The sequence below is a fragment of the Brienomyrus brachyistius genome, chromosome 19, assembly GCF_023856365.1.
Source record: "Brienomyrus brachyistius isolate T26 chromosome 19, BBRACH_0.4, whole genome shotgun sequence".
NCBI lineage: Eukaryota > Metazoa > Chordata > Actinopteri > Osteoglossiformes > Mormyridae > Brienomyrus > Brienomyrus brachyistius.
The window spans coordinates 20,941,385-21,013,473 of NC_064551.1; the positions used below are offsets into that span (position 1 = coordinate 20,941,385).

General features: G+C 45.0%; 1 protein-coding gene across 2 annotated transcripts; it reads right to left on the bottom strand.

The window, feature by feature from the left end:
* Nucleotides 1–43,157: 43,157 nt before the first annotated feature.
* Nucleotides 43,158–51,966, bottom strand: tbx18 (T-box transcription factor 18). Of its 2 annotated transcripts, none has more exons than XM_048985897.1 (8): nucleotides 51,520–51,966; nucleotides 50,538–50,715; nucleotides 49,857–49,958; nucleotides 49,349–49,520; nucleotides 48,524–48,691; nucleotides 47,664–47,728; nucleotides 45,484–45,578; nucleotides 43,158–45,079 (listed from the first exon to the last, which is right to left on the bottom strand). In XM_048985897.1, the coding sequence occupies exons 1-8, from the start codon at nucleotides 51,743–51,745 to the stop codon at nucleotides 44,379–44,381; spliced, it is 1,707 nt and encodes a 568-aa protein (XP_048841854.1). In that variant the 5' UTR covers nucleotides 51,746–51,966; the 3' UTR covers nucleotides 43,158–44,378. The 2 variants fall into 2 exon arrangements, with proteins under 2 accessions (XP_048841854.1, XP_048841853.1); XM_048985896.1 differs by having other exon boundaries at nucleotides 50,538–50,718.
* Between the last annotated feature and the right edge of the window lie 20,123 nt (nucleotides 51,967–72,089).

Below are 72,089 nucleotides of genomic sequence, written 5' to 3' on the forward strand. Positions count from 1 at the left end.
CATGCAGACAGAGCAGAGCAGATCACCATTAGAAGGCTGATTATACATTGTAACACACGTTCCCGCGGTGCACTGTGACTCCCCTAATTTTATTTTCATTATGTAATATATGATGAAAAACTGAATTATTATATAAGTGGCCCAAATGGTGGGGGAAGATGACACGAAGTTTTATTTTTTAAACAGTTTTTTGCTTTGATTTTCTATCTTAACTCTGGGTTGTGACTTAAGGACACCTTCCAAGAGAGACACTGCTGAATTCGATTTTTAACTCATTAAGTAACATTTCCGCGCTGATCAGTGACAGAACAGCACGCTGTCTTTCATCTGCTTCATTTTTATAAGTGGTCCTTCCTGTCAAGCTTAAGTCCAACTGCTAACGGTGGCTGTGGATGATTAGAATCTCAGTTAATTTTCTGAGAACCGCGGCCGCCGGCACATCAGTCCCTCAGCCAATGCAGCAAGGCTGCAGGTGACGCTCCTCATTCTGATTGGTTTACCGGAGTCCTATGGTTTTCTTTCTTTTACAAGTCTGACTCAGTTGTGTTGCTCTCCAGTTGGATTTTGAAAGGCGACAACGGTGCGTTGGCCAAGTACCGCAAACAGGCGCCACGTAGGTTTGCCAGGAACCGTCGGCCAAGCCAAAAAGCCCTTTCAAAGCTGATAAAGTAGATGAGTGAACAAATGGCCTGGAAATTAGTGACATGGGTACAGTACGGCTCAGTTATAAAAACAGGCCATCCACTGTGCACCTCTGGATCTAAACAGTGTCTGTCAGGCTGAGTATCATTCATAAATTTCATTCTACAGCTTTTTTTTTTTGGAAAATAAATGGTACCAGTAAAAATTAAGCAGCAATTTCTCTTTTACAGGCTACCCTATTTTAAGGATTTTGCAACAGTGCTCTTTTACTAAGAGCTAACAATGTTCAGTATAGAACAATTTAGACTGACTCCAAAATAAAATATCTGCCATTAAAAACACCCTAAATTACTTATTTAAAAAGTTTTAAGAGGGATAAAAATAAATTCCTAAAAACAATCCAAAGGTTACTGATTATATGTTACATACATTGAAGGGAAATATAAAAAAAGACAAAAGAGAAAATTATTATGAATATAAACCACGTTCATCATGAGAAATTAATTTTTTTTGCATAATTTAGTTATGGTGAGGTTTGGTGCTGTGGTTCACACTGTCACCTCTGGGACCCGGGTTCGAGTCTCTGCCAGGGTTGCCCATTGGAGTGACTGGTGTGTGCGTGTGTCCTGTGATGGGTTGGCGCCCCATCCTGGGCTGCTCCCTGCCTTGTGCCCATAGGCTCACAACCCTAAATAGGATAAGGAGTTACAGAAAATTGATAGATAGTCATGGTGATAAACATATTTATGGTTAAAATAATTATCTTTTTAGGCTTATAATTTTCACATATGACACATGTCCTTTTTATGGTTTTAAAATAATTTTAGTGGTGCTCTTTTCTGTAAGTAACAGAGTGGTTCAGTGGGTGGCGCTGTCGCCCCCTACCTCCAGGGCTGGTATTTCATGTCACCTGCATGTATACAGGGTTAGCACGTCCTCCTCATGTCAGACTGGTTGATTCAGAATTCTTTAGTTTCCTCCCTTTGGCCGAATACATGTGTGCGTGCCCTGTGTGAGCCTGGAACCACACCCAGAGTGTACCCCAACCTTGTGCCCTGTGTGAGCCTGGCACCACACCCAGGGTGAACCCCAACCTTGTGCCCTGTGCTACACAAACTTCAATATTCAGTTATTTTAATTGTTAAATTCACCAATTTGCTGTAGTTGCGATGTGGCATCTGATGCATCTAGAGTAGGGCATTTAAACCATGGTCCGTAAGGGCCGAGCACTGCTGATTTCCCAGCCTGCTTTTACCGATGAGCCAGGTGGGAATACTCTGGCCAATCAGAATCAGTAATTATTAAACTAATTACCTGGGAGAACTGAAAACAAAGCCTGGATTTGGAATCAAGGTTCAGAATCGAAGAGCCCCGATCCGGAGTGAGCGAATCCCTGCCGCTGTGGCAACGTGTTTACATCTGTAACTGCGCTAAGACGTCCTGAAGGTGCCGTCTATTACAGCTGCTCTTTCAGCACAGGCTTAGGGAGTGATTTACGAGCAGCCGGGTCCCCCTCTGAGGAGCTGAGGACCTCCAACCGCTGTTTGGACAAATGACCTCCGAGGCGACCTCCGGGGTCAGGCTGCGCGGAGAGAGGCCAGAGCACCGTGCCGTAACATCTGAGCCTTTCGCCATATGGAGAGCATTGCTGCTTGGCTAGTCCTACGTAGAGGGATGGCTGGTATCTTCTCTCTTGTGCTGGCACAGGGACAGCTGGGTAAGATAAACAATCACGCGGAGCTCCTTTTGGGGATGCGTGGATTTTAGATTCCGCCGTTGCTTGGAATCGTATGGAGAATGGAGATCTGGTGCATTAATGCTGGCGAAGCTGCATATAGTAGGAATTACATCAGACAGTTGGTGGTGCTGTTACCAGTGGTGGTCTTTGTAGTAGGCTCTATATGCATCTATGCCATGAAAGAATCTCAGGAACTCTTTAACTTGTAGTCATACATTCTAGTAATTTCCACCTACCCTATCATTTGTAGCTTAGTTATGTTTGCGGTTAACTCCTTGATTCACCCGGGCCCTCGCACCCGACCTCTGGCCTCTCGCTTCACACTGACGACTCCACCATTTGGTCGCACCACGGAGGATCTTAGCAATTTGGGCGCGGGGTGGCAACCCTCGACCCTGCACGTGTTTCTCAGATGTCTACCGGGTCATTAAAGTGGCACAAGCCTATCGTAAGAGGCCAGCGTGCCAAAGTCATGCTAAACACAAAAAAGGGAGACAACCAGGCCAAGTAAGATATAGAGAGGATCACCCCCAATGAGAAGAGTAACCCGGGAGCCCTCCATGTCCCTAACGCCATACTAAACGGCCACTCTCCCCTCAAACGAGCTCCGAACTGAAGAGTTGCATGTAGGTGGCCAGAGGTCAAAGGTCAGTGGACCACTTAGAGCTAAATTCAGCGATGGGGGGTCTGCAGTCCTCTTTCCTGGTGCGTGATGGCCTTCCCTTAGCTGAGAATGTGTGAAATTAATTTCACACTTTGCCGGCTCCCCTGGGGTATGAAGCTGCCCGGTCTTCCTGCGTTTGTCATTTCACTTACTTTGTCTAAGGCGTAAAATAACGGGCCACACAGCATTGTTTGAGGGTCACTTACTCGCCCATGAAAAGCTGAGGTGAAAACTTCATAATACCTTGCTTAAAATCCTGAAAAGTGAAAAAGAAGCAATAGAAATGGCAAATGAACAGTAAATGTTACAATAATTCCTAATAATAATAATAATAAAAAAACGAAGTACATTAAATATATCTCCAATTTTTTGCCACCTGGCCCAGAATTACTCCTACCCCTGCACCCGTAGCATCCAAGATAGGCTATGCCCCCCCATGCCCCTGAATAGGACAAGGGGTACAGAAGGATCATATTAAATATACAAACATATATTAAACACATTAAATTATTTGAAGTCCTCAAAGAAAAGATCATCTATCTATTATCTAAAGGTAATATTGTCAATAGCTTTAGTATTAGCAGTTTAGAGCCATGTTAATATGCCTAAAACTGACTATTAGTCGCTGATTCTCAAGTAGCATAGGGATCAGCTGAATGATTACTGACGTCATCAGTGAGTCACGTCATGAGTAGGTAGCTGTGGATTCTGGGGTGGGAGACAACAAATGAGGGGGGAGTGACTCCTTCCAGAAATGGAGGGGATGTGTTTGGTTGAATCCCATTTTTAAAAAGTGGGTGATGTGAAGTAAACATGAGAATGATGTGACAGTAGGTTGACTGATGTATGTATCGGCCAGTAAAGGCTCCCTGAAGGGAATGTGCAGTCCTCCAGTGAACCTGAAGCCCCCAATCCCCCCGCTGAAAGATGTGCACTGCCATCTGGGTGCAGGGGGGTGGGCATGCTTGAGCTCTTTGCTTAGAGAGAGGAGGATGTGGGGTGGTGCTTGGGGGGGGGGTGGGCTGCCACTGAATCCCTTCTACGACGCAACCAGGATCTTTGATATCTTAAACCGAGGAAAGCTGAAGGAGGCAAAGTCAAGATCTCTGAGAAGGACGTCCTGCAGATCTGGATGTTTAACGATCAAGAAGTCGCTCCCCCAAAAATGTGCCCTTGTGCTACCATCATGGGCCCTTTGACGGGCAGCCAGGAGAAACCGACGCCGTCGGCACAGGACAATGTGACGCGCTTAACGCAGCGCGTAGTAACGGTGTGTGCCAAGGGCCCCATGCCGAATTAATGAGCCTGAGGGAGAGGCCGCCCAGGTTGGCTGGAGCCCATCAGGCCGCTGGGCTGGCACCGTCATGAGTGTGTGTATGTGTGTGTGTGCATGTGCCCGGGGGTGAATTCACAGCAACCACGCCCAGACTGCTGGCCGCTTGGCAGGCCGGGCCCATGTCACAGTCCACTGAGCACACAAAATCCACAAGTGGTCAGGAGCATTTTACAGACGGCGGTTAAACGAGGACCACATATTGCCATGGGGCTCTGGAGGTACAGCTGGAAGACCACCCAGATCCCGGAATGCCATGCACCTTAACGCTAAAACCATTAAGCAACTTAATACTTTAATATAATTGAATTTCCACCACAGATCACATCTTTTAGGAGGTAACTGAGGATGCCAGTCCAATTAATAACGCCCCCTAATGGCTACTGTGTAGGCAGCAAGGCTAACACTTACCCGATCCAGTCTAAAGATAACTGCTAGTTAAGGGCATTAGCAAGGAATAACAAACATAATGGAGCTGGTAGTTTCTCCATAGCGTTGTCACACTTTGATTGGGTGATGATATATTACTGGGTACTTCCTGTCACAGTCCCATCATTCAGTACTGACGAGCAAGTGAAGAGCTTGGGAAATAAAAGACGGTGAGAAGATTCCTCAACAACCACTGATGATGCAATGATTCAGATACACTCGCTTTCAGACATACACTGCCACCTTAAATTTTTCTAGACATTACCCGGAGGAGATGTGCGTCTGAACGCAAATGTCCGAATCCGTCATACAGGATATTAAATAGACATCACCCTGCTAGTTAGCACAAAATCCAGGTAATTTCCAGTTGACCGCCATGTGTGAACTGAGCAGGGAGAATTCTGGAGAATTCACAAAGAGCGAGTGGGCGTGTCCGTGACATGTCTCTCATGTGATTGGCCCAAAAACGGAAGAACGCAAACATCTGAGGGCAAAGAAGAAGGGTCATTTACACGAAGATGACCCCAACAAAAATAGCTAACCGGAGAGACGGAACGATTCGACTGTAGTGCTATGATTCCCACTGCGTACTTCATGTCCTGCCTCCCGCTTGCTTTACGCAAACGCCACTCTTCATCTACTCCAACCTGAGTATTTCTAGTAGGTGTGAAGCAATCTGACATGGATAATCTTCAGTTGTGTGCCTCATGTGCGGAAGGACAACATGGGAAAATGTCCAGACCTGATTCTCCAAACGTCTGGAGCTCATGTGCGAAAACGGCTTAAGACAAGACATCAAGGTCACACTCACACTGCCTGCAGATGAATTGAATTTGAATGAATCATGCTTTACTGACAACAAATAATCTTGTGTAGCTTGACATCTGGTCCTCAGCTGAGGCTGATGACTCATTCATTAGTGACACACCTGAGCCTTCCACCAAGTAAGACAACCACTCTACTGGACAGGAGTGCGGCTAAACCAGCCCCATTCTATCAAAGATAAACAATTCATTATCGTTCATGAAGTGCCTCATTACTTTATTATTCTGTGAAACACAACTGGCATCATCTGCAAATAGGAATAATGTTATGTATTTCCCACTCTCCGGTGCATTAAAGTCTCCTGTTTCATTCAGGCGCATTTAGTGATTCACTTTAATGATCCCCGCTCTAACTCCTTTCCAGCCTTGCACCTGTCGGGGACTGACACAGCTGCTGAGAAAAAAAGACTAGCCCTGGCAAGCAGATTTTCCCCTCTGTGTTTTCAACAAAGGTGCTATAGAAAATCGACAACGACTCAATGCCAAAATCTGGCCAAATCAGCTGGACAAGGGGGTTATTTATGCCCGATATAAAACACCAGCCGTTTTTTGCGAGGCAGGAAGGCCTGTTGTCGAGGAACGTCAGCTATTGTTCGAGTTCTCTAAGCCCCTCCCCGGAGGTGTGGCAATTCCCACAGATGTTCCTGATTGGCAGAGCTGCTCTCTGGATTTGAGGAGTTTTGTGATGTGACATCTGATTGCCTATTATCGTGTAGTGAGGATGAAATGTAAAGGGCATACATTCACAGTTAATGCTCTACGTTGTTAGCTGGATCCCCTTTTCTGGTGTTTGAGCGTTTGAAACGTATAAGATCTGACCAATAACAGGTGGACAGAAGTATAGCACCTCTGCTAAAGTGTGTCTGCTGCACACTTTAAGGGCAATAGTAATTTCTCAAAATAACGTCAAGACCACGCAACAGAGGCACGGGGCAAGTAAATAAACAGGAGAAACCCTAATGTGATAGCGGGTGAAATATGCATAACTCACAAGCATATGAGTCATCAAATGTCTCCATGGTTGCAGAAAATTAATCTTGCATGCATTGTGGACAGTCGGTTTTCAGAAAGCTTGTTTTGGAGCACAAGTTGGTGCTAGCTGTGGACTGGGTCCGGCTCGGAGTCGGCCGCGATCGGGTCACGTAGGTGAGCGGGCGGAGGAAACGATCCATTTCCGTGGAAACAGAAGCCCCCCGCGTCCAAAGCCAATGGCATTTTCCCCCAAAGCTTCACACAACTTTCATTTTGATGTGGTTTTACGAAAAACACTGAGATTATTTTATTGCCCCGGGATTCCAGGAAATGTTCCTCTTACTTCCTCGGATCAGTGGGATAAAAGTAGATCAGCCCGTGAAGAATCCCCTGTGCCGTCTTACGTTACACTTCCTGAGCAAAAATGTTTACCTAAAAATTCTCAGTTCCTGTGGCTTTATTTTTAGCTCTAGCAAAAGGGTTATCTTTCAGCGCTTTGAGGTTCCACAGCAAGTTAATTACAGATTCACATTTTGAATCTCTACTGCGACACTCGATCGGATGCAAACATGACCGCACTCCACAGGGTCCGGGAGGCAGCTGTGTGGAAGCTGGACCTGGGTCAAGGTCATGGCCCTGCAGAAGAAGACATCTTTCATGGGACACATTCGGGCCTGTGCCTTTCAGTACCTGGTTATTGCATGTGGCAGGATCGCATCTTTCATGACTTGTCTACTGTATATACTGCAGCAGTCTTGGGAGACCAGCATGGCCTTGATTCATGACCTACATGCTGGAATGATTATGATGCCTTACATTGTGTATTGAAAGTTCTTAATATTTTAATGACTGTGATTTATGTTCACACTGTAAAAATAACAGTTCATGTCTTTCACACTGTAATAACTGTGAATCATATCTTTCACAGAATTTTAGTTGTGGCTCATGTCCTTGACACAGTAATGTCTATGATTCATGTCCTTCACACTATAACAACTGTAATTCATGTCCTTCACACTATAACGACTATAATTCATGTCCTTCACACTATAACAACTGTAATTCATGTCCTTCACACAATAACAACTGTAATTCATGTCCTTCACATTGTAATTACTGTTACTTATGCCTTTCATACTGTTATGATTGTTCATGTCTTTCACAATATAACGACTGTGATCCACATCCTTCACACTGTAATGATTGTAATTCACGTCTTTCACAGTTAACTGTTCATGTTCTTCACACTATAATGACTGTGATTCATGTCTTTCACACTATTACATTTGTTCATGTCCTTTACACTATAATGACTGTGATTCGTGTCCCTCACAGTGTAATAGCTGTGTCCATGTCCTTCACTGTGTAATGCAGGGGTGGGGAACATGATCCATGGAGATCTGGTGACCTCTCAATCAACCAATAATAAAGCAACTCCTGTCCTGGGGACCTACTATCATTGGCTGATTGACAGGTTGTCCCAAAAACCCGTACCCACAGCTGTCCTGCATGGATCAGGTTCCCCATCCCTGGTGTAATGGCTGTGACTAAAATAAATGAAAGGTTCCTGTCAGACTGTAGTATGTATGATAAACTCAGACAGTACAAGAAGTGATTTCAGTCGTCCAACTGTACTGCGTGTCACACAGCTCATCTTCCCAAATTTTCCTCATCCTTCTTGCTAGGACACAACGCCACCCCTTTGCCACTGTCTTCCAAAGACCCACCAAGAGGAGTGCCACACCATCTCTGAGGCCGCTGTACGGGACACAGGTTCTCCCGACGGTGCGAGGCTGCACAAGCGCCTGTCCGCTGGGCCGACGCAGCAAGCCGCCCCACAGTAAATCAAGCGCCTCTCACAGCCGCGATCAGAGTGACACATTGTAAAGTTTTACACTTGCGCTCATCCGGATAATTACACAATTCATTTTCACTTAGACCAGCTGAAGGGAGGGGGGTAATGAAATTTCCACTGGTGTACCGTTACATCCTGGGGGTCGGAGGTCAGTTTCCTGTTTGGATAAGGGAAGGTTTAAAGAGCCTTTTTTTTGGATGGTCTTTGACTTTCAGCTGGATGGAAGGCAAGCGAGGTGATGGAATTCTACTTTGCCACTAACCCCCGATGAAAGGAGCAGATGGCGGGCTGGGGGGGTGGGGTTTAGGGGCTCTCAGTGCAGGTGGAGACAGGCACCTCAGGGCTAGTTTAACATGTAGACATTATTTTCACTAGCCTCCGCCCCCCCCCCCCCAACCCCTGACAGAAGAAGGGCCCCCGAACCTCAGGCCCTCACCAGACTGACCCCCCCGCCACACCACCACCACCTCCTCCTTTCCACTCCAGGCCGGATCGGGACCCCCACCATAATTAATTGCAGAACTTATGAGGTCACAGAAGCGAGCCTTCAGTGCGTGCTGGGGGTGGGGGGGGCTGGGTGGGTGCTCTCTCACTCCAATTCATGACACATGTGGCAGTTTTAATTGGGTTTCATTCCAACATATGGATCTTAGCATTGTCCAGAAGGAGACCGAGTTCCTGCCTAACTGAGGAGATTAACAAAACACGTGCATCCAGCAGCCCCAGAACTGCTCCGATCTGACACACGCCCACTGTTAGGATACTTAATAAAGCCACGTACCATATTTTTTACACTCTATTTATATATATACACCCATATAAGCTTATCCGTACACAAACAAAGTGTAACAGTGCATATACTGATCTTATAACTCTACATTTTCCCCACTACCCTGAAAGCAGTAAAGCAGTTGGAAAATGATTGGATGGCTTAATAACCTATATTTTGTGTGTTCTCTTACCGTCACATTGCAGTCCTTTGTCATGTGGATAGTACCTCGAAATCTGGTGTAATCTGAGTTATTTACAACATCTTAATAAACTTGACCTGTAACACTCATTTCCGTTAAGTCACATGACAGCAAAATGTTCCATCTCACCTCTTCGGTGTTCTGCAAAAGAAATTCTGCTTCTAATACCTCAGCATTTGGACTTGGCTTATAAAGGCATGCGGGAGGCGCAGTCACATTCTCCTACGGACAGTCCTGGTTATTTATCCAGGTCTCAGAAACCTCTGTGAGGCCCGCGTCCCTGATCCTTACGGCAGGACATTCCCCTGCTTGGCTCTGACACGGTGCATGGAATGAGGATCACCCCAGGGAGCTGACACAATCCGTACTGCAAAGACATAACCAGCTGACCTCTGACCTTCATTCCAACTTAATGACTAGCCCCCGGGTAGGCTAAACCTCATCCGATCGGCTAATAATGTCAAATAATCATAGAAATACTTATCAATAAATAATACATTTTTGAACAATTAGTGTGGCTTACCAGTACATTATGAAAATAAACAGGTAATAGGAACTAGATTTAGCCAAACTGGACCTGCTAGTGCGTAATTATCACAAGCTGAAGACAGACGGCAAGGTCTCATACTTTATCGAATTCTGGCCATTTAAATACCAGTTTTCTTGCACCTTCTGTCTGCATGCAGCCCTTTCTTGGGTGATGACACAAATAGCTACACAATCCTTTATTTTTAAAAAAAAAAAAAAAACAACCTTTTTCTGAGCAATGATAATCTTTCAATGTACACAACAAAAGTCCTTAATTGTAATGGAGACCATTGTCTACTAAAATGAAGAGGAATTGATTTAAAAGAAAAGAGCTCCGACTAATGTCACAACTTTAAAAGAAACTGATATGAAATTTTAAGAGAAACAAGTTCCATTTAGAGGGCATGTTGTGCTGATGGAGCTGCCAACGCACTGGGCTAAGATGCAGAACGTCAATGCAGACCAAGTGGTTAAACATTTCACGACTGAAGCTGAACAGTTCAGCTGCCCCAGTTGCAGCCTTTCCAGAAAATAAAAGCTACATTATGTCTTTTGAACACTAGCATAAAGGTAACAGACTTTCTGGGGAGTGTATTTGGCAAACTGCTGTCTGGCCTGAGGGTTGTCTTGCTGTCACTCTCTCATGTGTTACGAAAGAAACACATTCTTATTAACATTGGAAATTAATATAGTAAACTTACCGGTGCAATCGTGGCCGTCATAATCACGCACGTCATGATCATCAACACAGTGCAATCTATCTACTTTTAATTTCAAAACCTCATAAAAAATGTTTCAGTATTTAAAAATGATCACTGAATTGAAATAATTATTATGTTACAACATATGTAACTACTGCTATTAGTCTCTTATCTTCCATAACTGCCCATTTCGAACAGCAGGGTGGTGTTAATGCAAATAATAATATATTGTAATGGTCAAAGTGCGATAAAAATAGCATTAGCTGTAAAATGTTCCTAATGTGACTGTACGTGGACGGGCGGAAATCCAGAGGCAATGGCTGTCACTGCATGATAGTTAATCATGAACGTGGGGTTCCTCGGCCCAGGCTACGGTTTTGCCATGGAGAAATGGGCACTGGTTTTGGGGGCACTGCGACCCACTCTGGCGGCACGAAGACCCACTGCAGACCTCCTGCATCAGTGGGTTTGCCAGAGCCAAATCCCAGGGCCTGCTGCACTCATCAGCTCCTCCATCCATCAGCCGAAATGTGCTGCAGAAGCGTGAGGTCATTCTGCCCCCCCCCCCCCAGCACTGCATACAGGGGTCACTGGTTGCCAGTGTTTACACGTCCCCCCCCCATTTCCATGGCCACCCCCAAAGCACCACTGCCTGTGGTCTAATTGTTTACGGTCCTTCAGATCAGTGCTGGGAGCACCTCGCAAATGGTCCACGATCCCATTTATCTACATTGAGTGGAAACCCAACAAATGCCTCATCGCCCAAATGGCTAAATAGGAAAACCTGACCCAGGCTGGGGGTAGGGGGGTGGGGGAATTCTATACAATAACTTAGACAACCTTCCTACTCTCTCAACAGGCCTTCTACACTGGTGCATTTCATCGGCGCTAATAATCAATCATTTTACAAGCAATGCATGCATTCGCGCGTTAATTCGGAGAGGTGTAAATCCCACGTGACCTCAGTTGATATAAATTATATAGACGATAAAAATTAGGGCTCTTTCCAACGGGATTGGTGCAAGCGGCTCAGGACGGGAATTTCATCCCGGGGATGAAGACTAAAGCAGATGTGCGCTTCCCGTCACGGCTACCCGGTCACCCGTGTGCAGCCTCCGATACTCACCGCAGAAGGGCTATTATATCTCGCTCCAGGTCGATCCTGCCGGGCCCGCAAAATACATTTCTGAGAAGGAAGCCATCGGAACAGCTGCACTTCGATAGGTACGCGCACCATTAATAGTTCAAACATTGTGAGGCAGTAATGACCAAATGAAATTCAAAGCGATGCACTCTCTCCTTCGGCCTCTGGGGGGCGACCTGACTTCGACTTGTGGATCCCAGTTTACGCCCGAGCGCGATTTCCTGCTCTAACGTCTTAATGATTCGGCGTCTCGGTTGCTCGGTTGAGATTTTATCCGTCTGCGGTTCTGTCACTGACCGCTTCACGCGTTAATTATAATGCGCATGTAATTATTACTGGAATTTTTTTATCCGATAATTTATTGAACAAATTTTACTTTTATTGTGAATATACTAAAACTGAAGTTGGTTCATATAAAACATCTTTTACAGTTAAACAATAAAGGATGAAATTATTTAATTAAACTTATCCTAATAAACTTAATACAAAAGGTAATAAAACAATAAAATATATCTCTGAATTATGTAGAAGAGTATGAAGAACAGGTTGGTATGATAATTGTATTACTTACTTAGCTGCGTGTGACTTTTTATGATGTCAGGATATAGGATTACAAGTGATTCCTAATGTCGATTGCAATAATGTGGCGAAAGATTGTCAGTGTCACTCAGGAAAATTTTACTCAAAAGGTGTCTGAACTGTAGGCCCTCTGGTCTGAAACTGGAAATCACCTCTTTGGCCTTTCCAGTGAATTCTTGAAACAGTGAGTGCCAGTGAGTGCCAGTGAGTGCCAGTGAGTGCCAGTGAGTGCCAGTGAGTGCCAGTGAGTGCCAGTGAGTGCCAGTGAGTGCTTGAAACTAAGCAAACAGTGCAGAAGGCAGTATTCCCAAATAACCTTAAAAAAATGAGAAATAACCTAACAAAATTTTAAACCACATTCCCAAATTTAAAAACAAGCAAATACAATTGTTTCTTCCTTGTTTAATCCAATGACACCAATTTATTCAGTTCAGGGTCAGGGGATGTAATTATACATTTGATATATTTTAAGCTGTATCTTATTTATGTTCTTTTTCATGTACAGTGAGTGTGGCTCCGTCTCCAGGTGCCACCTTCTGCTGCAGCCTTCCATGTATTTGCAGTACTTTTACTTTTATTTGTCTCCCAACCGGACGAGGCCACGCTTCTCTGAGGAAACCCTGTTTTCTGTTCTTTTGTGGCTCTTTATTAAACTTCACTGGGCAGTTTGTAGCCCGCAGGAAATGGTGGTGGGGGGTAGCTGAGAAGCTCAAAGCCCAAGTCAACGTTAAACAAACAGAGTGTGTCTAAACGTTTGGAGAGTGTGTCGCACGGCAACTTGTAAAAACCCCAGTCTCCTCCGTGGGCCTCTCTCGCTGGCTGTCCCCCCCCCCCCCCATCAGTGGCGGCCACGACGCTCCCGTGCCGACGCCCTTAATGAGGCCGTAACTCACCGGCAGGAAATCCGCCAGCTCTGTTTACCAAATAAATGACACCATGTGGCCGCCTCGTTTGCTCCACCTCAGCCTCAGACGCTACAAAGGCGGCCTCTCACCCGCATCCCGGGTCCCGCCGGCTCCCTTATTTGGGTGCGCGGATAAATATGTTTTTCATGAGACAAGTCATGGGGTAATTAGCCACAGGGTCCCTGGGCTTCTTCAGCAAATGTCCGGATTCTTCTAAAAGCATTTTCAACTGCTGACCTAATTCCTCTAATCCCGGGAAGCTTTCAATGACCAGCCAAGGCAGAGAAGGGCCGCGGAGGTTTAACGCTCCATCCATTCCGTGCGTTTGTTATCGTAATTTAAACCACTGCCGGGATCGAGCAGTGAAGACGGGGGGGTCCGTCAGTTTAGTTCTTAATGCGCAGGGCAGGGCTGTTCCATGCCGGATCTGACCACGCTTAGCTATCAGTGACATTACCCTTTGCTTTGCTTACAGCCCTCAAAGTTCATGGAGGAACAGCAGGCTGGCCTGAAGAGTCAGAGGGAAGCTTAAACAACTTTAAAAGCGTGAAATAGGATTCCATTCCACTTCTGCTCAAGATGAGTCCGAAATGGACTAAGTAGGTGTGGAGCTGAAGCCAGCATGCGCTGAACAGGAAGCGAGCCAAGCACCCAACACGTGTCTCTGTGTTTCCGTGTTCGTGGGCTCATTTTTCGGTGTGTTTTACTACTTATGCGAGAAAATCCACAAGAATGTGGCTTTTATCAGTGACAGACTCTAATAGGCCCATCCGGACTTGTAGACATCTTGTTCTGCTCCCTGGCTGATCTTTATATAGGAAAATGACAGTAATCCTGCTAGGAAAATATGAAAATCCACGTCAAGCTTTATTTGGTTCAGCGGTGGTGACTCTATGGTGGAACTATTAACCAGACAATGGTATATTTTATGCAGCAAATATTTGGAAATCTTCGAAGACAAGGTTAACCCTGTAACAGTCCATCCCTGTATTTCTGTTAAGTCTTAAAACATTTCATGATTACTTTTCATATGGTTTAGCACTGTTTAGCACTGTATGCCATATTTGTATAGGTGCAGGGAAATAAAAAATCTCAGAAATTTTAATTCCATTGTACAGATTCTATATAAAATCCTGGATCATCCACCTCGGTTGCTTAAAATTATGATTTTTAAATATCTTGGTAAATTGAATTGGTGATGCCAAATATAATGGCAGCGTAATGATAATTACAGGTGTAATAAATTATTTAATATAGTTGAGTTGAGGAGGAGCTGCAGTGGTAGTGAAATCTTAAAAAGGAATGATCTGAGAACGATTAAAACAGCCCTAATCCCACAAACCCCCAGGTCCCCTGGCTCCGCTCTGATATCATCCGCCAGGAGGTCGCCTGATTGGTTAAGGAAAACTGGCTCCTAGGGAACCGTAAGGTTCTGAGGACATTATCTGGTTTGTAAATCTCGCCGGCCGCGTCGCCCTACCGCTCCTCCTTGTTAATGTCTCCAGCAGGTCACCGCAATGTGCTATCTCTGCTCCGCCCACCCTGTTGTGGCCTCATCTCCTTGCTAACAAATGGGCCTCACTTACCGTGTGGCATGATGAGTTTATCTTGATGAATGTGCTCTGAGTCGTCTCCTGGTCGCTACGGAAACATCGCTAAGGATTTCGCTTCAGCCCCAGCAACGTCCAAGGGGCTCTACACACATCTCCCGTGTGTACAAGCATGTCACTTATGCGTGTTGTTGCACATCCCCCTTTGTATGTGTTTGCCTGGATGTGTACATGTGGGTAATTGGTTGTGTCGAATTCATATGTGTACACAGCACACCTGTGTAACACGGACCTGTGTCAGCAAACAGCTTGTTTTAGAGGTAGTAGGTAGCAGGTAAGAACAGGACTGATGTCGGATGCACAAAGAGGACGGAACCACCTCCAGAGAGATGGAAAGAGTGAAATACGTTGGGAAAAAAGCCCCCTCTGAAATGCAGGAATCACTGAATGCTGGAATCAGGCATAACAAATAAAAAAAAAAAAACAATTCTGATCATATGATTTTAAGCTGCCTCGCCCACAGAGTCTGTGTGTGTGTGTGTGTGTGTGCGTGTGTGTGTGGTTCAGGTACACATTACATTTTGGGGGGCAAATGTCCCCGCAAGGGGAAACTCAACTTTATAAGAATCTCTGACTGCAATCAAAAAACTAAAAATGCCAAAAGTCTTGTATTTCGTTTGGTTACTCTTGATTATGGTCGGGGCTGGTAGGGGTTAAGGTTGTCAATGTTGGAATTAGGGTTTTGCACATAGAAATGAATGGACGGTCCCCACAAACATACGAGTATAGGTCTGTATGTGTGTACGTGTGTGTGTGTGTGTGTGTGTGTGTGTGTGTGTGTGTACAGTGCTTGCGTGTGACAGTATATCCATTTGTAAGTGCCTTGTATGTATTCATGAATCTTAACCAGTCAAGTTTCCCCCTTGGGGCGCAGCTAAGGCCCCCAGCCTTGACTGGGAAATCCTTCTTTAAATGCCAGGACTTATCGGTGAAATGTATTCTATTGACTCATGCAAATTCCCAGTTTATCTCCACTCTAGGGAAGCAGAGGAGGCTGGTGGAGCAGGGATGGACCTCGTGCTGGAGCCCAGCAAGCCTCCTGTTTTTCCCCTTTATAGCTCTTCAGGGAGATTCGCTTCAGGTGCACTTGGGGCTGGGGGGGGGAGGGTGGGAGGGGGGTGGTAGCCGAGTTGGCGTGCATATGACTGCTGCCTTATTCAGCTCAATACAATGATTGATAAAAAAATTCCATTGGGGGGGGGGGGGTGGAGATACATCAAATCTACTCATATCACGTCCATAGACAGTGAAGGTGAGAAAGTGCTGGATTCAGTGAAGGACGCCCAACAGCAGAGGAGGATCCAGCATCTCCATGAGCTAAAGCAGGCTGGTATAGCTGCGTGGGTTTGGTAGTAGCTTTGGGGGGGGGGGGGCGAAGTACAGGGCCCCCTTAATCTCTCATGGTGTCCGTGGCCCTCCAACACCCCTGGTTACCACTGTCAGTGGAAACACGAGCAAAACCAGGCTGTCCCACATACTGGTGCATCTCTGATTCTCTGTCCATTCTTATGCCCTCATACTGGGGGCTGTGGCTTTGCAGGGGGTGCTGAGGCACAAAAACACCTTTCATAGCGAGATTTAAACTACGGTATTTATAGAACATTCTATACTTCAATCCAAAGTTACTTTCAGATTTTCATTTTCATGGATTTTTACAGATCCATCAAGAGTTCATAATTTGGTTTTGCTGTGATGGCCAGGTTATCAGAGGGGCAATCAGGTATCAGTTGTAAGTGTGCTGACTGGGGTATCAGGGGTGGCAGTGGGGTATAAGTGTGCTGGCTGGGGTATCATGGGTGGCAGTGGGGTATAAATGTGCTGACTGGGGTATCAGGGGTAGCAGTGGGGTATAAGTGTGCTGACTGGGGTATCAGGGGTGGTATTGGGCTATAAGTGTGCTGACTGGGGTATCAGGGGTGGCAGTTGGTACAGGCCAGGGTATCAGTTGCAGCAGACAGTGAGTCACACTGCTGAAGTTGTCAGGTGGCAGTCATGTGACAGCCAAATGCACAGCGACACATCCATGCTGCAGTGTAAGAGTACATCTCACCTCCCACATGGCCCAGCGAGCCACACAATGAGTTTCACGTAGCAGACCTGCTGTTGACAGGCCTCTCAATGTCTGCATCCTGCTGCAGCAGTGTGTCACGCAGGAGACACACACATGCACAGAGTCAGGGAGCTACAGAAACACAGCATCTGGAGTCACACGCATGCACAGAGTCAGGGAGCCACAGAAACACAGCATCGGGAGTCACACGCATGCACAGAGTCAGGGAGCCACAGAAACACAGCATCGAGAGTCACACGCATGCACAGAGTCAGGGAGCCACAGAAACACAGCATCTGGAGTCACACGCATGCACAGAGTCAGGGAGCCACAGAAACACAGCATCGGGAGTCACACGCATGCACAGAGTCAGGGAGCCACAGAAACACAGCATCGGGAGCTACATTCACAGCCATGCACAGGCAGTCCGTCTGACACACACTCACAAAGCTAATAAAAATTTTCCCCGAGTTACTGTAGCCATTTTACATCTTTGCGTAAATTAAACCGTTTCAGTAAAAATTGTATAAAAATGTTTTGAAAAGTTTATGACACCCAAAATGAAATGGCTTGCCAAAGATATATGTTTTACTAGACAGAAAAAGCTTTCATACACTTTGTGCAGAGCCTGTAATTAAACAAGACATCTGAAAAATAGAAAACCAGCAGTAAAAAGTAGGCTGCCATTTTGTCTGAAAAGGGAATCCTGGGAAGGGGCCACTTTCCTTCTCGCAGAAATGCAGGGTGGAGGGGGGGTGGGGTGCAATGAAATGCACAATCACCCCAATTTACAGGTCTCTTCATGTGGCTTTCTGCTGCAGTTGACTGCGACCCTGATTATTTTCAAGCAAGCGCCATAATTCTGAACAGAAAAGGAATCCCAAAGTTGCTCCATTCGTTGATTTGGGACCAAAGGCTTTAAAGCTTTAAAAAAAATTCCCTACGGATGCAATTAAAAACCTTAAAGAGGAAGAGATGCATGTTTTCTCTGCCTGGCCGTATAACAAGGAAATATGGAATTAAATGTGTGCATTTTTTTTTTTTTTGAGTATTTGTTCATTTTTGCAGTGACCCGGCACTGGGAGGTTCTGTTCTGCCAGCAGAATATCATGGATGTTTGAGGACATAAGGCTGAATGAATGAAAGTTAAATGAAGACATTCAAATTAATTATGGGATGGACTACATAAGAGAAGTGGTTGGACCTTTTAGGTTGTTTTATTCTGACATTGTAGTCCTGCATATTCTGGGTTTATCTCATTTATTTCCATACAGTATATAGGAAAGCCTCCCTAGCCACAGGGTGACCCCCCCTACGCTTTCAGGTATGGCCCTTTGGCAGCATTATTGCCCCCACCCGTGCGGCCCTCTCTTGGAGCCCTGCCTGCAAACCCTGCCCACCGGTTGGCCCCTCCCGCTACTCCTCATTGGCAGGTCTCTTATCGGGCTGTATTTTTGTTGCGGAGGGGTTCATCTAAGCATACCCCATGGGACTGTCCTCTCCTCCCCCGACCGCTGTTATCTCCAAGCCCTGGCCTCACATTCACTGCCGCGACAGTTACCGCGGGCATCTGTTTCACTGTACTGTCACTGGCACTGGGAGTCACTCTCTGGGGAGGTGAGGGCACGGGGCAGATAAAACTGCTCCAGTTGAAGGAATCTTAATGAAGGCTTTTTGGGCTGGTGCAGGACCGTCGCTGCCAGGCCCCCGTACAAGATGGGGGAGGGGCCCCGATCAGACAGCGTGGTTCAAAAGTCAGGCATGAGCCCATGGCCTTCATGTATCGGACCCACATGCCTGCTGTCAGGCCCGTATCTCGAGCGGTTCCATGGGTCGGGGGGAGTGACTCCAACCCAGGTGAAGCGATAGGGGCTGAGCCAAGAAAAGGCTGATCCCTCAAATGCGGTAGTGCGAGGCCGCCGACCTGTACTCCGTCAGCCTGGTGTTCAGCGGCTGTCTGTCGCACATGTCGCGTGTCATGTCGCGTGTCGTGGTGCCTGTAAAGTCAGCATAAGGTGGGTGTATTTCACAGTTGGTTTCTGGGGTGGGATCCTTCTGGAAATTTCCAAAAAGGTTAGAGAGGAAAAGGTCACGCCTGGTGGGCTGGACAGTGGTGCTCAGCGTACATAGTCCAAAAGCAGAGGAGCACAGTCTGGCTCAGGTGACACTTATCCACCCCACCAGGTACCCTGCTTGTGGTACTTTCCCTTTTCCACTGACTTCCAGTGAAATACCAGTACCGAAAGTGCCAAACCTGTTGGGGTACTTTTTTGGTATTTCAGTATTTTGGGGTAGGACTTGCAAATGCTTTCTTTTTCAATTGGTTATGCAAACATCCATCCATCCATTTTCCAAACTGCTTATCCTACTGGGTCACGGGGGGTCTGGAGCCTATCCTGGAAGCAATGGGCATGAGGCAGTGAACAACCCAGGATGGGGGGCCAGCCCATCGCAGGGCACACTCACACCCCATTCACTCACATATGCACACCTACGGGCAATTTAGCGAATCCAATTAGCCTCAGCATGTCTTTGGACTGTGGGGGGAAACCGGAGTACCTGGAGGAAACCCCATGACGACATGGGGAGAACATGCAAACTCCACACACTGTAATTGTTATATGGTCAGAAGAACAGATACAGCAAGATCAGGACATCATGACAAGAAATAAAAGAAGTATTTTGTGTAATATACTAGGGCAGCATGGTATTAAAAAGATTTTGGTGTAATAAATATGATATATTGATAAAGCAAGAAAGGAGATCAACATAAATTTCTCACAAACCCGTCTGGGATGATAATTACGATTTTCTCGGAGAACGCATGCAGCACTCGTGCAAAGGCAGGTAAACTTTAAGCTGATTTTTTTAAACATATATTAGATGATCTTGAAAAGGAAGAAATATTAAAATTACAAAGCTTGAGAAGTTTTGTTTCGTATGACAAAGAAAAAATGTTTTAGTGAAACTTAAACTCCCCATGCAATAATGTCCTGACAGTATGAAGGTATGAAAAAGCCTGATCTCAGCCCAGCTGACGATCGAGGGTCTTGCAGTGCGAGTATAATATTGCACATCACCCAGCCCCATAATCCACTGCAGCTATTCTTAGAATTTAGTACAAAATACCCCATCGCGCATTGCCATGGCATTTGGTGCCGCTACCAGTTTTTTGCCAGTGGTGAACCAACAGTTCATGCTGTACTTTTGGTACTTTCTTTACGTACCAAAGTACAATACCTGGTGCTGTGGGAAGGCGCCCAAGACGGTACTGCCCTCCATTACCCCCACCCCTCCGCCCAGGATCACAAGAGGGTCCAAAGTGCTTCAAGCTCAACACTGACAAGAAATTTAAGAGCTTTCAATGGGGTGTGAAAGTAACAAGCTTCACACTGAACGGGGGCACCTGTCTCATACAGTATGATCCACCCTCAGCATACCTCCCCCCTCCCAACCAAGGCCGACGGGCATGAAGGAAACACTCCATAATGACACCCCCCCCCCCCATCTTTAATCACTTACGGTTTTAAAGCCATTTCAACATGTGGATTATTACTGATAACATAAGTGCGATAGAGTGTAATTTCTAGACAAATGGAGATGTTTTTAGACAATGTAGGTTCAGAATTTTATAAATGGGATAGTGTTCATTACATGAGAGAGTACTTAACACCCCCGATCAAAGTGGCTTGCCTTGGACCGAGCTTGGCGCTTTCGTCGGGGTCATTAAGCCCCCATGTCGGTTACACTTGCGGCATTTTATCTATCTGAGCTGGACCCTCTCCACCATTTCCCAAGTCTCCCGTAACACAGTGCGATACAGAGCACCTCTAAATCAGGACGGCAGGGATGCGTGTCCCATCTAACACCGGCCAATGAACGAGGCGTTCGGAAGATACCGGCGAGGCATCACAAAAGGGCTGTGTCCTCTGGGCAGGCAGCCCGGCGATAATTTTGAGGTGGGCGGGCCAGATTCGACCTATCAAGAAATGACGAGCCGTAAAGATGATTGATGCGGGTTTTAGGCCGCTTATCGAGGTCCGGAGATGTCTCTGTACTGGCTCTTCCTTTCTGCCCCCGTAAGGGGTCCTGAGAGTTCACGAGAGCTGCCCCCCCCCCACCGCCACTGCAGACTGCGGGCCTCGTTATGTCATTAATTATTGCTGCGACTTGCATGCGTTTATCTGCTGGTCCAGGGAGGGGCCAAGAGGCTGAGATTAAGAAGTGGTTCCAGCCAAAGGGGCCCCGCCACGAGTAGGGTGAGGGGTATTTAGCTGCTGAGTTCTTTATTAATGGGCTTGAGCGAAAAACTCCCCCCTTCTTGACAGTGCAAGGTCTCTGTATTGTGTATGATTCATACCCCTGAGACCAAAGGAAGTGTACTTTCAAAAACAGAAGGGGGTGGGGGGATGAAATGCTTACAAAGTGCTGCAAAATTACCGGACAGAAGGTATCCCAGAAAGAGGAGACGCTGGATGAGTGTAACCCATAATACGGGTGCCTAAGTTCGACGTTCAGCTCATCGACGCTCAGACTTCTGGACTCTGTAAATCATCAGCGGAGATTAACATCAGCAGCGGCTTAGTTTGTGATTGAGTGTCATTTTAGGACACTTTTTATGGGTTTAATAAAAAAAAAAACAAAAAAACAAAGTAATTGTTGGAACAAATAATTTACGCTGACCGAGAGCGGTGATTGAGTGAAAAGCTTGTTTTATTTTATACTTCAGAGTGGAAGCAGGGAGAAAATGAGGGTTTCCGGCCTGGCACTGAGGCTTTGGGGCTTCCTGCTGCTGGCTGGTCTGAACCTCTGCCAGTCATTTCAAGATGTGTAGCCCCCCTGAACAACATAAACCTCGCATGGCAAGATCCCGAGGGGGTAACAGCCGTCGATCCCTCAGTGATGTGCATGCAGATAATATTGCGCTAATCCAAAAGGTGTTGGCAACATGTGGAGAGGCTGGAATCGCCTCGGTGCGTCCACGTCCATTATCCTTGGCTCTTGGAGACCACGCTCATTAGCCGGGGAGCGGCTCGCATCGGCTAACCGCAGCGCTGGCGACGGCCAAACCGCGGCCTGCGCGCTCAGCGAGATGAGCGCACTTCAATCGGCCATGTCAGACCCCGTTCTGTAAGGCCGGGCAATTAGTCACACTCCCTGTGTTCAAATTAGGCGACCTTTCCAGCCTGAGAAAATGTGCTGTTGATTTAGCCACTTCCTGGGACAATGGCGAAATTGTTGCGTGTGAGATTCAATTAGCCCGTTCCTGTTGCCCGGGACCATCTGGTCCCCCTTAGCCAGAGAGTGATGAGGAGAGAAGGAGAAGCGAAAAGCCAGAACCAGAACTGGCTCAAACGAGGGGTTGCCGTGGGGACGAGACCCCCTCTGCTAGCGCCTGACCCCGCGCACTGATGTGTATGTTCAAGGGCGTGGGCAGGTTGGGCGTGAAGCTAGCAGCCCACCCCCGCACCCCCACTTCCCGACCACTAATACCTCCTGTGCTAGGGAACGAGGTAGCGGCGGGAATATGGTGACGGCTTCGAGTGCAAGAAGGAGCCGAAGGCGAGAACGTGGGACCTCTGTCAGGCCATAAATCAGGCCTTTCCGGGGCTGGAGAGGCGGTGGGAGACGATGCAGGCCAGTTTGGAAGTGGGGAGACCCTATCACCAGAGAGACTGCAGTGGGGAGACAAGAAGAAGGAGGATAGGAGGGAGAGGCAGGCCAGTGAGCAGGTGGAGCGGGTGCTGCCCAGGTGGGGAGGGGCACGAGGACCTCACTCCTAAAAATCATCCCAGTCTGCCAGCTGTTCAGGCTATAAAGTGGTCCCTCTGCTCACCTCTGTACTAAAAAGGCAACCTGCCGCGGGGCTAGGAAGCTGTGTTTGCTACCCCGGTCATTCACTTAAAAAACGACAACATTCCTAATAGGGCAACAGCTGTGAATCATGCTGACAGACGGGCAGTTTTTCAATAAACATTGTAATCGTTTACGTTTGTTTTTTGTGAAATATGGCCTTCAAGTAAAGTCTTGCTCAGCTCTTTGTCGGGCTGAAAGGGGACTGAAGTGTTTTCAAGTGTGACGAGATACGGGGTCCGGCAGAGAGAGAGAGAGACGCAGGGAGAGGAAGCGAGGGAGAGGAACAGAGAAAGAGAGGGAGAGGAACAGAGAAAGAGAGGGAGAGGAACAGGGAAAGCGAGGGAGAGGAACAGAGAAAGAGAGGGAGAGAGATGTTTTGTGCCTGAAGCAGTCATAGCTCACTCTGCCACGGCCGGACTCCCGAACCTGCAGCCGGCGTGTGCCGGCCTGCATCTGCCCAAGATGGGATCTGTGGTGCAGATAGCGCCATGCGGAGATCAGCTGCGATAGTGCAGTCGGAATGCAAGGATCATGCCTGTCAGCGACACCAGTCCATGGCAGATCCAACTACAGCAGAAAGCAAAAATATTTTCATATGTGATAGCGTTATTTTGACTGGTAACATGCACCTCTGCCCAAAAAGGTCTTATTTTCTTTTCAGAGCATGAGATACGAGGCGAGTCTGTTGAAAGGCGAAGATAAGCCATCTCCTGGAGATTCGCAGGCGAAAGGCCCAAAATATGATTCCTCGCCGGAAGACTGTGTTTTGATCCGAGTACCAGTTTGCTGTGTTTTATCGCATTGTTGTTATTTAGTTGTTTCTAAGGGCGAACAGATTGGAACCCTACTTTCCACACCTTGACTTCCACATTAGCAATGGCGGTGCTCCCGTTAGTCATGGAAATGCTGGTGTATTAAGCCCGTCCTGGCGTGCTGGTCAGCTGACTGAACCGCCGTCGAAGGCCCTGATGGTTTATAACAACAGATGTGCATCATGGTACGACAATTCTGATTCCGGTTCTACTGTATTGTTGACGTAGCACAACTCTCAATAGCTGTAAAATGGCAAATCACTGCCACCAAACAGTTCATGTCTAACTATTAGACTGTAGTGGACGGGGACTTACTTCCTTGAAATCTAAACTGAAAATGCACATGAAAGGAAGACGCTTTACACGCTTTTTCCGGAGCATACTGTACTGCCGTTTGTTTGTTTTTTTTTTTTTTTTCAAGCGACAAACAACATGGCCTACTTTTGGTTTTCAGGCCCGGTTCAGAGGAGCAGGAATGCCCAGGCTTTGAGGAAGTTCGGGAGACGTTGCCAAGAAGCCCAGCATCTTAATGTGACCACCGCTGGGCATATGGTCCCATTGATGTGTTCAGCTCTGGGATGGAGTTTGCTGCTCCGTTTGCCCCGAATCTGAAATTAGAAATCGTGACTGAAGTCGTAAAACTCTAAGTTTGGGAGATGGTGTCTAAAAACAGAAAAGCTCGTAAAATTTTGATGGTTTCCACAACAGACGTTCCTTTTCATATCAAGTCCTAAGTGAATTCCTTTAATCCAATAATCACATAACAATCCCTCCCGAAACAAGAGAATGCCCATAAATCTCTGTGATCATTGCATTTGAAATGAACCTTTTTAGTGCCCCCAGTGGGGGGAATGCCCATCCCTTTTTAGGGGCTATTGCTCGGTACAGAGTACCAGGGAGGTCCTCGGCCTGGATGGCACACAAGGTACAGCTGGGACCTACTGGACAACGTTGGCATCTGTGAGACATCAGTCATTGCCTGGGAATCCCACGGTGAGGATAGTTTGCACAAATTATTCAAAATAAAAGATAACGTTTCGGTATTCAGCTCTGAACGCAAAACTCTTTAACTAATCCACTCAACTCACCATACTAATCGCTAACTCACTTGATTTTACTTCATCGATTCCTAGACAGCCCAGCTGAACTCTAGCTAGCAATTATTTGGCAAGCAAATTCTGAGTTTACTTTACTGAATTTGCGGTAGACTTCGTGACAAGTTTGCTAATGTTCGGTCACAGACATCAACTCGCAGATTTTAAAAGTATACGTAAGTATATATACGTAAGACTTTTATTGTAGTAAGTTGTATAAGGATGTGTTTACCACATTCCATCGCTAAAAGGAGCTTGGAACATGACCAAAAATAGTAATATCTTTGTTGTTTCTTTAATTTTGTTTTGCTGTGACAGCAGAATGTATCTAATTAGTAGTCAAGGTGACTGAGGTGCTCTGAGTGTCAGACGAGTCACACCCTCCTTAGCCTAAGGAACACGGCCTTTACGAGGCAGACATCAACACTCAGGCTTACTGTGGCGCTCCTGTTTCAGTTTCCTGTCGTTAACGGGCACCACTGTCTGGTGTTCGGTTGCATTCAAAGGGATTGCAGACTATATTTTTATTCCACAGCTGGTCAGGGACTGATTGTCAAATGAAATACGTGCATTAACCCGTAATCCAGTAGGTTCTCACATGCGAAGACAGGGGGACTAGAATGGTTTGAATGCAAACTCCATGGTATCTCCAAAGGAGATTTGTTTGGTGAAAAGTGTGTAGGAAGCTATGTGTCAAGTTCAGAAATTTCTGGAAACTTCTATAGTGGACGACCCTATGGATCCTCCTTATGACAAGCTGAAAACACTGAAGAACAATTCTAACAGGTTTCCCTGAGACACTTTCCGACTGGGGGTAAATTGTGGTGACTTCACATGGCAATGGGATGTGCCCAGTTGCATTCCACCTTCGGTGTCACCCTCCATTAACAGAAAGTACCTAAGTGGCAGAAGGGTCATCATTGTCTTGTCAATGAGCCTGTTCCAGTCTTGTAAGACGCTGGCTACACGCCTCAGTGAGCCACCTCAGTTGGAGGAGCCCAGGATACCCCCCCCGCATGATTTGTTGGCGGCTGTAAACGGCACACATCCACATCTTGTTTTTTTAGACCGATAAAACCACACTTCCCTTGGCTACACATGACTCTGTCTTCAAAGAATGCAGATTGGGCCTTTTATCATGGTGAAGGATTGCTTTTGTCAAGTTCAAATGATACGGAGAAGCGTGGATTTCAAGAGGCCCCCAAGGTGAACAGTCAGACCTCAGCGAGAGCTAAAGGTGCAGCTTTCTGGATGAATTCATCTGGTCTGGAGGCCATTTCATCTGTCGGCAAAGCGGGATTTTTATGCTCATCCATCAATCTTCCATACCTCTTCTCCTCAAAGGAGCCCGGAGCCTAGCCCAGGTAGCACAGGACACAAGACCAGGAATACCCAAGATGGAATACCTGTCCATCAAAAGGCATATTCATATCAGCTCACACACTACGGGCAATTTAAAGACGTCAGTTCATCAAGGAAACTGGAGTACCGGGAGGGGACTCAGGTGGACACTGGGAAAATACACAAACTCCACACACGCACAGGGGATGAGGCTCAGACCACCAGCCCTGGGGGCTTGAGGGTCCCTGGGTCAGTCACATCTTTATATCCAGTCAGAAATAACTTACAAACTTCATAACCTTTAAGACAACTAAGGATGTAATATTGCTTATTTTATAATCTGCAGATCATCATGGTGTAAGTGTAGTGAAGGTTTCTTAGATGTAGAAGGACCATGTGAATTAACCAAATCATCACTGTCCAAGAAAAACACATATCTCCAAAAACCCATCATTTCCAGAATGTGAAGAAATGCATCTTCTCAGAAACCACTTTACAAAATAAATCAAAAAAGAACCTAAAGAGACCCCCATAGGACCACAGATCTTTACACAGCCACCAGTGAGTGCTTTAATGCCAATGTCAACAAGATACAAACTAATCTCACTTTTTATTCACAATTAACAATGCTAGTTTGTTAGCCATTTAGCTATCAACGTTAAGTTGTTATAATGTGCAATATAAAACAATTCACACAAACAATCATCATGAATACAAATCTGAATACTAGCTACATAGCTGACTTTATGAAAGATCTTTTCATTAGTCAATTAGATGTCAAATGCTATCAGTAGTTAGAGGAGAATGGGTGTATCGAAAATGAGAATTTACGATCTTCAAGAAGTGGACACGTGGTTTTTTGTTGGAGAGCTTGGGTCCCCTGTCGGTGCTCACCCGTAGTTACTTGCCCCCCTCCCACCCCACACGGGAGCTGATACATCAGAAATAAATTGAATACTGGTCTCAGGGAAGGGGCAGGTGGGGTGCTTGGGGAGCCTCGCTGTCACTCCCGTGAGCCGGGAAACTAGAGGGTGTTGCTTCTCTCTTGGTACAAACCGCAAGAAGCTGTGCGGCCCATCGGCACTCCCAGTGGCGTACTCAGATTTATTTTCTTTTTGCTGCGGTAACTCTGTGTGGGGTTTCGGGAACGTAAATAACGGCAGTAAAGGTCAGGGGTCGACTAGGGAATTTCGAACGTTGGGACGGCGCGGGTCTACGAAGACCGCCTCGGCCACAGCGGCGTCCACGGATCAGCAAGCCGGGCGAGGGAAGGCGTTGGGGAGGAATTTAGATTACTGCGCAGAGAAAATAAACGGGGGAGGTCATGTGCGTCGAGCTAGGGGGGGTGGGGGGGAGCAGGCGCGGAGTGAGACACAGGCGTTTCTGGGCAGGGAGGTGGACCATGATGGAGCTGAGCCATGGAATCAGAGAGAGACCGGAGGATCTGTCACGATTAATGACTTCCACGAAATCATCGCTTGCTGGCATCGCTGCCAAGAGCGAACGCTGGTCTTCAAGCAGAGCTCAAGACCACACGTGAACTGTGGGTAAAATCTCAGCAGATTTTCGTGAACTTGGCGGGGTGGGGCTGGGGGGGGTGTGAATATTTTTGGGGGTTCCCGGGTCTCCTTTCGATCAGCAGATGACCAGATGTTGTGTGGGAGGTCTCTGCTGTCTTCTTACACAGTGTGAACAATATCTACTGAACCACTGAGGGTCTTCGCTTCCAGCCCTATCACCTCCAAGGCCTGATCTGGATCGAGCCAGCTAATGAAGAGGCATCTCAGATCCCCACGTGTTCTGGCCGTCATTCGTCTGATAGCCGAACAAATAACCCCCCCCCCAGCAGAGGATCTCATTGGCACGGAGGCTAAAAGCGACACAGCTTCCTGTTCCAGAGAAGCATGGAACATCATTGGCGGGGCTGCGATATCGGCCGTTCGGGATATGCTACATTTATCTTGGAATGCTGGGTATCCATCCAACTCTGACACGGCTCCCAGAAACAAGGGCCGGCATATGCCGGTCGTGGGAACGCATTGCGTGCTGGGGGGATGGGGGAGACGGGGGGGGGGGGGGGGGGGGAGGGCAGGGGTCTGGGCCGCAGCTTGGCAGAGGCCACGTCTGATGAGTCAGAAAGAGCCATCAGCAGAACTTCTGGGACTCACTCCTGTAAACAGCAATATGGGTCACAAAGCATCACTGTCTTTATGTTATAATTGCTAAGAATTACAAATAACTATATATCATACTGTAAGACTCAATAACAAAAAGAGTTTATTCAAATTATTCAAAGTATTATATCAATTTATTATGTATACCTACCAGATGTCCCAGTGTTTAGCAATACATTCAGCTATCACTGCCAATTATATATTTGAATCAAATGGTATGCTGATATGCATCCATGGGTCAGGTGGTGTAGTCAGGTGACACGGTCAAGTGTATCCATGGGTCAGGTGGTACATTCAGATGTGCACCATGCAGCAATGTTTGCCATGCAGTAGAATGGGAAGTGTACGCTGGGATCGGGTTCACAGTAAAAACCGCACACTTGAGTTTCTCCTGCCAGGCTGAAAAGTCGCAAAATCACCAAAGAGAGAGGCTGTCCCTGTCCCAAGCAAGGTCACGCAGATTACAGGGAGCGGCCGCAGATTAGGATCCAACGAAGCTCAGACTCAGATTTCAGTCTCTGTCAACGCCCCAACTCAACATCTACACCAGCGACTGCTGCACCCAGCAGTAAACGGAGTGTGTTTACTAAGCGGCGGGAATGTTAGGGGAGCGGAAGGTAAACACACCCTTCCTATTTTAGGCCCCGCAGCTGTGACATAGAGGCAGGTTCCAGCGGACGGCCCCGCGAGACCTCGCGAGAAAACGGGAAGGAGGAAGCATTCATCCCTGGCAATCCGCCGCACGGCCGCGTGACTGCGCTCCCCGGGAAAATAATCCCTATGAAGAGACACAAGACGTTTATTAAAGTGACGTAATCCAGGATGCATCGCAGAAGACCTTCATGGTGCCTGAGTTTAATTTCACTCCACGGTGACAGAGAGGACTGGGGACATGAACTCATTTCTCAAATCCAAAGACAACTCATAGCTACATATTACCGGTTTTTTGGTGTCTCAAAATTGCCTATAGTGTAAGACAGTGCATGTGGTGTGTCTTTAAATGGACTGGCGTCCCGTCCAGGGTGTCCCCTGTCTTGCATTTTGTCCTTCCTGGGACGGTCGGATAAACGATTATGGAAAATGAAAGTATGGATTGACGTAAATATAAATGATTTCGGTTATTTGTCAGTATTCGTACAGTACTTTAGCTACGTTTGTCTATATTGTGCGATGTTTGAAATTGCAAACGTCGGCTGAACTGTTAGAAATGCTGTAGTCAGGTCTAATCAGCTCCACTTACCCATATTATAGCCTGCTCACTTAAGCTGCTCACTTAAGCTGCTCACTTAAGCTGCTCACTTTGCCGTCCTCACCCTTGGTGGGCGGGGCATGAGCAGAATCTCGAAATTGAGCCGCAGATATTGACATGGAGGGTGGAACAGTCTCTGGGTCACATGGGCTTCCCCTTCGAACTCATGTGTCTCCCTGCAATCCAAAAACTTAATTAAGCAACTTGGTAGCTCTAAATTATGTGTGAATGTGTATGTGTGTGAGCCCTGTGATGGACTGGCGTTGCATCGGAGGAGACAGCAGATAAATAATGACGTCCACCTTTTCATGTTCCTGTCAATAATTGCCAGAACAACGTGTAAGGAGGACTAGGTTCTGTTACAGACCTTTGGAGATGTTCCTTCAGAGTCAGTGCTGGGGAAGGTCAGGCTGAGAGGTCTGCCTCTGCTGAAGACCCATCTGGGCATTGATTCATTTGGAATCCCGTTCGCCTTAGGGTGAGAGTGGCAGACCCCCAATTTCCCAGAATGCACGTGGACACCGAGGCGAGCGCTATCCTGCCCGTTCTGAGCTGTACGATCTGCCTGATTTAACCCCTATCGATGCTGTGAAAGGTTTCAACAGCACCCTACATACGGGAGAGAGGTCTTATCTTGAGCAGAGATCATTCGTTTCAAATCTAATGGGAAATGGCAAGTATTTATGCCTCCGAGCTGTGCTATCTAAAGAGCAAGTGGGTTGTTAATGGCCTGAGGCAAGCATAAGTGGTACCTCCAGCTCATGTGTGCTCTTCTCTACACTTTTCTGTCTACTAATCCAGCAATTTGATGAAATTATCTGGAGAGTAATTTAAGGAACCGTAAGTGTTTGCTTTGTCAGTCTTATAACTTTAAATATGTATCATATCTGTAACTTCAAAGCTTTGAACAGCCTACAGAAACCTCCATGTTGAAGATAAGGTGTCACAGATCTTTGCTGGGTCATATGGGGATATGGTTAAACAGCTGCTGACTGTGTACAGGTGAAGGCCGAAACAAAGGTTTATGTTGTATATCATGGTGACTCAGGGTCTGTTTTACTTTCAAGAAAGATCATTTAAGATCTTTTGGAAAAATGTATGGCTTCAGAGATGGAGCTGGATGAACTTCTCGGCTCATTTCACGGCGGACAGGTAAAGACGACGCACCCTCCCTCAGCATGTGTGCCTCTTAGCAGAATGGTTGGTGCAGCAGTAAAACTCAATAACCACTTTGTTTGAATCTTATATGCACTGCCGTCGTGGTGAAAACGAGACAGATGGGGACTCCTTGATGGTCGGGACATTCTGAGACAGAGATGTCTGCTATGACCGGGCACCACACATCCTGAACTTCTGCATCTCCAAGGGATTAGCACTGTAACCTAGGAAACTGCATCTACAATTGTGAGCACTGCGCTCCGGCCCCCATGTTGCGTCTCTGTTGGTCACATGACCAGCACATTTGGCTGCTGTGATTCCCCCCACCTTGGCAAAGCACCTAGATGAAGAACCAAAAAGACATCAGGAACCACAGCCCATAAAAACACAGAGAGTGAACTTTAGTCAAAGGAGTTTTCCATACATTTTCTAACATAACTGATTTGGTTCAAAGACAGATAGATCATTGAATCACTTGACTGGACAGAGGGCCTGCAGTCAGGTTCAGTTACCTGGTATTAGCTTTGTCACATTCATCAAACATAAAACATCATACCTTAACATACCTTAACAGCTTTAATATATATAAATAACATACAATATACTTTCATACGATTGTAACCTTTGTTATTATCATATAATGTTTGCTATCAGTGTGTTACGGCTGGTAAGGTTTGTAAGGATGTTAAAGTATACGTACATGCTACTCATGAATGTTCTATGGATGCATTAGGAAGGTGCACTGAATGTTCTATGAATGCATTACGAAGGTGCACTGACTCCAATAAATGCATGATATGTATGCTTTTTTCAATGTTTGTATTATTTTGTTGAATGTAACCTAGACATATCTGTTTACTGATGGGCAAATTAGCATCACTGTATTCACATTTACCAGGACTTGCAGGGTTTCGTTACAGACGGGCACGGTCACATGCAGATGCCACCTACAGGGATGCAGGGACCTCTCAGTCTCTGGGTAAGCAGTTTCCTAGAAGAGGGTCTAAGCTCCTGGGTAACTTGTCACTAATTCCTCTGTGCGGCTGGTTCTGTGGTACTGGGCGGGGACAGCCCACACTACTGGGTCAGGTCAGATGGCTGATAAGACAGCTAAGCAGTTCAAACTGTATCATTGTCTTAATAGCAAATACATGCAAATAAATAAATCAGCCTTCAGTGATGGCCATAGTAATGGTACCCCTACTGCTACCCAGGCTGTTGTATATGACTTTGATCTCCTCCCCTACCCCGCAATTCCTGTTCTGATAGCTCTGCTCCCAGATTTGGGGTGGGACCCCACCTCCCCTGTCGTAGGGGCTGTCATCGCCCTAAGACAACGCCTGCCGTCAAATAAGAGGCATGGACTGGGCTGTCCGGGATGGAGCGAGAGCGCTAGGCTCCAGTGGGGCGTTGACACCTGAGAAACACCCCCAGCTCCCGCTCCCTGCACTCCCCATAATTAAGTAAAATACCGGCTCACAGGCTGCTACAGGCTCTGGCTGTGTGGCAGATTTGTGTTCCCGCATCTCAGCTTCCAGTAAGCTGTGAAGAACAAGCCGGTGGGCCAGCCACCAAGCAGAAAGCCTGGCATCGCTGAAACGCTTCCACAGCACCATCACCTGCCTGCGCTCCCCACTGACCAATAACAATTCAGCCTTCCCCAGCAGGGCGTGGCTAAACGGCCAGCTTGATCGCTATTGGTCTTCACTGATTTAGTCAGATGGTGCAACAGGATTATCTTCCAATAAATGGTACCGGGGGCAAAAGCTTGTGGTTTTGCAAGTTTTAGGGTTCAGAAATGGCTGAACATGTACAGTGAAAAAATGACAGTAATAATTTCAGGGAAATTGACACAGCCTGTGTCATAGAGGAGCATGAAGCAGCAGCAGATGCTGCCGACCATGTTGCTTGTGGTCCAGGCTGCTTCCCTGCGACACCCACAGTTACGTCTTCTTAGCCAGTAAAACCCGCAATGTCAAAGCTGATCAGGCAGCCCCAAAGCTCCTGAAATACCAGAAGAGATCTCGCATTGTCCAAAATATCCGGAACATTCCCTAGGCAAAGTCAGGAATTAGGAACACACAGTGACTGGTCTGTCCATATGCAATCGCGGGTGTAAATGGACCGACGCTGCTGCATCTCATCGTCCGTTTCGCTGCGCGTCGTGTTCAGTCCCGGTGAACCTCAACAAGTCCTCCGGAGCTCTACAACAACAAGCAGATTACCTGCAAAACTCTCCCAAAACAACCATGGCACCTTTAGCTTAAAAAAAAAATTCAAGGGTCAAGTTTCAAGATTCTTTCATCGCCGCACAGCCAGGTTGGTATTTGGACTCATTCCATGGCGGTGCGGAGGCACAGGGGAAAAGCATAAATAACGATAATAATCTTGGTGAAAAGCTCACAGTGCAACAAAACCGTCTGCTCATCTAGATCCGTACCAGAGTAGAGAACTGATATGCACTACATGCCGTTAAAAGCTCCTGTTGCTCAGCAACCTAGAAAATAAAGATGTGTAGCTATGCCGTCCGGGCCATGGCGTTAGTGCCCAGGGTGTCGAGTTCCTGCCTCAGTTCATGACATCCAGATAGTTTACATGCCGTACTGTTCCGGGGAGGGGGGGGGGAATACCCGTAAAGTTTGCGACGGGCTGAGGGGGGCGCTGCTTGGACTGCGTATGTTGCCACGTGGGTTTCGGGTTCCTGATTGCGCCATCCGTCGCAGTCTCGTGTGCCCGTGCTGCTAATGAGGTCAGAGATGATCCTGAAATGTAGACCCCCTCCCAAGGCCGACTAAGGACACGCCCACACAACAAGATGACCCAGAGATATGCTGAGCAGCGTTTTCAGGCTACTTATAATGATCTCCACTGGCATTAAGGAACCGGCACTTACCTGAGTCGTATCACTAAGAGAGACCAGTTACAGCACTGTTCTGCATTAGTGGGAATGCATCAATATATTGCAATGCAGCCCTGCTAGTAAGCAGGACCATGGCAGTGCAGGTACCGCTCAGGTGCTGCTCAGGTACGGCTCAGAAAAAACATACACGGTTCCTGGTACGACTTGGTTCTTGGTGGTAGTGTAAAAGCACTATTAGATGCTTCTATCCAAAGTATTTCTATACATGCTCACTGGGATTCAGACCCAAGGCCTTTGCATTGTGAGCACCAAGGTCCACTAGCTCACTTACAAGTGCTGCTATAACCCAACGGTCTGTCGTTTAACCCACAGCTCTATGCGACAGTGTGGTACCATGTTTTACCATGTGCAGTTACGGTTTCTCATCCAAAATCAGGCTAATTCCATCTCAAAGCCCCTTTCCTCTGGTCAGCAGTTGAGATGGGGGCAGGAACTCAGACCCCACTGATGCCGCTGCAGTTGGACACCATCGGATGTGCAGCTCTCAGGACGCCTGCAGGCGGCAAGCTGGCCATCAGCCAAGGTGCCCTCATTGTGTACGGACAGTCATATGGCATCACAGGAGGCGTGATATAGGCTCCCACTTTGGTTTATGTGTTCCAGCTATGTGTTCCATAAAAACACCAAGTGGCAGCGGCAGAGACTGCACAGGACTGCACAGGACTGCACAGGACTGCACAGGACTGCAGCCCCCGGGATTCCCACCCCGCCCACGCTCGGCTGCTCACGCCGCATGGAGCTGGAACTCTAAGCAGCTGCGTCGCCAACTTCTCAAAATAAACTAATTTGAGTGTTTGACAGTGAGGAGGAATTAGACTCTAATCCTTCCACACCGGTGACCTGGGCGACCTCCCACCAGAGGCGAAAGTTGGGGAGGATGGTGGGTTTAGGTATGTTTGCCGCGTGGCGCAGCGCACGACCCATGGCAGGGTGGGGGGGGGGGGGGGGGGGAGAGAGCTGAGCTGCAGCAAACAGCCTGTTCAATTAGACACGAGCCACTGGAAGTCCTGGATTCTATCTACCTTAATCTAGACATAAGGTGTCAGAGGTCAGAGTGGCTGTGACATGTGTGTGTGTGTGTGTGTGTGTGTGTGTGTGTGTGTATGTCTGTGTGCACGTGTGTGTGTCTGTACTTTTGAAAATATTACAATGTGGAGCTCAGATGTCACCACAATGTAATAAAAACCTGTAACTTTCTATTTTGTGGGGGCATTTTTTCAGGCTCCACAAGGATAACCTCAGTTTTATAAGAAATCTGTGAATGCACCCAAAAAGCTAAAAATGTATTTTGTTTGTTTACTTATGGTTAAGGCTGGGTAGGGGTTTAGGTTGTCATAGTTGCAATTAGGGTTATGCCCATAGAGATGAATGGGGAGCCCCCACACTGATAGGAATATGTGATCTGTATGTGTTTGTATGCACACACATCTGGGTTCTGTTCACACTAAACCCTGGAGCAGATGGACACATATTGATCGTATTTCCCAAAGAACTTAACTACACACGCGCTGTACTGTACTGTCCAAACAACACGCTACTGTAATCCCTCTCAGTCCCCCCACAACACAGGGGCCGCGTTTGCATTCTAATTGCCTGTGACCGCAGTTCCCCCATTTGGGATTAAGGGAGGAATTGAGATGCAAACGAATGACAGTTGCACTAGGAACTAATCTGGGGTTTAAAGTGAAAACGAAACAGCGTATGAAAGGAACACCGGCCGTCATCAGACTTTTGGGATCCGACTGAATGGGACGTGATCGATACAAGCTAATTCACAGAATTGTCTTTACGGGAGATCAGATAAATCATGCTTGAACTACGCAATGAGGCAAAATGTATATTTCCCCACGTACAATTCTGTCTGTTTTTTCACTGTCCGTTATTCCGTACTGAGCGATAACTAGCCAATAGCAAAAAGCATGTATAAACACCGACATGACAAGCCGAGGACTAGGAAGGAGAGGAGGTGTCTGAAAATAAGATGATCCTGGGGAAGGAAACGTCCTCCTTCCTTATCTGGATGCAGGTACACCTTCTCCTTCATGCTGGCCAGCCTGTGCAGATTCTGCCATTAGCGACAGGCTAACAGTGCAGGAATAATAAACGTCAGGAGGTGGTAATCTCCTTCTGCAAGGAACGATCCCCCTCACGGCGTCCCAAGCGTTGTTGGCTGGGTGTCTGTGCAGATGCAGCCTATGAAGGGGGGGGGGTAGCTGAAGTCTTTCCAACCGTGTCTCCAGGGCTAAAATTAGGGTCCAGCAAAAAGGCCCCCACAGCTGCTGGGGCCCCCGACGATAGCAGACAGCTTAACCCGTTAGTTTGAAGTCAGCAAACGGACACTAAGTCGGGGAACATCCTTCTAAGATGCAAAGGACTGACAATCACCCACAATCTGCCTTAATGTCACATGACTTATATAACTACCGTAATATCTCTATTATGGGTTTTCAGATTCCACCAGAATTTTATCACCTCATCCTGAACAGCACAAGCTGTCTCTGTAGGTAAAATGAGAATTCAGTGAACATTTTTCCCTCCTCGTCCAAAATGCCCTGTTTCACAACACTAAACTGGGTACTGAGTATAAGAACAGAGGAATGCTGTTTTGAAGAGCTAAACACGTCGATGGACTGAAAGCAGTTGGGAATACACACAGCAGATGTTGACACCGCAGTCGAAAAAACATGCAGAGGGCTTGGATTTTTGCTCCCTGTGCAAAGTGGAACAGAAAACGTCTCCGAATGAAGTGAGAGGGTCACATGACTCCCTCTCTAAAGAGCACAGGGCATCATTTTCGTTTGAATTTATACGATTTGTCAGACACGTCTGGCAATGAAGGGGATTAATTTCGGGGTAATTTGAAGCGGAAATTCCTCTTTCTGCAGCAGTAGCAGGAGGCGGTGGAGTTTAAATCATTTCACTAAGCGAGTCCGCTATTTCCCCCGTACACACACACACACACACGCACACACACACATATATATATTTGCTAGTAATTACATTTCAGATCTGTCAGGATGCCGGCCCGAGCGATGCCAGGCTGGCCGCAAAGATGACACATCCGCTGCATTTTAATCCATCCCGTCCCCTAAATTACAGCCCGCTTTCCGAGGGCCCGTGCGTTTCCCATGTACGCCAAAGCACATGTGTAATTTCGAGCTGCATCCTGATTCCTATGAAAACTATTTCGGGTTTCTGCGGGCTTCCAAAGCCCGTCGTGCAAGCAGGAGTGCCCGGCGTTGATAAATCACGCAGATTTCCGACGACAGGATTCAGAACGGCGAGCTCGTGTTCGGCACCCAACGGCAATAAATCACAGCAGAAATGGACAGAAGACCGATTCTACAGCACAGCTACCCATTGCTTCACATTTTGTTGTTCCTAAAATGTGAACTCTTGCTCTTAAGCTTCTCTGATATCTGTGGACCTGGGTCCAGCAGTCTGAGGGGAGGGGTACACAGCGCCCCCTGTTCGATAGCTGCAGGGTGTCTGCGGTTTCGGGGATAGGGCGGCTTGATATCCGAGGTCTGTTTGCACGGGTGTGGGACACGTGTGAGCACCAGTGTGGGGGTGAGCTGTGACTGGAGGAATTGGGTGACTTTACTGTGGTGCGTCGGTCGGGGTGGCGAATGGGGGGTAACGGGCCCTCGAACGATGCGGTCGCTGCAGAATTTTCCGGGTCATCGGCTGAGCGGTCATGGGAGAGTTAGCGTCTGAGCCGTATGCTTTGTGAAACAGGGAGGCCATCGTTACCCCTCGTTAAAAACAACATTCTCCAACCGCCACCCAGTGATGTGAGTGATGACCAGAGTGGGAATTCAAATCATTTTACATCGCAGAAGGTGGTTTAGCTAATGCCAGTTATGCAACATTATTTAAATGTTAGCATTGTCCTAAATAAACTTCTCTGTTGGAGCTGAGAATATTCTACTCCTCTCACTTGAGTATTTAAGTTTTTCTGGAAGAAAGCCTGATAGCATTCAGACATTACATCGTAAACAAAAAGTTTACAGTTTACATTAAATTGATTTTTGTATTCAAAACTTAGTAAAATGTAGAAAAAGATTACGCAACTGAATTTTTGGTTTTCAGAAAAAAAAATGCGTAAAGGCATGCTCAGTTGGAAGGATGGATGGATGGATGGATCATACAAAAAATCTGGCATTCATATTATTACATGACTTATCTTACAACTGAACAAATCTATTTATAAAGCTGAGTCCCTTTTAAAAATCCATTAAACACAACGTTGAACTTTTGTTTATTAATTTTTTGTTTCTTACACGACCTATTTATTCAGTTCTCATAGTCATGATCTTGAGGGTGTGGAAACTCTCACCTCCACCCAATGTTGACACACACACACACACACACACACACATGTTTGTATTCATATCTTTGTGGGGACTGTCCATTCATGTCATTTCTATGGCCATAACCCTAATCTCAGTTATGACGACCTTAACCCCTACCCAGCCCAAACCTTAACCATAAGTAACCAAACAAAATACTAGTTTTTTGACATTTAAAATTTTTTGATCGCATTCACAGATGTTTTTAAAAAACTTTCCCCTTGTAGGGATTGAAAAAATGGTCCCCACAACATCAAAATAACAGGATTTTACTACATTTGGTCACCACAATGTAATGTATATCTGACCCACAAACTCTCTCACACACACACACTCAAAAGCAGGAATAATGGTTAGGAGAACATAACCTTCATACATTCACCGAAACCTTCTGCCCTCCGAACATCACAAAACATCAGCCAGCTTTTAAGAAGGACCTCTCACATTGCTGCCTCCTCAGACTGCCCACTCACTCAGACGCAGACTCACATCGGCAGGTTCCTGTCTACAGCTCCTACTTGTGCTGTTGACATCTGACCCGGGATATTTTTATTTCAGTATCGGGCTGATTTCTCAGCCCCGGTGGTTCCCAAACCCCGTTCTAGGTGGTCAGTGTCTGTTCTGCCATCTTTCATGCAGCTAAGCTCTTTGTCACTCAAGGAGACCATGCTGTCAAATTAATTCTTACAATTCTCGTTTATGCAGTGTTTCTGCTGTAAAGGTGAGAGAAAATATTGATTGTTTTCCCTTGAAAAAGTCTTGCATCCATGATGTTTGCTTAGACTATCTAATAGTTAATTACCTCTTTAAAAATGACATACAGATATTGCATGAGGTCCTCAAGTAAACCAGACAGAGTTCCATAACAGATAAAAGACTTATCCTTGATCTGGTTGTACATCCAATCAAATTTTGCTGCAGGTGCCTCAAATGGGGCAACTACAATACACCAACATGGGCAGCCGTGCAAATGCTGGGACCCGTGTCAGTCCAAAGTCCCGCTGCGTTCCTCCTGACTTGAGCCCCCAAACCCTGACCAGCTTCTCATCGTGATGCAGCACATCACAATCTCAGCACTCATAACACTGGTGACATGTGTGTTTTGTAAAATTAGAATTTCAAAGCAGACATATTAAGCCCCTCTTTGGCAGCTCATCGTCAACTGAGTTTTAGACAGTGCTGACTTGAACTAGTAACCCTACCACCTGGGAGGGGCACGTTAAAATAATTCCAAATTTTGGAACATAATTAGATTGGTCTGGGTTGGGGGCCCATTATTGTATGCTTTCATGGGGCCCAAGGGCTCTAGCAGCACCCCCACTGCCCCCCCCCCCCAAAAAAATTTTAACACCCCACTGCTCTATTTCTTGCATTCCTTTTAATTTCCTTGTATCCAGCTTCTTTCCAACCACGGGGTCCTGTTCTCAAATGCATACAAACATGACAACCTTATTCCAACCTTTAGCTGACCTTGTGGCTCCTGGGGTGTCCCTGCCTGATTATTTCCCTAACTCTGTATCCCTCCTACCACCCCCACCCCCCCCCCCCACTATACCCCCATCCTGTTTAGCCACACTGGCCTCAGCTCTCCGACATCTGACATCTCCGCAGCGCCCGCCTTGCTCTTGTAAGTGTGCCCACATGGGTGCCGACAATCCACCGTTCTGAAAGCTCTGCCCCCCCACCCCCACATCTCTACCCCGGGCAGCTCAGCTTCCCTCACCAGGCAGGAATAGCAAACGTGTCTGCCATTTCGTAAGCTTTTTACACTTTGAGGCCCTATTAAGATTGATGGACCAGCCGGTGCTATAAATGACCAACCCTGGTCTCCCCAGTGCCGATCCAAGGCTATCCTGTGTTAACCCCCCTCCTCCCCCAAACAGATATGGGTGCTAATGACTGTGACAACTCAGCTGTGTGTGTAAGAAAATAACCACCCCCCCCTTCCAGAATACGACCTGAAAGCTGGAACGTTCACAAGTGTATCCTGTGACATTCTTCTTGCCTACATTGTGCACATGTGCATGTATTGAGTACCATCAAGCTGCATGTGGCTTGGGGGGGGCATCTTGCACATTAAACTATTTAAAGATTAACTGTCCAGCCCTGATCTGAACCTACATATTAGCGCACTGTCCTCGGGCCCAGAGAAGCGTTTGTTTATTAAAGGGCAGTGAAAAATCAGGATGGCGTGCTCAGGCAATCGGCTGGCACAGCGCCTGGCTTCCTGTCGTGTACTGGGGGTGCGGGAAGGGCTTAGGCCTTACGCTTAATAATGTAACTCCAGCAGGTGACAAATGGCCGCCCTTCGGCATGTATGCAAACACGGTTCGGTCCTGTGACAAAATATTGTGTCGCAACGTCATTTTTAAAGCAAAGTCTCCGCTCGAGCTTCAGCTGCCAAATATAAATCTTGAGAACAAGCTCTGTCAGGCTCATTAATCATCGGGGGTGGGGGTAGGGGGGGGGGAGGGGGTCTGATGACAAAGACCAGGATGACTCCACTAAAGGGCATCAGATTCCTGCCACTGTCATCAAATACCCCCAAGGACATTAACAGGTTATAGGAGTTTGTTGGGGTCTCTCCCATCCCCATCCCCAACGGGGGGGTTGTTCTGACCTTCGCTATTCATAAAGGGTCAGCATTGTCCTCAAAGGTCTCCCCCCAGTGTCAATGACACACGTAAATTGGGGGTACCCCACTAAATTCACATCAGTACACTCCATTTCTCATCTGGTCTTTCTCTCAGGTCAACAAACAGTTTGTACACATCTAGAGAATTTACCCTACCGATTCAGAGTGGATACCCACCACAACAGGAGACCTCAGGACTCAAACCGCCGACATTCAGGTTAAGGTCATAACTGTTGAGGCCACAGTACAGTACTTATAAAAAACAGCTGCAGGTCCAGATACAATTTAAAGCACGGTAAATTTGCTTCAGATTTTATATAGTTTACCGTGCAACTCGTGTCATTAGTCAATTTATTGCACGGTATACTGGAATTTCTCACAACACCGAAAAACGATCTACGGTGAACCAGGAGCAAACCGAGGCTTCCGAGAAAAGACAGATAATTTTGTTTTTTTTCCATAAATGTTAATTTCTTAATACTACTACGATCAATAAATTATATAAAGTGGATCCATCTTTTATTTGCGTTTAGGCTGTACTTTTGCTTGTGATGTAGTGTTTTGCATAATGCCTGTTACTTTTATATTGAAGCAATATTTGTCGTAAAGAAGCATAAGTTATGAGCCACGGAAGGTGATTTGATGTTCCCGCTGGCGATCTCTGCCCCTTTTCCATGCACTTTTTGCACGGACTGACCTCTAGACCGCCTGACGTCCCGCTTACATCGTGGTCTCGGCGACTCACGACAGAAAACGACATAAAAACCACATAAAAACCTGTATAATTCCAGACCGAAAAGACGGACGCTCATTTAACCTTTAAGTAACTCCTACAATATAAGTTTGCATGGTAGTTTAGTGCAATTAGGGGAGTTTCCAGTCCAATAAGTGCCTGTATGTCGAAAATGACCGCAGGAGATGCTGAGCCGAATAAATCAAATCCATCCCAGAGCGGCGATCCTCAGATGTGGACTGAACATAAAAATGTAAATCGGCTTAAAAACTAACATTCATAACCATCACAGGATTTGGCAGCGCGTACACCGACCATAATAACTGTGTTTTTTTCAGTGCTATAAAAATTTAAATACATTATTTATCATATAAATTCATTTTAGCGGCCGGACTGAGTTATGATTTGCTCTGTTGTTGTTTAGTCTCCGTTAGTTGTTTGCTGGTTATTATGATTTATTGCTAAAAACTCCTTATTAAAGTGCATTTTAGCGAAAGCTTGTCCTAAATTGATTACTAACAACGAGCAGGCGTGTCTCTTCCTTGAGCCTCAGCAAAAATCTTTAATGTTTTACAGATCTCTTATAGTTATGATGGGAGATGTAGCCAGGATAATCGCTGTATGGCTATACTCCCCATTACATCGAAACTGTATTATAAAACTTTAATTTAATATTTTTCTTATTAGCGTTGTCGCCTCAGTGTCCCGGCTTATAATTGGACCGTCGTTTAAACAATCGCTTTTATTTCTTTTCTTTTCTCTGATCTCTTTGACACTTGTCGGCGGTTTCTCTCAGTGTTTCCCTCCTGACTACAGATATCTTCCACGATGTAAAATCGTTATATTCAGGCAAATTAATTAATGACTTGAACGTGTGTTTGTTCGCCTGAAAGCCCTGTCTGGGAGCCCGACCCTGACCTAGTGATCAGTAACTAAAAATATAAGCGGTGACGACTTGACTTTATTTCTGTTAAGTAGGCCTGTGTACTCCTGACCAGTTGAAAGGGCTGCACATAAAATTCTGTTCACTCCAAACTATACCTTGTGGTTTTCTTATGTTTTGATTGATTTGTCAGTGTTTTGTAGAACTTGCCTTTGTAGATGTCCAGGGCCTTGTAGGGTGGGGGGGCGAGTGCAGGTATTGTCAGCAGTGAGGCCGACAGGGACTTCCCTCTGAAGGACACACGTGTGGTGAATCTGCCTCAAGCCTGGAAGGCATTTCTAAGCTGCAAAGCCATCCGCCCACCCCCCTGCCCCGAGACCCTCTACAATTCATCAGGCTATAAGGAGTGACAACCACCCCTCCCCCCCCTGCCTCCCTGTGCCAAAAGTGTCACCTCACCACCTGCTAGCAGACTAGTGTTAATTTCTCAGATTTGCTGATAATGACTGGCACATCATCCATGCACCAGGTCCCAGCCTGGACCCCCCCCCCCGTCAGCATACCAGGAGCCCCCGACACCTGTCAGTTTGGGACTGCGGGCAGGCTGTTCCAAAATAAAAATAAGAAACCCCTCCATCGCCCTGAATGTTCATGTGCTTGGCATTTGTCACAGCCCTCACCTTGTCATGACAGGACGGAATTAGGGGTCGCCGGGGTGGGGGGGGGGGTCAGGGTACAGCCCCGTTTTCTTACTGCCACCATGGGACAAGCCTACTCTCCAACCACCGTGCACTGCCTGGAATCGCATTTTACATGCCCTTTAAACTCCGCCCCTTAAAGCCACACCCACCAGTGTTGCCGAATGCATCCTTAGCTCTTCTAGGCCATGCTTGGGCGGGGTGGGGGGGCTCACAGAATGGTACAATTCGCAATCATTACATGCGGCCGCTCTCTCGCAAAACAGGAAATATGCTGCATTATATTAGATTTACACTTTTATTGCAAGTTAAACTTTGCAGGGACAATAATTCCATTGTTTATTACTGAGGGAAGAACATCTTTAACATTTACTTACAAAAAGCTACATTATACCTTCAACACTGAAACAAAAAAAAAAAGAACAACGGTCACTTGTAGAAACAACGATAAAAAAATTAAGAATGTAAGCTGTTGTCCAACTGAATAATAGTTTACATTGTTTTTAATAAAAAAAAAATATTAGAGATGCTTTTTCCACATGGTAGGTAATGTGAGTCATGTTTGAGTACTTTTCCTGGGTGTTCCCCCATATCGGTAGGACTGGGGGGGGGGGTGGCACTCACACCCAGGGCTCTCCTGTAGGCTAAGCCAGCTGTAAAACAGGACCCCCCCCACCTCCGTTTTCTGCAGGCTCGGCTGAGGCAAGGGGACAGGGTTTACAGACAGCAAAAACGTCACTAAAATTACAGTCCGACCTCTCATTCATGGAAAGTGCACAGGTGGCAGCTGCTGCAGGCCTTTTTACTTCCTGTCCTGCAGGCGGCACGGTTCCGTTTCTGTTTGCATCGTCGCAAAAAAAACACAAAAAGGATTAAAAAAAAAAAACATGCATGCTAATGCTTAAATTATACGTCAATTGTTTTCTCAGTCAGTCCCACCGATATCATTTCAGCAAATAAAAACTGCGAAACCCACCAAACAGCTGTGCGACATCTGGGGGGTTTTTCCTCGCGAATCCAAAAACCTGCCTCTTAACGCAGTTTATTTATTGCCTCGCGGCGCCGTCGGGCTTACGTCTGCCCGGCGAGTCGGCCGTTTGATCACCATTTAGCCAAGTGCTTCCTTCGTGCGATGTTGGGGTGTCAGTCTACCAGCACGGCGTCTCTGCACGGCTCTGTCGCGCGCTGGGCCTTTGCAGCAGAGCTTGCATGTGCGGAAATGCAGCTCGTCCGTCACCACAGTAACTTATGGCGCTGGTACAGATGGGTCTCATGTGACACTCGAACCGTTTTAGCCGTAGGGAATCTTTCTTGTGAATAGCCGTCGGATCGGTCCCACCCACAGCTGGGAATATAAGGGAGAAGGACCGTGGCCAGTTGTCCCACGCAGAGCCGTGAACAGGCCTCCTGGGGGCCGCTACCCATCCACGGGCTCAAGCCAGCACTCAAAAAGTCAAGGCCCTGGTCCTTGGAGGCCACCCCCCTCACCCCACCCCGGAGCATGGGGGCTGTTGCAGGGACGCTGAGGTCAGACCATGTGTGCCGACACCTGAGAAGAGCTGCTCGTCAGGCCCCCCAGGCCCAAAGTCCGAGAGTCGAACAGGTTCTGCTGGCCGCTACTGAGCATGTGCAGCCCTTCCATGGGTGACAACATCTGCCTGTCCGTCATGGTGCCACTGGGGGCGGAGCCGAGGAAGGTACCCTGGGAGGAGATCTTCTCTGGGCTGGCTGCCAGGCGTGGGGACGTGGGGAAGTTATATCCATACAAGCCGTAGGGGCTGTGCAGCCTGAAGCTGTTGTAGGTTCCCTGGTGGCTCTGATTCGCTGAAAAGGCGTTTCCTGAGGGGGTGGGCATGATGTACTGGAGCTGGGGAGACGGCATGCCTGGGATCTGGATGGGCAAGCTGGTCTGTCCACAGCCGAAGCCGTCAGTCTCGCCAGTGGACATTGTCATGTTGGCGCTGCTCACCCCGACGTAGGAGGCTGCACGGGACGTGGGAAAGGCATCGCCGGCAGGGCTGGCCAGTCGCCCGTATGTCTCCGCCAACGGATTGCTGTAGCGGTTGAGGGCCAGGCCCGAGCGGCTGCAGGCCGTGTACTCGCCAGGGCTCATGCCTGCCCCCAGGTGGAAGGCTGGAGCCGAGCACGAGGATGAGGAGAGCAGGTGGGCGTGAGCAGGTGACGCCCCATTCCCATTGGTCGCCAGAAGGCCATGTGACCCCGGGCCTCCTGGACGGAAGGACAGATGGGAAATCGTTGCGTTACTGCATTGGCCAAAAATGAACTGAAGAGATGGTGCAATATTTTAACGTAATGTTTGACACTTTTGGCTTGCAGGGAAAATAGCCATGAGCTGAGCCAGTACGCACATTTGACAAATGAACAAGTAGTGTAATTCTTCGTTACTCTATAAAATTACTAAATTGCTTCGAATCTACAGCATGCAACCTCTGCAATTTCGTCTCTTGTCTGCTCATTTATAGTATCCTTGTGTGCCTCAAAAATGGAAACTGATATCTTCTGGCTTTAGTTATATCTACGTGTCAGAAGAAGTAAGTCTGTCCTCCGACACATCAGCGCTAAAACCGCGCACTCTCGGCACGACGTGACGTTTATCGACATGTCGGCCGCACCTTGCTTTGCCATTCCAGGGATATCCTCAAAGGTCAATGTTCGGAGAGAGGGTCTCCAGAAAGCGTACGACTCCACCAGAGCCTCCAGCCCCATCCTAGGGAGAGAATGGACGAAGGTTTGTATTCTTAGCAAACAAATGTAGGGTATTTTGTACTGAATTTGAAAAATGGCTATAGTGTATTATAGGGCTTGGTGATGTGCAATATTAATACAAACATCACATGTTATGCACATACAATTTCTTACTTTCAATTCTGTACGGACAGTATAGAGGGGGGGAGGTAAAGTTTTGCTATAATATTTTTACTCTGTTACCCAGTTAAAGAAAAAAACTTAGCAAGCCTTGCAATTTTAATTATAATTCCTTTTACAGATTTCTATATGTTTAAAAATCAGTTTAAAGTTTTACTTCCACTGCTTTTGCATGAGTGCTGCATAAGTTCCTGAGACAACTGTAATCATCCTTGTCGTTTAAATCACTCAAAGACAGGTTTGAGAGAAATTTATAAGTTTTTGTTTTATAAATACCCAGATATTTGTTACATTATCACATTGCCGCATGCGTATATTCAACGAAATACTTTTTCTCATCCTTTTTTTTTTTTGTCATGCCATCCGGATATTTTTGTTGCGTATGTTCTTGTGCACCAATCACATTTTTTTTTTACTTCGTTTGACATTATTTTCTAATTTGGAAAGCGTTTTCAAGGTGCCGTTTGTATTGTGTTTCAGCAGCAGGCTACTTGCTTATCCAATCGACAAAGAAAGTGTTTCAAGTCCCACCCCAAAGTAACGAAGTACCAATGAAGTACCCCAGCTGGTTGGGCACTTTCGGTACTGGTTCTCGACCAGAAGTCAATGGAAAAGCGAAAGAACCGAAAGTACGGTACCAAAAGCACTTGGTGCAGTGGAAAAGCACCCGATGTGGCATCTCACCAGTACAACCAGTGTTGTAAATGGGCAATAGTCAGTCGTTGTGTATCTGTCATGTGTCGGAGGGGTATTAATCTGTCCAATAAGGGGGCGAGTTGTTATGTGCTTCATCTGCTTACATGCGCTTGATCTGGGCGTCCCACGCTGGGTAGCCGCCTGACCACTGCCTCGGTCAGCTAGACAGAGCCGGCCCCACGAAGGGGAGGTAATGAAAAACATGAAGCGGACCCCATCCACCACTGGCCTCGCTCTGTTCTGATATAATTGATTTCACACTGCTTTTATGAAGGGATCATAGGCATTTTGCAGGAAGCTATAATAAAATATTTATTAGGTGGACGCAGGGGGAAAAAAATCACCTTCATTTTCTCCAGTAATAGGAGCTTTTTTGCGTCTAGTTAGCGTGGAGATAAAAGCGGCCTTCTGCAGAGGTGAAGGCAAGGTGATAATTTATACAAGATGCCTGTATGTTTCCGTCCTATTTTATCACCCAGCTCACTCGTGCTATCAAACGGTTTAGTTTATTTAGCAAACCGGTTAACTTTTCCTGTAATATTTTAAGGGGAATTTTTGTACTTTCCTGAGTTAAATGTTTATAGGGTCAAACGCGAGGGCCTTTCTTAGGTATGAAACCCTATTCTACACCACAAAAATTCTCTAGTGTCCCATATTTTAAACGAACCCTAATGATATACGTAAACCCACCGAAGGGAGCTGCAGTTTCAGAACAGTAATGAATTTATTGTGTGCTGTGTTTTATTTCCTTTTCTTGCTATTTATTTTCTCTGGGTCCATGGGAATCTGCCTACATGTACGAGAGCACAATGCCGGAAAGTCACCTCGGCGCGATCGCTCCTTTCCTTCTCCTCCACAAAAAAATGACGCTAATAGGTTTATGCTCCCTGTGGATCACAATGTCCGCCTTCTTAGTGCAAAAAGCGGGCGGCTGTTTTAACTGACAGACACGCACAAATAATTTTTGAAGGACAATGACAAAAAAGTAATAATTTCCTGTGTTGATAATAAGTGGAGCTGATAAGAAAACCTGCAGGCCATATTCATGTCGTTGTGCATACGCCCAAAAACGCAGCCAGAAACACGCCAAATATAAAACGTGTGCTGGAGAATCACAGTACCGCGTATGGAGAATTATTCATTAGGCCCATCATTTAATGCGAGTACCATACATTAAATTTTTTAGAAGTCCTTTAGATCCACTAAGAACAAAGACCATTTTTCGACTTACCTGTTCCTTCCTGAGTCCCGAAAGCCTTTTGCAAATGGATTTCGGTCTATTTTTAATCTTGTAATCTGTAGGGATAAAAAAAGTCACGTTTAAAGGGACTATATAGCTGATCATATTTTAACTCTCTGTACATATATTTCAACAATTGGGTCATTTTGCCAGGTTGTGTCGCCTGGTCCGTTATGAGTAATGCATACTTTCTTGTGATTGGGATTTTAAAGCTACTTTTATATGTATTCTGGGAAATTTATTTGGGCCAAGATTTCCGAATGGGACAAGTAGCTCCGACTGATTCCACTGTGTTTATTTGGTTTTGGTAAAATTATTTTCAGCGATGGCCTGATCACTAGGAGCCACCACTCATAAGAGGCAGAAGAGAATTTACTGTTTTGGCTCAATAAAGTCGGATGTTTGATGCAAATGAATCAAGCCGAGAGATACATCAGCCTAACGGCTTCAGAAACGGATCGCCGAACTCTGGATTTCACACGTGGCCGCCGACCCTCTGTTACCAAGGCAACGGCGGCAGCATGAGGCATGGAGATGGTGTGAACAGCCACGCGGCCCCTCGCGGGGCAGCCCTGGTGGGACCCTGCTGATAACCAGCCGTGTGACCCTGGCAGGTCAGCAGGTTTCTCAGCTCCACGAAAACCTAGCACCCCATCCCAAATCCGTCACGTTGGGTGAAAGGGTGCGGCCAACACTGAGGTGAGCAGGACGAGCTGGTCCAAGCCTAATGGATGCCCCAAAACCTGCCCCAGTACAAACCAGAGCTTTGGCGAGGTGGGGGGGGCGGGGTCAAAACGTCCCCCAATTTACACCACTCCATTTTCAAACCATCAGACGTTTAGGGCCCATACCTGCTGGTTCTGGTAGGCTGTGACGGTGGTGAAGACGGTCTCGATGAAAGAAAAGGCCTTGACCCCATCTCCAACCGGGATGCCCTTCACAGGCGACAGCTCCTCCCCGCACTCCTTCCGGATCACATGGACCCTGGGCTGATACTTGTGCATGGAATGGAGTATTATCTGGAGGAGCACAGTTTGGTTAAGATAATAAAATCAGAAAAGACTTCCTAGTATAGCAACTTTACTACACTATATTAAGCATGGGTTTTATTCAGTCAAATAACTCTTAGCAGCAGCTAAACTCCAGTTATGTTGTCCTTAATGTGGTTTGTCCTTAACTCAAGTAATAAATTAAACCATTATGGTTAGTAGTGTTATAACAGTTTAGCGTTTACCATATATCTACGCTAATATTTAAAATATTTAAAACACTTAAATACATTTCCAGCCTATGTGTAAATTAGAATTTAGTGATCAGTGGTCATTGTTGTCATAGTGCACAACGACGAAATGCGTCCTCCGCGATGTTTAGCGATGTTTGTTACACTGACGAAAATGACGTTCGATAACAATTTACTTTTTTTTTTATTCCACGTTCCAAGTGTTAGCTGTTTTGCAATACATTTTTATACTTTGAAGCAGTTGTCCCTCAAGATAAAATTATTTTGTAATGGGATCTTATATTATTATAAAACTGCCATCTAGTAGTTCGTTGTTTAAAAAATTCTTTTATTTTGTCTTTCACCGAGTATACCATAATTTCGCATGTTGTCGGCTACGGCTTAATAGTAAATCTAACTATATGAAAGTGTATATAAAGTATAATAAAAGGCTTACGTGTCCCTGATCGTCTAGCTCGTTGTTGGTGAGTTTCAGCTTGTCGAAGCTCACGACCTGTCGCATCCACGTCTCCCCGGAGGCTGGTGAATCCGGATGGATGTACACCCTCGGGGGTACCGGCGAGTCTGCATTACCGGCCACCATCCACTTCGAACTGTGGTACACGTACCTGCACGTAGGTAGCCAGAGGAGACGGTTCACAAACAATACAATTATAAAATAAACCATCCGAAACTTGCGCGACCCATATTAAGACAAGCAAATTTCGTAGTTCTCAAACACTCAAATGTTACAGATTGGATTATTGTTGTAGATAAACCATATATTTTGCTTTCTACTATTTAAAATAATGCATTTAGTTATATTTTATAATATTTAGTCTTGCGCACAGAGCGCTAGTAGAAAACAGAAATCTCTGCCAGTTTATACCTTCGATATATAAAAACTACAACAGAAAATTCCCTCCATTTTGGCATCGAATTTTATTGCACATGTCGCGGCTCACCTGTAACGTTTGTTGTCCACGGGAATGATGTCCATGGCGATGTAGTACTGCTGGTGAGGGTCTAAGCCCGAAACCTTAACGCGCATTGCCGGAAACATCCGCCTGACCAAGAAAAAAGCAGGGTGCATTATTATTATTATTATTATTATTATTATTATTATTATTATTATTACTGATCCAAATGATCGCTACCGAGACGTCAGCGAATCACACTGACGACGTATTCAAAACAACGCCAAATAACAGCCTAGAGACTTCACCTGAATTTGCGCGCACGGTAAAGTCTTGATAATTTTATATTTAACGAAAAACAAAATGCATATACGTCTTAATACTATCATACATATTAGCAATAATTCTAAGAAATGTTTGCTGCAATACAATTTTAAATAAAAAGAATAAAAACACGAAAACGATGAGTACCAAAGATAGGCCTATACTTCGACTTAACACGAAAAGTTCAATACATATTTTTGTCTTTAGTTCTGACGTTCCACATGCTATAGCTGTTTGCTGTAGAGTTATTGCAATACCATCTAAAATGAGGTGGCGTAACATTAAAAAAACTTTCATTAAACTTTATTGAAGGGCATGCAGTTCAAACATTAGCTTAACGTACGTCTATCCAAATAGCAATTTAAAACTTTTGGCGGATTTCCAAAAGACACAATATGGACCAACCTTCCAGCTTTGGTGATGATCATCTCCGTCCCAATCTCATGGAAGCGCTTCCATAGGTCTGATCCCTGCAGATCCACGCGCATCTCTTCTGCAGGCCCCGAGCCCGCCTGCGCAGCAGCGATGGAAACGACGGTTTGGGACGTGGGCCGGGGACTTTCCAGCAATACCTCGTCGCAGTCTGCTGCGCAGTGCAAATATTATTATTGTTATTATTATTATGCTTATTATTATTCGTATTATTATTATTCAGGTAGGCCTAGTAATGTAGCGGCAACCGTACTAATAATGAATTCTCTTTTTACCTAATCTACAATCCGATAATTTCATCATCTACGTGCATTAACAAATTTCGATCTCTTCGGTTAATTACATAATTTCTGAAAACATCTGTAACCAAGGTCAAAGGGGGAAAGAGCAAATTAACGCATCGAAAGATGGCACCCAGTTACAACACATCACAGCTTTAGAAACGCTTATTACCCGAATGTGTGTCCGCCGCAACTGACAGCAGCTTAACTACATTCAGACTAATGTGAAAATATAACCGGCATGCCAACATTAGTTTTATTTTTATAATATTTGAACGGGATGTTTATAAAAGAATTAAACCTAAATACTAAAATCTAATCTATTTTTTTATATAAAATCTGACCAGTGTTGTATTTTAATGTAACCAGTAATAATAAAATGTATAGACTGATTAAAACGGTTCTGTGAACAGAAAGAAAGCTTCTTACCATATCTGTCAATCATCGCTCTAACTGTTATTATTAAGAAAAATAGCGGTACTCTTTTATAGCTATATTGTATAATACTATCAAATTATGATTGCTTTCATTGTTTCTGTTAATACGAATGCGTAATAAATTGTTATAGTGTATATAATATCGGTGTCACTGTTCCTATGTTATTTTTATTATTACAGTAAATCACTCTCGGGAAAGGAGCGCTTTTAAAAAGAAACATGTAGTGTGGCACTTACGGGACCCCTCACTCGCACACTCTATCTCACAGCTTCGGTCGCTGGCGCACGTCCTGTGTGCTCCGTGCTGCGGGCTCGCATTTGGATTCGACCCGTCGCTCGTCTCTTCAAGACTTTCGCTATCTTCTTCCAACTTTCTTTTCTTTTCCGCTCCAATAAGGGCCTCCACAGAAAACGCATGAGCCTTCAAACTCATCGTGCACGGCGATCGTCTTTTTTCTGCCATACCACAATCCAGAAAATGCAGGAAGGCGTCAGGTTTTAGAACTTCTCCCAAATTGCATCTGCGGCCGTTGTTTGTCCTTCACTTCTCCTGTTGAGAGACCCCACTTTGCTAGCTATTAGTCACCGAACACTGGCATGGATTGCTAGCAGTCTGTGGGTGAAAAGAAGAGATCGACTATTTAAAATTGTTGCCTTGATCTGTCAGCACTTGCAGACGGCGAAGCAGTGGATGGGATTTGTTAAAAGTGTCAATAACCAGGAATCCAGAGGGTGGGCAGTGGTATGCCAATCACCGCTCGATCCTACCAATAGGATCGCTTGATCCCGCCCCTTCGGGTGACCGCGATGCCTAATATGGCTAACTGGGCTTGGTGAATGAATCATTGCAGAGCGCTGAGCTCCACTCATTCTTAAACATTGCGATCATTTTCACACCACGGCTACAGATGCTTAACATATTTACTCATTACCTCCCTGATAATCAAAACCAATGGTGGATTATATAGTTTGATTATCAAATTATATACCAGTATGTATATGAAATTCAACAAAAACACAGCGTATTTTAATATAAGTATAATTTAATAGCAAACGTCAGCAGCCCACCGTCCTTTTGCTAATATGTAGTCTATTTCGATATAGCAATTATTTTAAATTTGTTAAACTCCTTTAATACAGACCTTTGCATTTGGAATTAATTTTTAGGTTATTTTAACGATTAAATCATATAATTCTTTGACGTTTCATGCTAAATTCAAGATATGGCCTAAAGTAGATACAGTGGTTCGCTTTCACATAGGCTATGTATTGCATACAACATGCAATTTCTCAGAAATTTTAATTGCGAACTGTAATTACACGAACCCTAATCTGCTACTGCACAGCACATGTATTTTTTATTTGTATCACACATATAGTTTCATCCTTTATGAGCGAAAATGTGTATATCAGTTTCGAAAGAATAACAAAGCAATCAATTTAAAAAACCTACTGTACAAATTTTAAAAATACGAATACATTACATACATTATTCATGAGATTTGCGAATTAATTATGGATTTTGTATTAGGCTACTTAAGTACATAGAAATGAGACGGTCGATGCAACTTTGCTATATATTTTTTTTTCCGGACGATATAAATATGAGTAGTTGAACCGGGCAATGTTGCTGAACACAAAGGAAACGCGACTGTGCAAAGCTCCGAATTAAGGCGCTTCATTCAGGTTCACCTTGATCTCAGGGGTGCTGAGGAAGTCAGTCTTCAAAACGGGTTTGCAAAAAGATACATTCCTGAGACGCCCAGTATTTCATGTAATACACTTACAAATACAATTACAATTACAAATATATGTAGCCTATTATGTGTATTGCAGCTTTTTTACATTTACATATAATTATATATAGCTGGTATATATAGTTTATTCATGTATATATATATATATATATATATATATATATATATATATATATATATATATATATATATATGTATAGGCCTATATGTTATTTAAGAAATCAATAAATAAAAGAAATGCATCTTTTACACAATCTTGTATTTCAATGATTCTGAATTCTAATATGTTTAGGTTATCTAAACATCCTAAGCCCGATTTATTACTACATTGGAACTTACACCATATTCTTCGTATTTATTCACAAAATTTCAACGTTTTAACAATTAACGAAAATTGATGTAAAGTTTGACCAACAAAAACAATAATTGTATCTACTGGTAATGAAAACGGGAGAGAGAAAACATTATAGTTATTAGGGTTTTTTTCCCTCTAAAATCCTTTAGTGACTGTTATTCATAGGCTATATATACAGATACGAAAAAAACATTGTTATATTAACATTTCTCTGAGCTGGAAACTTGCCATGTGCGCGCTCTTCTAGCTTCGCTGTCCGTTTCGGGTACAATATGTGGACAGCAGTTCAGCATATTGCATTTCAACAAGTTCTCATTTCAACCATTTTTATTTTTACATGTGGTTTTTTAAAATGTAAACAGAGGCAACCACGTCCCCATGCACATTTCTTAATATATGTGTATGTATATATCGGAATACATATGAATTGTATCTAAGAAATGATATAAAAATAACGTATTAAAATGTTTATCCTTTACCTATAGCTTACAATTGTCATCACACCCAAACCTCTATTAAATGTTACCTATTTGTTTTTACGGATAAGTAACTGGAAAAAAATGAGAATAGAAATTCTGCACTAATACAGGAATAAAAAAATAAGTGTTACCCACAAATGCGTTATTTAGTATGAAATTACGGCGGCTGTATCACTTTAAGGCGGCATTATTACTTAATGTTGTCTGGATCATTATATCTGATACACTGAAATCATTGCGAAAGTAAAACACGGTTATTGTAAAACTAAGTTTACAACACAGCCTCAAATGTTTCTTTTTAAAGACTGAAATGCCAAAACTCAATATATTCTTAATATAGCTATGTCTTGTGTTGTGATGAAACAAAAATGCCTACAACACGGAGGAGTACATATGATAACGGACCAAGTTAAATAGTGATACTCTGTGAGATACGTGTGTTAGCTCGAAAAAACACAGTCATATAGCTGACATTTGGTCTACAGCTGTCAGCTCTTATGGACATCCTACAATTCGAGCACCTTGCCTACGGTTTGTTTCGTTAATCCGAAAACTAGAGCTCACGTAGACCCCATGAACACGGCGGGGCAACGAGTTGGTGAACGAATTGGTCGCCCGCGGCTCGCAGTTGCTCCAAGGCCGTTAGCCATCGGTCCCGGCACATGTTCAGTGGCCAAAGGTATCGGGAATTGACTGAAGTTGCCAGTTTGCGAAGGATCGCTGTGCCATCTGCTGTTGGTCACGGTATAGTTTCAGTAGAAATATTCGAAAAAAACAAACGTACTTAGAGCGGCATGCAGATATGACAAAGATTAACACACACAGGCACCTATAGCTACCTTTAAATTGCATTAAATTATTTTTATCGACGGAAAGAATAAGTCATGGTAGTATTAATAATCAAATCGCAGTATACACATATGATGGGTGAAGATTAATTGTTTGGTTATTTATTTGCTTGTTTAATTTTCGTTTATATATTTAATAACTATGAGACGTGACAATCATTCGTTCATAATGAAAAACACTTCGTGCAGTTATTTCCATACAGAAACACGATCCTTTTACGCACTTATTGTAAAGAGTTCGGTACTGGTTTGCTCCTGGGGTGGGTGGCAATCATATGACAAGGTGTCTGTCGTCCGTGTTTGTTTCTGTCTCTGTGTTTGATGAGAGAATAAGACCTCGCGCTGTTACACATTGGGTCTATTCTGGTTTTCTTTATTACACCATAATTTACATATTCCTGAATTTTCGGGCCTGCGCTCAACGGAAAATACAATGTTGTATTTCTAGTGCGTTCTGGGGTAGAAAAACACACGCACACACACACCACTATACGTCATTTAAAACATACATGTGCCGCGAACGTAGTACCCTATATATCAAAAGTTAATTAAGCAGTTTAATCATTTTACGTTTTAAATAGCCTAAGAATTTTTAAATCTTATCCCTCAATTATGACTTAGCGGTAGAGGATATTTGGTTGGTTTCCTTGAAGGAAAAGGAGATCTGGAACATGGAACATAATAGGCTACATAGGCCGTGATAAAACGTAATTGATTCGTCATTAATTTCCCGCCCCAGATACGTCGTTCAGGTACTTCCCCGCATTATTAAAATTAACTTATGATTGTCCAAGATTTTTTTTTTATTAAAGTTAACGCTTGTAATCATCGAAAGAGTTTTCATAAATCACAGTCGGTCAAAATCAAGTCAGTTATTGACTGCAAATTATTAGCGCTAAGACAAGCAATTCTTTGTAGAATGAAAGTGCTAAGGGACGAAATATCTGTGAATACTTTTTTTAAAAAAGAGAAAGACAGAAAACGGAAAAGCCAAGTGAAAATAATTGTCTTCATTACGTTCTGCAGTATAGTGCCCGACCCTAGAAAACTCATTTAACATTAATTACAAAGTATGTGAGCCTGGATGCCACATTGTTAACAGTTATTTTGTAAGTGCTAATGGCAACATGGAACTTCTCCAATGGTTTTATTGAGGAAGTGGCGGCCCAGGGAACTAGAATATATAAGTAAACGGGTCTGAAAATAATTCACTTTGAACGCATAAAGAAATTCAAACCAGCCAAAACGCGTCTCCACTCCCTGGCCACCACGTTACCGGGTCCGAAAGACGTTAAAAGTTGACTACGTTTATGCTATCGAAGGAATAGTAATGGATAAGAGGAAAACAGACAGTTGATGGCTACCATGTCTCCATTTTAACGACTAAAACGTCAAAAACACATTCACGCGATTTAAACTATGACACCGACGTATACGTAAAATCGGCCTTGACCATAAATATGGCAATGAAATTAACCGTATAGCCTACGGAGGTTACACGATAGAAAACAATGCTGTAAATGTCCACTGTGCATATTTTTTAACGTGTTAATATAAATCCAGAGGTATAAATCCTGATTTTACTTTCTAACACGCACCGGCGCTCTCCAATGCACCGTTTTATTGCCTCCTGGTTATGGACTGGGCACCACAAAAGACGACCGCGTTCCTAGTTTTACTTGGACACGTAATGGCTTGTCATTTAAGAATAACACATATATACAACAAAAGCCGGCTCTGCCGTCGTAAACGCGTTAAAGTCACAGCCGTCTGTGCTACTTTTAATGTAAAAGACCTAAGGAGCCTATAATTATTATCTTTCACGCGAGATATTAAGTAACCCCCCCCCCATATGTGCAGAAAGTCTGGGCATCTTAAGCGCCTATTATACACTTACTTTGTTTTGAAACACATTAAAGTCAGTTTGCATTGTTTTTTTTACAGCATAGCTAGAATGCAACAATTCATCATCAATATGGCTGTAACGTCAAAAAAAGAAACAACTTATTGTAAATAAATTAATTCTTTGACCGAAACGAAATGTGGGCGATATACAAGTAGGCCTCTTATTGTTGGGTTGTTAGCGTAATAACAATATTATTTATGCAATGTTTATATTTTTCCATAAATGCATACATTTAAGCGTATTATATATATTTTTTTAGCTTTTATGTTTTTTTTTGATAACGGCGTGCGGTATGGTGACACAGTATTGTCAAAGTGTAGCAGCGGCACATTAGACACTGAATAGAGACGATAAAGCGAACGAGCCGCTTACTATGCGAACTCGCGGCGGCTGAGGCTCCTGTTGTATCAATGGCGTTTCAAAATAGAGGAAATAGTCCTGGAGTGTATGCGGCTCTCAGGCCCAGATCCTGCGAACTACCAGGAGAAACAATAACAAACTGCATTCGTCTTTCATTTTCCTACACACCATAAGATATTGTTCTTTGAAATGCAGAGCCGTGTGTGATCCCCCCTCCCCCGCTCCACAAAAGTATTTCGTTACGGTTGCACTTGTAACATTAAATCGAATAAGGGAATACATCTTTAGTCAAGTTTTCATCTAATATGTTCATGTTTTACTGTGTGGGTGAAGGAAGGAAGCGGTCTGTGCAGTTGGAGGGGGGCGCGAGGCCTTCCCCCGCCCCCCGGGCGCTGCACAGTACTGGGGTTGTGTTGAAGTCCCGTAACACCTGCCAAAACACCCACTTTAATTTGCCACGAGGACAGCGGTGCGCTTAACTCAGTTCCTCGTGTACTCTATAGGTATACATACATACACATTAGTAGTACTACACAAAGTGTTCGGCACGTTCCATTTCGCATTAATATTTAAAATCAAAAAGGAAATTATTGTAATTTTAGGAAATAAATCTGAAATTACCTTTCTTTCACCGCGCGCGGCACATTGTGTGCGATTGGTCTGGATTTCATGCATAATGTATGATCATTTGAATTATTTGTATATTTAATACGTTGGCATTCGATTATCTATTAAATAACACATAATTCAGTAATGCAAAAATGAAGTGAGAGCAGTTGTCGCCCAATATAAGCAGTCATATAAAATATTAAATGAGTTTAAGTGGGAGTTTAATTGGGAGTTCTGTTGGGATACCAAAACCACGACATAAAAACACTGTTTGAAAACAACAACAATAACAACAACAGCAATAATAATAAAAAAGATGCAAAAACTTAAAAATATACGTATAAGTAAAACTGGAAGCGTGAAGACTTATATTAATTATATTCGCAATATAATGGAAAATATCGTAATACCTATTATAATTTATAAATGTATGCAATTATACGCAAGTTTAAAATTAACTGTAGAAGAAAATCCCTATAAACAGTAAACTGATATAGGCACATTCATGTGCCCGTTAGGTCCGATCACTCAGGGCTATAATCCCGAGTAATTTAAGGCTATCCCTGAGTATTTTAGCTCCGATGCCAATCTTCCTTCAAAAACGAAAAAAGTCAAACCCCACTTGACTCAGCCCCTGATCTTTTCAGTAGCTAAAACCTCCTGATTACATTAATGCGTTATACAGTTGAATGAACTTACTGACAGCGCTTTTTTATTGTCCAACAAAATACATTTGAATGGATTTTAATTTATTATTTCCCTAATGTATTTTGTTTTGTTATATTTTGACCATACTAGAATATTTAATTTTTTATCATAATAGAGACTCGTCAAATAACAAGATTTGACAATAGAAATATTATAAAATCATTATGCATGCAACAATAAAATAGAATGCAGTGAAAGCTAATTTTAACTTGCGGAAGGTAAATGCGTAAGTAAGCGCTCTCCATACGCCTCCGGTAGCCGCTTTAATAGTGCTGACAAGTGATGCGTGCCGCTTATTTGAGAGCATGCTACTTGTGCTGGGGATCAGCGTATCACGCAGCATCTCTGCAGGATTATCTAACGCATAGCGAGGGGTAACGTGACGTCATCACGCATCCCCACTTCCTACTAGTGAATAAACCTTAGACAAGTTCTATAGGCTGACACGGCGACAATAGCGCGAAAATGGGCAAAATGACTCGACTTCCATTCAGACAGAGGCAAGCGGTCTAATTAGCTGGTGTCTTGCTAAATGATTAAATGTTTCACGGTTGACTACGTGTTACCCAGCTTCACTAATTCTTCTGGACTCATTTAAAGTGAAATTTTGATTAAAATTTTTCTTATCATCAGTCAATGATATGCAGATTCGACTACTGTCATTTACAAAAAACCTCTCTCTGATTTTTCATATTTTATTGACAGTCTGTAGAGATCAGTTAGGATTTCTGATGTGTTTATCGGCGTTTTCACAAAATAATATGGATACAGATATTTTTGCGTATTTTGGTTAAAAGACATGAGCTTTTGGACTCATTCTTCGTTTTTGATCCTCAGTATTCTTTCAGACTATGAAAATGCGTAATCGCTACGTAAAAGGTATAGATGATAATACAATTCTCAATAGAAAATATATGGAACTGCAAGGTAAAAAGATTTGGTCCACATGGAAGAAAGCAAAGAACATACTTTTACTACTTATGAACTGAATTTCTGTATATACATGTTACGTTTAATAACAAAGAATGATTTGAAATGAACACATTTCAGAGGAATTTGAATTCAGGAAGAGCATTAACATAAACCGCAGGATATCGTTTCACTTATAAAATCAGATATATTTGTAGCTTTACGTTAAACCTTAATTATGAATGACATCAACCAACAGCGGCATTATTAGTATGATAGTCTGAGTCTCCCAACATGAATATACACATGACATAACTCACCTTTTCCTGATTACAGACTGAAGATCTCTGCAGTGACTTTTTCGTTCTGTAGCCCATGACAATTTTAGAAGGAACTATATAGAACACAAAAACATTTTACTTTTCAGTTTTTCTCCAAAAACAACTGAAATGTGTATTGTGTACTTATATATTTAATTTGGAATTGGCAATTAAATGTAACATGGAAATAATATACATAACAATACTCCATATACAGGGATTGAAGTTTAGTTTAAATTCCCATATAATGTGAAAATTGACAAAGTCAGAGAGATCGGTTGTGACATCTGAACATCGGGCACTAAAATACCACCAATGTCATGAAAAAAGTCACAGTGGCGTAACGGAAGTCGGACGGCAGTCTAGCTAAATTTATGGGGCCGAAAGCTGAAGAGAACAACACAGCGAATTTGAACGTAAATATTTAGCGAAAGTTTGATGTCGGGTGAGTTTCCCGAAGCCTTCTTTTCGCTAAGTCGCTCGCAAGTCCTACGTTAAAAGATAGAACTTATGAACGACGTCGCGTTAAGGACCTTTCGAGAAACTCACCCGTCATGCTTAGCACCGACGTCCCAAACCCTTGGTGCGGATGCGAAGGTGGTACCGTTGTCTGCGTGGGAAAGCCATGCTTCTGGCAAAGATAAAATCAACCCCCCGAGTTTCATATTTCAGTTTCTTCCAGAGGGCAGCAGAGCAGGACTGGCGTCTGCCAGTGACCGACGTTGACATTAGCTCGCACCTGGAGACTGCGGCCTACCCCTACGTTAACCGCGATAGGTGCCTCGCCCCCGCAATGCTGGATACAGAACAATCATTACTGTGCTATTTCCAGACAGTCTAAATTACCAATACATTTTACGGGGTCTTTGTTATTTGGCAACAGTAAAACAGCTGTTTTCATTCAGCTCTTTTTTTTCTGAAGGGGAGGGGGGAACAGGTGTTGCTTTTATTAGTTTTCTCCATAGGAGAAAACGTGAAAACATACCCTCTGCCCAGTGCCAGTAAAAGTAAAAGTATATCTCGCTTAATAAAAATGATCTGCATGGACGATGTAATGCTTGGATCTGATTTGCATCACTTTACACGGTTGCATTCATGTTCCTCAGTGCTGACTGTTGAGAAATTCTCAGCCGTGCTCAGTGTCACACGCCGTCCTGCGAGCGAGATGAAAAAACCAGATAAATTAATTAAGCCGCAAGTTCTGTCAAAGCCATTCCATGGGATTTTGGTTTTAATCCCCATCTAGTCGGATTTAAGACGTGTTTCTCAAAGCATGCTTTGCGTTTTGATCCTCAGTGGGTTCGGCCTCCAGGACATTATTTTACTCTAAGTCCAGAAACTGTTGTCTTGTCGACTGGCAGCAAGTTTCTGTCTGTGGTTTTACAGCATAAATATTTCCCTTGAATTTGACATCTGACATCAGTACAGTCCGTCACAGGGATTGGGCTGGTGCCAGTTTATTCACGATCTCCTTCATTTCCACGGTGACGTGCCGATCTGACCTGCATCTGGGGGACAGGGGGGATGTCAGCACGATATTGCTCTTAACAGACACACACAAAGGGGGGAGTGTTTATTATGGTCATATGAGCCATTGCTTCACGTGAGCAACGGCTGAACTCTCAGGGAACTCTAGTGGCGGTCATTTAATTTAAGTAATTCATGGGGTGTGGCATTGCATGTTGGACGGAGGCATAAGCGATGGCAGTGGGAGACTCATTACAGCCAACCTATCGCTGCAAATTTATTCTAAGGTCAAAATACTCAAAACGCACTGCATGACTCTTTCCCAGGACATCCAACTACATGTGCAAGGCTTTTGTGTGTGGATGCATGTGTGTGCATGGGTGTCCTTCCAGCTCAGGATTGTTACATAGACCGAACTGCATCCCACATGAACATCTTGTTCGCATTGTTGTGTAACCGTTAAGTCCATTACTGCAATTGCTAGTTAAAGCACCGACGGGAAATGCAACACCGTGAAAAGCATGGTGCCTATTTATGAAATCATAATTATATCTGAAATAATGAGATTTCTTCTTATGCATGCATGTTACCTCGAAAAACAACTTAACATCTGCAAATCATAAGAAGTGCTTCATGCCAGCCCTACCACACAAGCCCTTTAAAGAGAATAGCACTTATTTTGAACTCCAGAATCCCTTAGAGAATGTCGAAGCTGTTCTCTTTCTCTTGCTCCTCTCTTCTTTCACCTGGAATCGTTTTCATTTCTTAATCAAAGGCGAAGTCGTGGAAGCCGTAGCGGAGCCGGTGAGAATAACGCCTGGAAGTCTCCGCTTCCTTTCCAAGCCATCCGAGCAAAATGAGCCGATTTGCAAACTACTATTTAGGACTTATTTAAGGAATGTGTATTTTATTACCAGGACCAATTACTATTTTAAACATTTTAGAGCATATAATTGGCCGTAATGATATGTCGCAGACCTCAGAGGGACTCAGTATTCCTATTAAGGCCAAGGAGCAGAGAGGACCTGTGGCTTTCAGATTGCAGGACACTGTGGCCCTCAAACTCAGCCCATATTCGGCCGTGCTTTTCAGTGTCAGAAGAGCCAAGCCAATCAAATTAGAGCAGTGCTTCCCACTCCGGTCCTCGAGGACCCACAGTTGGTCCATGTTTTTGCTCCCACCGGGCTCCCTAAAACGCAGACTGTTTGTGGGACCCTGAGGACTGGATCGGGAAACACTGAATTAGGCCTCTCTGTATGGCTATGCTGTGTATAAAATCCACAGGTTCACAGATTTTACGAGTGTGCCCACATGCAAAGCCCCTCAGAAATTGGTCTTGCTGGCAGCTGTAAGCAAAAGAAAGAGATGGTACAGGGAACCCGAAAAATGGACCTGTAGACAGTCCATGGGGCATTAGCAATGGATAGAGAAGGCTGCCTCTCAGGGTGCGTCCCTGTCCACTCGCTGCACGGTGTCGCGTTGAGTAGTAGGGCTTCTCCCTGATCCCTCCAATGAAGCAGGCCCGGGAACACCTAAGAGCTTCCGGGATGCCTCCCTTTAAATGTCAGAATTTCTCAAGCATATGACTGGAGCAGCATGAAAGCAGAAAAACAACGGCAAGCTGATGACACCAACGAACGTGAGAGGTGTGTGGCATGGCAAGTTAGTGGGCTGTGTCTATGACCGGGAAGTTGCTGGTTCAAATCCCTCCTTGATAGAATAGTCATACAGTATGTCTGTTAGGCCCTCGAGTAATGCTCATAACCTTCTGAAATGGGTGACCCTGCCCTGGGTTTGGGCCCCAACCTTTACAGTCATATATATATATGTGTGTATGTGTGAGGAGAGCAAGATGAAATATGCAAAAACTAAAACATTCCAACGAACGTTTTAAATAAAGCATCATTTTAAAATGAAATATACAGCAGCTGAGTTTATAGTGACATAAAACCATCAATGTATTTTTGGTTCTTCTTGTAAACCCGCTTGATTGGGCTTAAAAGTGAGGGGTTACCAAACACAACAAGTGTGTGGAAAGAGGACATCTCTCAATGCAACATCTTTCACTGTATTCAGGTCCTCTTCTCCAGAATCCAGTCTATCCCACAGTAAACCAGCTGTGGAGGTACATGGAAATAAAGGCAGGAGGTCATTGTATTTAATGCCTCGTGTGATGGAGCCAAGCGCCGATATCGTGTTTGATCTTGGCTGGCTGTTGTCTTCGGAGAGCCCAGGTGTTTTGTCCCGGAACGTTTCAGCACCTCTGATATACACGTGTTCCCGCAGAGCCAGCTGCGATTCACAGCAGGACTAAACACAACGCATGATTCCTCGTCATTGATTACAAATAAGGGTTTAAGCTGTTAACAAACAGAGAATAGCAAAAAGGCTCTTGTAAAATGATCATGCACATGGTTGGATAGTCCCAAGCTTCACTGACTGATGTTTCAGAGAATAGCATTTTTTTTACCACCTGGTTGAGACATTAGGATTCCAATGGACTCATTCAATGAAGTAACAACGATAAACAGTAAAAAACGATCAACAGACTGCGTGGCATTCAAGCACTAAGGGTGGCCACCTCTGCTTCAGGGATCAATATTACAGCATACCGTATATATATATAATGTCTTCATTACACACTGTGCTCCCCACACAGAGCAACATTATGGTTTTCATAAGCTATTGGTTTCAGGCGAAAAGGAAATTATTCTTGTCATTTAGCCATCATACAAGGCGATGAAATCCTCGATTGTTATCCTGGCCTTCAAATATTTAGCTATTCTGTTGCAAACACCCTGAGGGTGGAAGGCCTCACTAAGAACGAGCTCCTACAGTCTGAGGCTCTGACGATGTCTTTGATGGTTTTACTCGTTACGGTCATATCCGTAGTCTGTGTGTTTCACCCCTTTCTGTAAACTCCAGTGCCCGCTTCTTGCTCTCTGTCGGGATCTGCTGACGGAGGTTCCAGCTCACTGCCAAGGTCTGTCATCAAACCCAAGCAGCCTCTACTCTCTTCTCTCTATTTACTTCGTCCCCTTATAGACTTCGACTTCCCTCTTCTCAAACTTTATTCAAGGTGATGCCCTCTGCTGCCAAAAATATGTATCAACAACCGAATACAGGGTAAAATATCCGTTTCCAAGTTCACTGCCCCAAAAATAATTTAAGTGAATTAGTAAGGCTTCATTTGGAAATCATGTTCTCGGTTAAGAAGGCATGCAGCGGTAGCCCCAAGGATATGAGCGCCCAGACCTTGTTTACTATCATCTCACCCGGCCAGAGAGAAGCACGACGCTTCATTCCTGTCTCACATTTGAAAAAGACTGAACTGCAATAGCCTCCAGACACATATAGCATCACCCCCCCCCCCCAACCTTTAGATTCATCTTACGCTGAAACTGGAGCTATCCTAACACATGCCAGCAGCAAATATGTTTTTAATATTTATATTGCAGTTCGTCGATAATGGAATTAGGGGTTTGTCTGATCTGTTCTCAAGCTACAGCGAAGCTTCGAGCGCGACCACCTGGAATAACACACCGCCATAACTCAAGTCGGGGCCTAACAAACAGCACCGGAGCCTTTTCCACAGAAAAATTATTATTATTATTTTTTTTAATATCGAGAGGAAGGAATAATCCAAACGCTGTACCGGGGATTCCTGGATGTGTGGCCCCCTCTTTCCACGACTGATGGTGGCTGGCAGAGTGGTCAGATCAAAACCTACCCCTAGGCCCAGGGCAGATTCCAGGCTTCCACTTCAAAGCTGCCCTCCCCGGGGCTCCGGACCCACACGGAGACGAGCCCACTAGGCTGTCATCAGATGGTCAGCGGCACAATCCGGCTCCACTCTTTAAAGCAGGCAATAACAGAGGGGCCCATATGAAACACTTACGAACCCATAGTGCGCCAGTTCCGTTCCAGTTTTAGCCATTTTAGAGATTGGCAGCGAAACACACGTCGAAATAAACCAGTTGGCGCTGCATTATTATTGCCTCTGTTGTAGACCTTGTCATATTAATGTGAACCTGAGACGCAAAAATAGAGGCGCCTTCCCTGCCTCTCACTTTCAGCTGCCTCGGAGAGGCCGCCTCATCTCGAGAGGTCCAGTCCCTGCCGTGTTGGAAGTGCTGAAACTGGAAAACAAACACACGCGGGGCTGGATAAGGATGTGATTAATGAGACAAGCATCTCCATTCATCCCGGGACCCTGCTGGCCCAGCCGGCAGCCCCCGTACACACCCCCCCACCCCACCCCCCACCCATAAAGGCTCAGAGTGCCACGGTCAAAAGAAACTCTAGATATCTCCCTACATCTGTCAGACCCTGGGGGGCTGAACTGCGGACAGTCTGATTAATAAAAGGCAGAGGAAGTTATGCACAAAATGACAGAATAAATATAAAGTCGGCTTCCTCGTTGTTCCGACAGACGTGTTACTCACCCTGCAATTTTGCGTCACTGAATTCATCCTTCAGCCTATAAAAATAAGGAAGAATTAGTTTGCGAAGAAGAGTGGGGAGAACTTGTGTGGAAAGACTTAGGGGCTGCTCTGTTAACCAAAATTCGACCGCAGTCTGGTGACTTTGCAATCCCTCACTCTTCTCTTGTCCTACTGCTACAGTTTGGACCTAATCCTCAGTTAGACTGTGGCCACACTTAAGACAGAGAGAGTTCTGGAAAGCCGCTGCGTCGGCTCCTTGCCGCCCAGTCCCTCTGGCACTCTCCGCGTCCTGATACAGCGGCCCCCGAAACGCCCGGCGCACCCCTTGCACCGCGGGGAGGTCTGACCGCTGCATTTGGAAAACAGGCCGGGTCATTTCGCGACATACGCTACGGCCCGGAGAAGTGCGCTTCTCTTCGGCCTCTGTGTAAGCTTCTTATAAACACAGACTCATCATCCACAGCTGAGTACACACCCCACTAGCGGCGCTGAGGGGCCCGTCGTAACTACGTCCCCAGAAAAAAGTGAGCTGTCTTACGATCCGACCGCCGCAACTTTTTAACAAAGTGCTTTTTTTATTATTATTTATAGTCTTAAGAGCCAGGCGATACTGAAATAAATAAAAAATATAAATATATAAAAGTAACTCTAAATATTGTGGTGTATTTATGTAAGTAACTGCTAAAATATGTTAGAAAACTGCCGACTGAACTGGACTAGGGCTAATTACAATAACGACGTCGATAAATCATATGTGAATACAAGATTAAGATCCATGCTTCAGTACAGATCTACGATCCAAACATGTTGTTTACCACATGGAACCCCCCCACCGGGCCGAAAGACAAACCCGACCCAAACCATCCCGTTTAATGAGTTTCATGACGAAGGCCTCAAATTCGGAACAACAGGCCAGGCGTTGCGAGACGTATCAAAATTCCTGAGCACTGAGAGCGGTGAGCTGGGAAGGAAAGGCAAGGGCGATAGGTTCCCGGGTCCCGGCGACGGGACGTCGTTAAGATGGGCACGGTTTTGTGGTGACTCACGGCACGCATCTGTACGGTGCCTCGGAGCCCAAAAGCAGGTGCTGCGATTAATCGACTCACCCCCGAGTCTCAGTGTGACCACAGTCATTAATAACCTTATCATCTGGATCCAACAGCACGTTTTAATTTACATCAAGGGCTGACCATCTTGAAGGGTGTACGTCATACTCTGTGTTTACAGGCTCGCTTCCTGCGGCCCCATCTGGCCGGACAGTGCCTTGTTTTCGGCTTAAGCCCGTTCCTTATTTCCTCACTTGTCATCCCTCGCTATTTAGATCACAGACTGACTGAAACACAGGGCAAGGAAGATGAGCATTCCACGATGAAGGACCCTGTCTCTCTGTCGTTGTTGCCAGGGCGATTGTATGATTTTTTTTAAGGTGGAGGAGGGCTTAAGAGGGGCCATAATTCATACAACCTTATTATTAGCCAGTGAAATGTTTTGAATCGGAGAGTGACAGGGCAGAGGGCACTCCAAGAGCCAATCAGCTTTCAGCTAGAGCCAGTGCTCCTATAGCCCCACCCCTGTATAACCCCCTGGCCTTTGCCTATCCAACTTCCTTAACTGCTTACCAAATGTAGGCGTACGGCAGGTCTGGATCCCGTCCCAGGAAGCAGACGTGAGGGGACACCTTGGATGGGAACCACCAAAAACACAGAGCAGAAACTGAACCCCAGTGGGGTGAGGACAACATGCCACCCATCACCCCCCCCCCCCCCCCCAGCTATGTAATGAAGAACAGATCATCACTCTAGTAATCATTATCAAAAAAAGGCACCTTCATGTACATGACCATGAAATCCGATGCATAAACGCTGCACTGTTTCTTAAATTAGAGTAAACAGTTATTTCAATCCCCTCCCGCATTTCATACATAAGTAGTGAGTGTGGCCAGTGATGCAGTAGTTTGCTTCTAGTATTAGGAGTTCCGTGAAAGCCTATTGGCTGCCCTAGGGCTGTCATCTGTTTGTGATTGGTAGGCCTGTGTTCCAGATTTGCATTGGCCAATGCTGTATGTCACAACAGATGCTGCATGTCAACAAATACATTACACAGTTTACCAGATAAAAAGTGCTGTCATTGAAGTGGGATCAATTTACATGTTGCTTGTCAAACACAATTTCCCTTCACTGACCACATTTTCCTGGCTGCCAAATATTTATAGAGTCTAAAAATTTCCACAGGTAACGCTGATTACCAAACCATTAAGAATGTTTATTATACAATAAAACAATGTAATATTTATATTTTGGCAGAATTTTATTAATAGTAACTTGACTTAAGTACATAAACATACATAAGTAGAATATAATATTATGAATATAGAAGGATTGCTTTGCTTTATTTTCCAATTATTTATTTAGTATTTCTTCAGATTCATTACTTCAGTTCATTTCGGTTTAAATGCACATGAACAGCACACCCCCTGCACTGTGCCATGCATTTCCTCATATAGGCTCCAGGCTCACAGCAACATTTGGGTCAGTAGGTCAAATTGAGTTTAAATTCATCCTTTAGTGTAAACCATATGTGGACCTAAGTGTCAGCCACTGCCCCCCATGGGGCATGACATGTAAAATCCATATCTAAATATACCTGTAAGTGATGAGAAATTTTAAGCTTGTGAGGGGTGGGAATATAATGCATTTTCAGTCATAAACTGGTTGCCTTCCACATAAATGTGCACACATCCCTGTAAATGCACCTGCAAATGTACTGAGCATAAATATGCCCACATTCTTGTAAATACACCTGTAAATGTACCTGTACATGTACACATCCCTTTGAATACACCTGTAAATGTACCTGTACGTGTACACATCCCTTTGAGTACACATGTAAATGTACCTGTATGTGTACACATACATTTGAATACACCTGTAAATGTACATGTACACATCCCTTTGAGTACACATGTAAATGTACCTGTACGTGTACACATCCCTTTGAATACACCTGTAAATGTACCTATACATTAATGTGCACACATCCCTGTAAATACACCTACAATACATTAATTAATTACTAATTAATTATTCCAGCTCACAGTGACAAAATTAACTTTTTTGGTAAAAGTAATTTAACTATAGCTAATACCTACTTTACAACTTCACCTAAATATTAAAAATAAAGGCATATTCTTTTATTTCTACACAGAAACCGAAAGATAAACATTCTGAAGCAGTCTGCATTTGTAAATTAAGTGTAATCAACTGCTGTTGATAACATGTAGGACTTGGGCTTGCAAACAAATGGGTCCTATGTGCCAGGCCTGGGGAGAGGCGGTACTGGGATCACATGACTCTCAGGGATGAGCCTCAGTGACAGGCTCCCTGTGATCACATGACTCTCAGGGATGAGCCTCAGTGACAGGCTCCCTGTGATCACATGACCCTCAGGGATGAGCCTCAGTGACAGGCTCCCTGTGATCACATGACCCTCAGGGATGAGCCTCAGTGACAGGCTCCCTGTGATCACATGACCGTCAGTCACAGGCTCCCCAGCATCACAGATCCCTCCCTGGGATCACATGGGCCTGGCAGAGAGGTGGGGAGGCGTGAGAGAGCGCAGTGCCTCAGCTGAATCAGCCTCCCACCACCTACCCAGGGAAAGAGGCTTGCCGATGGACCCCTCCCCTTCTTCACAATGCATTGGCCACATGCATTCTCAAAGCCTACAGGCTCCACAGCGCCTCACGCAGGGAGCACTGAGGACATCACTCTGATGGAGATCCTAAACTCATCAGCAAGAAATAAATAAAGACTCAGACAGGAACTAGAAGTGGAAAACAAGGCCAGAGCCACAGCTGGGAGTGTGACGGGCTTCACTTTCAGCCACTGTGTGCAGCCTGTGCGATGTCACAAAGCACCATGGTTACACATCTGAATCGAATAACACATGGCGGCTTTTTTAATAATCACGGCCTTGGGGCACGGGGGCTCGCGGCTGCCAGGACGCCTCATGCTCCTAGCGAGGCGCCATCGTTAGGCGCTAGTGGACACGCCTCTAGACGCACACCTGACCGTGTCACATGACGCAGAGCAGATGATGGGGGGGGGGGGGGGCGACTGTGTTAATCAAAGCGTCTCAGATGACACAGCTGGTGGTTCGTATCTGAGCTGAAGTCACCTTTCAGGCTTAGCGACATTCCCCCCCCCCCACAAACCAAGCCTGATTCCCATCAAAATCATTCACAAAAATTGCCTATAGTCATAAAAGCCGTTGCCAAGTGATTTCCATGAGAGTTTAGTACTCGCTTGCCCCTCCTCCCAATTTTTTTACTTAATTGCGACACCTCCAATTCTTTGTTCTGTTCAGCTTGCCAAAGGCACAAGCCACACCTGCAAAACTTTTTAAACTACATGTAAAGCAGGCTGGCTCAGTGGGTGGTGCGTTCGCCTCACACCTCCATAGCTGAGGGTCGAATCTCGCCCTTGCTCTATGTATATGTGTGTATACAAGTCAGATATACATTACATTGTGGGGACCAAACAACCCCACGATGTGATAAATACCTGTTTTGACATTGTATGGCTCAATTTTTCACCCCCCACAAGGGGAAATTAGATTTTAGCAAAATCTGCGACTACAATTTTAAAAAAATGCCAAAAAAAATGTATTTTGTTTGATTTATTTATTTATTATTTGGTTTTATGTTTAGGGTTTGGACTGGGTAGGGGTTAAGGCTGTCATTGTTGGGATTAAGGTTTTATCCAGGGAAATATGAGACCCCTGTGGGGAATGGAGAGTCCCCACAAAGATACGAATACAAACACGCATCTGTGTGTGTCATGGATCCGGTCTCACAGGGGTGAGACAATTAACCAATCCGGGAAGGGGCAGGGTAACGAGCAATCAGGTAAACACAGAAGGGCAGGCACAAGACCAGGCAACACCTGAAACTAATAATTAAAATCAGGGAACTCAAAGAAACTAACAAACAGAATCTACACTAGAGGAACAACAGATAGGAAAAAACACAAGCATGGGCACAAAACATGAAGCTAAAACCAAATACAAATCACAAGACACAGGAACAAGAAAACTCATACAATGAAACACTAGGGAACAAAATACAAAAACAGAGGAGGTAGGATTCGAACACGGGACAAAGGGTTTACAGACAACCACATACTCAACAAGGTAAGGTATGCGGTCCCCAGGGAGCAGGAGAAAACAGAAAGACTGACAACACGAGGGATGGGATGACCAGCAACGCCTACTGGGCAAACGGGGAAGGAACAGAGTGGGACAACAGGGGCTGATCCTGACAGTGTGTATTTTCCACTGACTGTCTTTTCCCCACAGTCCAAAGACTTACAGTTAGGTGAGCTGGTACCCGCTGATTGCCCCAGTACTATCCAGGGTGACTCGTGCCCTAGGATGTGTTTCCCCTACACTCATGTACCAGACACTGGGGGGGGGGGTCTTAGTAGACTACGATATAGCACCTTTGTAATAAATAAAATTAATTTCCAGTGTTTTTCACAAATGACACACAATACTACAGGGACAATTACTGTTATCCTAACAAAGAAGTGTGAAAAAAAAAGTAAACTCCAGAATATGACCCTGAACTACAGCTGTTTGCTGAAAGAGGACAACATAGTACTTGTTGCCTGTTTATCAAAAAATCATCTTAAGGAATTATGGGCTGTTGAAGAGCGAGGCGGTGATGTCATGCCTAATAATACATAACAGATACTGGACATAAATCAATCTAAATTTAGACCCAGCTCTGCGTTATGATATGGAAGGTTTGGAGGGAACTCAAAATTATATTCCGCAAAGTTTCCATCGTAAAAGTTTCCTCGGAATGACTCCTGGCTTTCAACATCACACGTATTTCTGTCGATAGGATTCTGAAAGAAGGGAGCAATAAAATACAAAAGAATTTTAATCAGCTCTTAAAACGTCCTTTTACATTTGCATTCCATGGGAAATATCCACGCCCTGTGTGTCTCTCCACGTAAAAGGGCGGGCGGCTCGGTTCCCGGGCGAGGGGCTGTGTGTGGTCTGCACACCTGAGATGGACCTGCCCACCTACATTGGGCTTGTTTAGTTTGAATGCTTTGAAACAACTTCATTTGTACAGATGGTACCCTCCCCCCCCCCTTGGGTTATGGCCCAAAATTGAAATCATTCCTCACTATTAAAAGGGGGCTGGTGGGGGGGGCTATTTCAAAAGAGTTTTCATATCAGCTGGTGTTTTTGGACAGTACATTTCATGTTGGGTGATTCAGATGGAGGTGCTGAACCCACGTCCACCGGCGCCCTCCGGGGATCTGACTCCACCCATCGCAGCTCTTTGGATCATGGTGCCCCTCCGGCTTACACCTCTTTTTCCCCCGGTTTGTCCTCACGGGAAAGCGTGCCTCGTGCTTTTTTGCACTTGCTGTTTATAAATCTCTTCTTTACGGAAGGCTCTCCATGGTTAACGTGACATGATCGGGAATAGCACACAAAAGCCTACTAATACAGCCAAGGACCTTCGTGGACCCGTGTCCAGATCAGTTGGCCGCTGACTGCAGCTGCTCCAGTTAATCCCAAACCCCTGACTCACTCAGACTGTTATCATATCGCCATATAACATTTTT

Bases quoted from the DNA above. Each gene is read 5' to 3' on its own strand.
- tbx18 (XM_048985896.1), bottom strand. From the start codon at position 51,745: ATGGCAGAAAAAAGACGATCGCCGTGCACGATGAGTTTGAAGGCTCAT. The intron at 49,959-50,537 runs GTTGGTCCATAT...TTTCTTGGTCAG, and splicing joins ATCATCACCAAAGCTGGAAG to GCGGATGTTTCCGGCAATGC. The intron at 47,729-48,523 runs GTATGGGCCCTA...TTATCCCTACAG, and splicing joins CAGCCTACCAGAACCAGCAG to ATTACAAGATTAAAAATAGA.